The sequence below is a fragment of the Lontra canadensis genome, unplaced genomic scaffold (assembly GCF_010015895.1).
Source record: "Lontra canadensis isolate GAN:19392208 unplaced genomic scaffold, GSC_riverotter_1.0 scaffold145, whole genome shotgun sequence".
Taxonomy (NCBI): Eukaryota; Metazoa; Chordata; class Mammalia; order Carnivora; family Mustelidae; genus Lontra; species Lontra canadensis.
In genome coordinates, this window is record NW_022631139.1 from 1725370 (window position 1) to 1797458 (window position 72089).

Sequence of the window (72089 nt, forward strand, 5' to 3'; positions counted from 1 at the left end):
TAACCCTTTCCCATTTGTCCTTCTGAGTGCCTCCTCTTGTCCAACCTAAATGCCCTCCATTCCATGTAAAAATATTTTGTTCATTCCATATCCTCCATCAGGAAATATCTTCATTACCATTGTTCTAGATGACCTTCATGTAATGCCTCCCTGATGCCTCCCTGATGCTCCTGCACCACCCGATTCAGTTAGATCCAACCTAAATTACTCACATAGCATCCAGCTGTTACTCTTTTCATAGCATTTTCCATATTGTCCTTTTAGTGTAAGTGACTTTCAGGTTTTAAACTGTGAGATAATGAAGGGCAATGACCATGAGTCTGCTTTTATATTTTTGGTTCAAAAATACCTCACATGCGTTTCAACTTCTGGTGCTGGATTGAATGGGCCTTTGAAACAACTAGCAAACCTGGAAAAGCAAACCATGAATTCAATTTAATCCCTCAATAAAAATAATGTGCCTTTCCTTCTGGAAGTGCTTATCCCCCAAAAGACAACTCCCCTGCCTGCCCCAAGTACTAAATAACTTTTTTTTTTTTTTTTTTTTTTTTTTTAAAGTTCTCTTACCCCCTCCAAATTATGAGCGCCCCTACTGGGCAACGTTGGAATTAAGCGCTAAAGACCATCACCAAATTATCATAGCAGCTTCATTTCTAAGTCTGCCACTCAAGAACAAGATAAATATCTCTGACCCTTTTGGATTCCGTTGCCCACACCACTCTGATGAAACTATCTGGATGACTTTTCAACATTTCACTTCCTTCAGCTCACATAACATAAACTAATAACCAAAGTGAAAGTGGATTTATTTGGTCTATCATTTCTGTTCTGATGTGTATTTCTCAGCTTCGGTATTCCTAGTGACATAATTCCAAGAAAATATTGAAAGTTGCTCTTGAGGTGAAAGTAGTTCTGAAACAAGCTTAGGAAAAAGAAATCTAATTTTTAGAACTCAAAAGAAATATGAATGATGCCAGGTATAGATGATGGCTTACCTTCAAGGCTTAAACCAGTAAGTATTCATATTCTAAGATTCTTCAGAAACTTAGTATTCTCCTTTTCACAGAGATCCTCATTTAAGAATATGCCATAGGAAAGACCAGTGTGAGGTCTCAGCATGCCAGGGGGAAAATGTTTCTAGTTATGGGGGCTTTTTAATCAGTGCTTGTAATTTATCAATATAGCCTAACCAAATGCTTTATTAATTCAGAAGGTGTCATGATTTTAATTTATTTTATATCTTTTATTGCTCAAGCCAAATACTTTACTAATCATCACATGTGTTTCAACGATAGAAGCATACATTAAAATACTTGACAGGCTGCCCATTAATCTACACATTGTGGCCCACTGTGCACTTTGCTGATGGAATTTCACATTTTATAGACCCTTCTTTGAATTTTGATGATTTGGTTCAATATTGTTAGCAGAGAACTTGCCTTCTTGGGAATGTATTGCCCATTAAAAGCGACATGCTAGGGTGATTGGGATGTGTTTTGATTTAACAATTGAGTTTATAATTGCATACACTTCAGTAACCACGGAGCTTCCTCTGTTGAAAGGGACTTTGTCTCCTGTGTATTTATGTTGTAAAAGAGCTTTCTTTCTTCTATTTTTAGACCCCAAACTGATGCAAAATCTTCTTCAAGACCAAATGAATAATATTTATAGATATTTTAGAACACATCTTTTTTTTTTTTTTCCTTTTTAAGAACATAATATCTCAAATTTTAGGGCGCCTGGGCAGGTCAGTTTGATTAAGTGTCCGACTCTTGACTTTGGCTCAGGTCATGATCTAGGGATAGTGAGATGGAGCACTGCATTGGGATCCATGCTCAGCATGGAGTTGGCTTGGGATTCTCTCTCTCCTTCTGCCCCTCCTCACCACTCACACACTCTCTCTAAAATAAATAAATAAATCTTAAAGAAAAAAAGGAATATAATATCTCAAATTCTACCATGATATGTTAAATAAAGCAATCTTCAGAAAGTAGAAGTCAAAAAAAAAAAAGAAAGAAAGAAAGAAAGGAAAGCTTAGGATAAAATCCTGAAAACGGGCTCTAAAAGATTCTAGGTGTTAGATTCACACCATCATTGACATTATTAGCTATCTTCGCTGGGTAATTTGCTGGGTAAATTCAGGAACTACACAACAACCAAACCAAACCATACTAAAACAAAACAAAACAAAATAAAGGACAACAAACAGCTTTATTTGACTTTTTTTTTCATTTCCAATTGTGATGCTTTTAAATTTTGCATTTTCCTTAGTCACTTTAGTCTAGAATCAATACAGCCTTAATCTTGTATATCAGCCAACATGGAATGACCCCCATAGTGTGCATAAATATTTATTCAACAGCTATTTCTTGAGCTCCCTACTATGTATTTATCATTTAGTAGGATACACTGTCCTCAAGGCAGTGGTTGGAAGACACACATGAGAAGTTGAGAAACATAAACAATTTATCAGAAGTCAGAGTATGATTTTTTCAGCAAATTTAATGTAGTGGAAAAGGCAACACAGACAGAGCTTGAGGGAAATTAGTATCAGCAAAGGATTATTAAATGTATCTATCGTGCATTTTGAGTTCAGGCAAAGCTGCATACAACTCACAGCCCTAGAATCACTGAATTATGGGGCCCAGAAAAGGCTTTAAAATTCTTTCATTGCCTCAGTTCCCTATATGTTGAATTTATGCAACAGATCACTAATCTGACTTCATGGATTGTTGGCAGGTGTAAAGGATAAGAGAGACACTGTGAATATAGTGTATATTAAATATCAGATACCCAAATGTAACTTTGGTGATAAATATGTGACTTCATTAACACGAATACTAAAAAAGAAATGTAGTAAAAAAGAAAGTTAATAGTGTATTTGTACAGTCAAATGATCTCCCATGGAATAGATGGACCTCACTTAGGTCTTGAAAGGACAGACTGGTTAATGAAATAAAGGTGAGTATGCCCAAGGGAGAAGAAAAATCATAAGTGAAGGGTGGGAAGTAAGACAGAGCATAGGGTATGGGGGAATCAAGAGTGTATGAGTTCATTCGAGATATCTGGTTATATGATAGAGTGGATTTATTCTAATAATGTCAGCTATCCCAAAATGGGGGGGGTGTTACTCAATTTTGCAGGTTGCCATTTTTTAAATTTGGACTCAGAACATGCTGGTGTATTAGCAAGTTTCATATGAATTACAAACCACTATTTGCTAACAGTTAATATGATGACATTTTTGATAATCCAGTTAAAAATGAGAGAATTAGGATCAAGATATAGGATTTTGTCATATAATCCTACTAAATTACTATTGGAATTATAGCAGAGGTGGTAAAAAGGAATAAACCAGTAACAGGTATCTGAATGAAGTTGAATTTAGACACAGAGGTTGGGAACATGGAGGTCTGGGAATAGGACAGCTATCTTTCATTGTTAAATATTATGTTTCATTTGAATACCAGATGAATATACCATTTTTATAAAAAATTAACTAACAAAATAAGTTTTCTTCATAATAATATTAAATAGGCTTTTCTTGAGGAAAAGTTATAGCCAGTTATGAAATGTAATGAGTAAGCCTGAATATGTTCATAGAAGAGGGTCTCATGATTGCCTATCATTCCTTACATGTCATCAAAAAAAAAGTTAATTAAGACTCTGGTTTATAGAAACATCCCATACAGTCAGCATATATGCTGAAAGCATGAAAAATGCTTTTTCTTCAAAATACAAAGATATTTCCACTATAGTCATGAAGAGCATTATGTAATGATATTTTGCTAGGGAAATTTCTAGACTTCATGGTTTCATCTTGCTTCTTAAGAACAGAATCCTAAAAAAAAAAAAAAACCAGAATCCTTTACATGCCACTATTCTTAGGTTCTTACAGGGTATTTTCCCTTCATATTCTTCTATATCCACAGCATGATATTAGGGAATATTCACACACACACCCACATGCACATCATACACCCACACATACACACATACAGCTCTATTTTAAAAGGAAAGCTAAACCTAAGCCCCTAAAATTATAGAGATGTCCTTACTATTTTACCATACATTTTAGGCTATGGCTTCACAAACCATATAGCAATAATATGTGGGTTCTTTATGAAGCTAGTGAACCAATAAGCATGCAAAAATTTTTAAGGAAGTGCCTAAATGTGCAACAATTTTACCATGTCTCTCACCTCGTTCTGAACAGATATGGTTGATAACTGACCATTAAGAACATTTCATAGTTCAAAATCCAACCAAGTTTATTTAGGGAACCATCAGTATATTAACACACAAAAATTTATCTTTCCCTCCTTCCTAAATACCACTAACTATATGCTGATGTCCTAAACCTGACTCAGTCTCAGTCTATTCAAATTCATCCCTAAGCACAAAGCTTCTTACATGAAAATTTGGTCAGTTCCCTGCTCAAACCCATTTAATTGCTCAGAGTTATTAGTTGCATGAATCTGTCTTGCTTAACCAACAAATAATTGAGTATAAGTATTAGATAAATAACAGAATAAGGCAAGAAGACTGAAAAAAAGTTGGATAGGATAATAGGTGTGAGCCAAAGTAATTCTGTTCTTGCAGACAGTGTTATATATACTTTTTTTAAAGGTATGGAAATGGATATTCATGACATTGGCACATATATTCCCCTGTCCCCTGCTACAAATGGAGAAGTGGTGAAAGTGCCACTTAGACCCCAGGCCTTCTGAGCTACAGCCCAGTTCTAGAGGGCACAGCCTTCCTGCCTGGTCTATTGGTGGCAAAGTAACTCACCTATTCAACCTTTTCCCACCTATGGCTAAGAAGAGACATCCATCCTTCCAGAGTGATTTGGGATACATGAGACAGACATGGTCATAGTAGATCCCTCAACAGAGATACTGGTATCTAAGAATTCCAGGATGATATTCCAAAAGCAGTAAATCAAATGCCTGTTGATGAGGGGTTACAGTAGAGATTCCAGAACGATTCCAGCTCAGCCAACGTTTGTCAACTCCAGGAATTTCTACTATAAAATCTGGTAGGACTTCCATCAGGCTCTGCAAAGACTATTTCTCAGCAGCCACATTCTGTTCTTTTAGCCCATAAACACTGTGGATGGATACTCAGGCAAAATTCAACCATACCAGACAGACTCCCGAAGAAGCCATAGGTACTGTACTCTAGACATGTTAGATCAGCTACTTGAACTTCTAGCCTCCTCTGAACTAGGGTACCAAAAATAAGATGAAAACTTTCTGCATATTTACCATACATAGTCATCTCCTCTGTCTATTAGCTTCAAAAGGAGCAGATCCCAGGTTATGTTAGCTAAATGTATCTCTGTGCCTGATCATCACTGCTGAGTCCTTGGGCTGATACAGCAACATCTGACAAGTGGCCATCCACACATCCTTTGGGAATTCATTCAGGATGTTTTTTGGTTTTTCTTCCTGGATGCATTTCTAGTAGCTAGTATGTTAGTATTCTAACCTGTATATATCATCACAGCTATTGTACTAACCAGCAGTCACCAACATTAGTAATACAGTGGCTGTGAATCCCAAACAACCCAAAATCTTTATGCTGTTATACTGACAATCAAAACCCCAGTTTGGTGGGTCCATTTGGTCAAGCCAAAAGGGATCTCTCTGCATGCATTGCTTCTATTGCATGACATGGGCAGTAGCTTCCTTCAATACTATGCATAATGGAAAAGAGGTCCCCCATGAGGAGGAGCAGCTAGATGATAGAAACCAGAATGAGTTAGTGAGTCAACGAATTTTTTGACTCCAATGTTTCACTGGTATTAAAAAAAAAAAAAAATGACTTCCTGACTCTCCAGTGCTTTCACAAAAAGGTGAAAACCCTTTGCCTAGACTTTCGGGCTCTTCCTACTATACTAGTTGCTTATCTCTCCAATCTGAAGGGAATTTGAACCACTAGACTCTTGGCATTTACCATTAAACTATAGAACTGCTTATATTTTAAAATAATGTATTTGGTGAAAATTATTGGTCAGTGATGTATTTTTCAGCTTCAAACAATGTCTTTAATATTTTCCTGATCATATCACTTAATTTCCCTTTGAAGAATATTAGTTAACTCTCCATATGTGAGAAATTGGTAAACAGTTTAATACACATAAAACCAGGAATAATGGAGATTTTTTCCAAAGTCATAAGATGACTGGTAACAGCAGACTGAGATTTCTTACCTGGCTAAAATTGAAGTGCAGTATGAGTGTGATAAGGTCAAAGTGAAAGTGAAGACCTCATTAGCCTGTAAAAAAAGGGAAGGACAAAATAGACATGTAGGAAAGCTTGAGGACTAACATTCAATTCTTAACTGACTCTCAGTAGATTAATTCAAAGAAGTTTTTAGTAGGTAGAATGAGCCTTGACTGCTCAGAGTGATATTTTTAGTTTCATGGAAACATTTCAAGTTTGGAGCTAAATGAACAAAGATATTTAGAATGGGAATCAATTTCCTAATCCTTATTACCATGACATATTCTTAGCTATTTCATTTCCAACCTCAAGTAAAGGGCTTTGAGAAGTTCTGGTGTTTGCAACCTCAACTTTCCAAGATTCACTAACGTTAAAAAAAAAAAAAAAAAAGTCTTCTGAGAAGGAGTTATCCATTCTTCTGTCATCTTAAAATTTCCTGTGTTCCTCTATTATCAAGCTATTTTATTCTGCTTTGTAGCATATTTGTTAAAATTCTGACCCAGACATATTTTCCAGCATTTTTTCCTCAATTAAAAGTAGATAGCAATCCTGATTTAATAGAGTTTTTGTGAGATCAATTTTGGTGATCTATGTAAAGTACCCAGCACACTGCCTTGCACAAAGTAGAGGCCAGTGATTTTATTTCCATCCTCTTGCTTCCTACTTTATTCTTTTTTACAGATATTTTCTTAATGGAAGATACAAAATCATATGTTATACTTTGTCCATTGTATGAGTTGAAATAGTGTTTTGCTGATTGGAGGAATTCTAACATGTATGAGTGTCAGAATTTTATAAACAAGGAATCTGAGGCCCAAAGTAATAAACAAGCTGGCCTAAAATGGTTTGACAAACCAATGACAGAACCAAATTCTGATTGTTTTTTTCTGGCATCCAAGTAATTGTTTTTGTTAATGAATTAATTTATTAAAAATATTAATAACTGCTATTACAGTATCTCTTTTATTATCTCAAAAACATCTTGTAGGCATAGGAGTATTCTAGTTCCTTATCAAGAATTATTAGTTACTTTAGTAATACTCATAGGTCCTAGCATGTGCTGGAGTTCTCTTCCTGATTTCCACTGGTTGACTAGTGTAATGGTTATTTCTATGATTCATAGCTAGTTAACCACAATAATATTCAAAGTAATGAGTAATTGTTGGTATTTAGTAGGAAAGGACAAAATTCCCTAGTTCTGACATTGTTGCACAATTAGATATCAATGTTTGTCTTGATACTTTCCAACTATACCAAAAGCCATATTAATATAATTATTTTTATCTGCCTTGGACAAGATTCATTTAAATATCTTGGTGTTTCAGTCTCTTCATCTGCACCTGAAAAACAGTCATGATTCCATCATATAGTTGAAAGAAAACTTGTTAAATCATGTGTTTTACAACCCTACTACTGGTTAGAGAGCACTGTACATGGTCAGTGATGGTCATGACCTTCTTCTTCCCAAATAAGTTTCATTAAGCTAGAGAGGTTTCCTGTCACTATAGAAATGTTGGAGGAGTTAAGAGGTGAGCTTCAAAGTAATTGCAACTTGAGGATCCATTGCCTAAATGTCACAAAATCAAAATAAGTACTTTTCTGCACTTGGTATTATCTGTGGCATATCTGAACACCTAATATAAACTAACTTCTCTAGGGCACATGTGTGCTTCTTTTGTTCTCTCCTCAATGGTGTCTACCACTGTTGTATAAAAATAGATAGGTACAATGAATCTTTCTGGATGTAATTTCATTTTGGATATTTTTCCTTGTCCATTATCAGAAAGATAAAAAAAACAAAGAATCACCATTAACTTTAGAATAATGTGTTAACTTTATAAAGCCAGGAAAAAAAGTTTATTTAAATGATAAATGAATGAAGGATATGTAGAGAAAATCATACCACTGAGATCAAAGGAGTAGAAAATCTCTTTATCTTAGGGTGGTCTTTCTCAATTCCACAGATAAGAAAGATGGACAGACAGATGGGGTGCCTGACTCAGTTGGTTAAGCATCTAACTTCAGCTCAAGTCATGACATCAGGGTCCTGGGATCTTGGGATCCAGCCCTACATCAGGCTCCATGCTCAACAGGGAGTCTGCTTTTCTCTCTCTCCCTCTGCCCCCACTCATGCTCTATCTCTCTCAAATAAATAAATAAAATCTTTTTTAAAATATCGATAGGCAGATGAGTGAATAAAGATGATTCATTCTATTATTCATATACTTGCACATATATGTGAATGTATATGAATAATATAATGAATATATATATATGAATAATGGAATATTACTCAGCCATAAAGAAGAATGAGATCTTGCCATTGGCAACAAATGGATGGAGCTAGAGGCTATAATGCAAAGTAAAATAAATCAGTCAATGACAAACATTGTATGATTTCACTCATATGTGGAATTTAAGGAATATAACAAAGAACAAAGAAAAAAGAGATAAACCAAAAAACAGACTTTTTACTACAGAGAACAACCTCTGATTGTTGTTAGAGTGGTGGTAGGTAATGAGATGGGTGAAATAGATTATGGGAATCAAGGAGTACACTTGTGATGAGCACTGGATAGAATTATTATGTCACCATATTATATGCCCATAACTAATATAGCACTCTATGTTAAATATATTGGAATAATAATAAAAAAATATGGATAGACAAATTATAGAGCCCTGACTGAAACCATGCTATAACCTAATACATCCATATTTATGTATGAAAGAATTCCATCTTCCAAAATAAAATGCCAAACATGCATCAATGTTTATTTCATGAATTAACATGGATTATCACTGAACTTGAATGGTAAATGTGTCACAGATCTGCTTTGGATATCACATGCCGAAGTGTAACTTGACATGGTCTGTCAAAGGTTTGGCCAGTAGAGAATGATGATGAAATGTCTATTATATATGACACCCTGTAAAGACTCTCTGGTTACTCCTGAGGGACTTGGAGGTAAACAGGCTCATCTTTTACAACTGAGAGTCAAAGCAGAGCTACCCAATTTCTGCAACTTATTTATGAACCTCATGGTTTACTTTTAAAGGTTGATCTTAATTTTTTTATCACTATAATTATTATTATTTTATTACTTTTTTTTTTTTTAAGAGAAAGAGAACATGATCAGGGAGGGGCAGAGGGAGAGCGTGAGGGAGAGAGAAGTTTAAACAGGCTCCATGCCCCAGCATGGAGCCCTATGTGGGGCTCAACCTCATGACCTTGGGATCATGACCTGAGCCAAAATCAAGAGTCAGAAGATAAACTGAGTGAGTCACCCAGGTGCCCCAAGACTGACCTTACTAATCTATGGGTTTATTTTCTCCACAAAGTCTTATTTTACCCTGCCAAATATTTAATAGACACATTTTTTAATAAGGTGTACACTGAAATATTGTGAAATAATTTAAATATCTTACAAAGATATGACAACTAACTAAAATGATGGCATGCCCACTTCAAGGTATATTATAAACCACTGGAAAAGAGTTACATAAAGATAACAGCATGCCATTAAAAAAAATTAAGTGAAAGAAAGAGGTACGCTAAGTGATTTTTTTGTATGCTAAGTGAATAAAGTTGTACATGAAAAAAACTTATAAATTCATAGTAGCAACAAAAAACTTTTTGAAATGTATTTTCTTTATTCAAATTCTTCTTAAATATATTTTACATATATGTGTGTATTTATTATATTAGAATTGAGAAATTATTGAGGTGCTTGGTTGGCTCAGTTGGTTAAACTTCTGACTCTTGGTTTCAGCTCAGGTCATGATCTCAGAGCCATGAGATGAGCCTCATGTTGGGGCTCTCTCTCTGCTCCTCCCCTACTCACCTGCTCTCTTTCTTTCTTTCTCTTTTTAAAATAAATAAATAAATAAAATATTTTAAAAATGTATAGAATTGAGAAATTTTTGACTTTTATCCAAAACATTGAAAGCATGGCTCTGAATTTTTAAAGAAAATCTACAATTAATTGTCCTTATAACTTACCCCACCTGATTCTTGAGTTCAAATTTCTTTATATTTTTGAAAATTATTTTTTATTTTTGTTTTTTTTTTTAGTTTGGTGTCCTTTTTATTTATTTTTTTTCTCTTTGGGTGTAATTTTTTTATTGTTTGAGGTCAGGAGATGTAATTCATAATCACTGACTTCCACAAGTCACCAAATAGTTTTTTTTTTTTTCTTAAGATTTTATTTATTTATTTGAGAGAGAGATAGAGCACAAGCAGGAAGAGTGGCAGGCAGAAGAAGTAGAAGCAGGCTCTCCATAGAGCAGAGAGCCCAATGTGGGGCTTGATCCTGGGGCTCGATCCCAGGACCCCAGGATTGTGACCTGAGCTGAATGTAAATGCTTAACTGACTGAATAACCCAGGCTTCCCCCAAATGTTTCTTATGAGAAAGAATTTTAAATTGCTTCTGGACATATTTAAATGTAAAATGAAGCTTTACCTATGATTGCCATACTGAAATTTCAATTTGAATAACACTGATCCTAATTACATTTCTTCTTAGGCAACATCTTTCTCTATGCAGCTCCCTAAACTTCCTTGCTTTTTTTTCTCCTTAGTATAAAGCCATAATAATCCTCTGACATTTTAAATATTTTATTTATTTTTTTCTTTTTTGCAACATAAATGACATAAGAGAAGCGTGTTTTTTCTTTTTCCTTTTTTCTTTAATTTTTTGTTTGTTGTACCTCCTGTTCCTCCCATATAATTTACATACAATAAATGATTGGATGGCTGAATGAAGAGGAATGCAAGGAGAACAAAACAGTTAATTAGGAACAAGAGAATGAGGCATTAATGTCTATCTTCACACCTTGAAATTTCCAGAAGTGAGGTCAGAGACACATAGTTGGAGTTGTCCCTCAAGGTTTCTATGTTGTTTACCAGGTTTGCTGCCTGGATAAAAGAGAAAATTACACTTTTCCTTCAAATTAGGTATGGTCATGGGGCTCCATGGCTCAGAAGAGATGCATGGAAGTGATATATATACCAGTATTAAAGTGACACTTTAATAATGCATACCTACCACATTCCCTTTCTCTTGTCTAAGGTGTTATGGAAACACAGAGATGGATAACCATCATCCAGGGCCCTGCATGAAGATAGCATAGAGCAGTGTTTACCCTGTTGACTTGAGATGGACATGTTACATGAATCTGACATAAAACTTCATGGCTTCATGCTCATTTGTTATAGAATCTGTACCTCAATCCAATCTTCACCATGGTCTGCATCTTCCATAACTAGAACCTATCATATAACAAACACACAATAAGCATTCTTTGAATGAGAAAGAAGGATAAAAGAACAGAAGGGAGGAAAAAAGAAGGAAGGGGGAAGGAAAGAAAGAAAGATAGAAGTTGGAGCCCAAGACAAGGATGAGTGAAATGTTTCCCACATCAAGTTAATCCCTTGAAATTTTCCAGAGCAAAAGAAGTCAGAGGCACAATGCTTAGTATCATATATGTGACTAAGAATAAAGGTTGAAATTAAATGATGTATGTTCAATGGTGGATCTTAACTATCTTAGTTAAGAATGAAATACTTGTTGGGGCACCTGGGTGGCTCAGTGGGTTAAAACCTCTGCCTTTGGCTCAGGTCATGGTCTCAGGGTCCTGGGATCCAGCCCCACATCGGGCTCTCTGTTCAGTAGGGAGCCTGCTTCCCCCTCTCTTTGTCTGCTTCTCTGCCTACTTGTGATCTCTCTCTCTGTCAAATAAATAAATAAAATCTTAAAAAAAAAGAATGAAATACTTGTTAATTAACATAACTGTATACTACTATGCGCTGGAACTATTATTCTGGGTTCTCTAAACAAATACATGTTATGTAATTTATTAATTTTTCTATGTAACTTTTTATATTTAATTACTAAAACAGTACTTATTAATATTTTATTAACTTATTTAAATAATTGAAATATTATTTTATTTAAATTTATTTTATTTAGATTCTCTGTCATGGATGAAATAGACTGCAGAGGGGTAATGGCAGAATCTGAAACACCAGTGGCAACTGCTTGAGGTAAATATGAATAAATGTGCTTCCTAAGAGAAGAAAACATAATAAATAAAATCTTAAAAAAAAAGGGGGGTGCGCCTGGGTGGCTCAGTGGGTTGAAGCCTCTGCCTTCGGCTCAGGTCATAATCCCAGGGTCTGGGATCGAGCCCCACATTGGGCTCTCTGCTCAGCAGGGATCCTGCTTCCCCTTCTCTCTCTGCTTGCCTCTCTGCCTACTACTCTGCCTCTGTGATCTCTGTCAAATAAATAAATAAAATCTCTAAGAGAAGAAAACATGGACTCCAGTCTAAGCTCTATTACTTATAAATTCTATAATTTAGGGGACATTGTTTGATTTAGCTGAGCCTTATCAATACAATTAGAATAAAAATGATTCTTATCTTATAGTTTTAATGATCCAAATCAATATGTCTATAAGGACCTTAGCCAAATGTTTAGCAATTTTCATAGATGTTCTCTCCTTTGTTTTTGCTTTGTTTTATTTTTGTTTATTTTTACTTCTGGAGCCATCAAATTAAAACTATAAAGTGGGCATTATTATGTGTCACTTATGTAAGGGAATAACTGAAGCTTTGATAAATTATGTAACTTGATCAAGGGGAAAAGAAAAGAGATGAAGCTGTGATAGATACTGGAAGCCCAAGCTTCGCTCACTGTAATAGGCACTTCTGGGTGCTCTCACATAAATCAACGAAGCAATAAATATTGGGAATGCATGCTTTCTGACATCACGATGTTAGAGATTCTATGACATGGTCCATGCAGGAGAGTACCCATCACATCATCTAGATACATGTGGAAGCACAGACAATGAGAACTAAGCCATGCAACTAGCACACAATTAATAAGCACAGAGATGGACAAGTCACCTCAGAGACAAAATATTCCCTGGGTGCACAGTTGGGTGAGCAGGATCATAGTCGTCCTAGGAAAGGCTGTACCAGTCATAAAGACTGTTCAGCAATAGAGTTTTCTGAAAGAAGCAGAGAGACAAGTATCAATACTTCCTATCCAGAAGTTTCCAGGAATCTTGGTCTTTGGACTAAAGCTCCATTCCTTCCAAGCCTTACAGCAACACATCAAGAGATAGAAATGGCAGGCTGACAGGTGTGCCAGGGGCCTTCAGGGAGAAAAGGCTCTAGATCCTGCCCCAAGCTTTCTAGTTCACAGAACCTGACAGTTTTCATTACAACTTACAATTCATTTTACATTTAGATTTATATCCTATGTGCTTTTCGCATGAGACAGCCTTCAAATCCCCTCCATTTTAAGACACTTATGAATCAAGTTTCTACACCTACAAGACAAAGGGCCAGACAGCTTCTCTGATACATAGTGGTGCTTGACCAACCAGCATTTTCCTAGTGACACTCTTCATTTGTTGAGAGTTTCCTGCAAACTTTTTGAACTAGTAGCTAGACCTATTATCTGATGCTGTTCCTATCATTGCAGTTAAAAAGTAATGCAGTTAAGGAAGAGTACATTTATATAAGCACAATTTTATATTATATATTGCATAAATAGATACATCTATAATTATGGTGGTGTGTCATTCACACATACATGTATGCACATCTATATGAAGATGTGTATATGCACATTTATGTATATGTATATGTGCATATATGCATATACATATGTGTATATGTATTTAGTTTTTATTTTTATTAATTACCTATTACTGCTTAACATATCAAAAACTTAATGGCTTAAAACAACACACACTCATCTTCTCACAGTTGTTTTCAGGTTCACTTTTCTGGTCTTAACTGGGTCCTCTACTTCAGGGTTACACAGTCAAGGTATCAGGGCTATGGTCTCAACTGGCAAAGGATCTAAGTACATTCATAGAGTCCTTGGCAAAACTCAATTTCTTGCAAGATGTTGGACTGTGGACCTCAGTTGCCTGCTGGCTATTGGCTGAAAGCCACACTTCCTGCTTTCCCTACATGGGACTCTCCAACAGGACAGTCTACTTTTTCAAAGCTAACAAGAGAAAGAAAGTTAGCTGGTGGGTAGATACAGTCTTGTTTAACCTAATCACAAATAATCATTCTATTACTCTTTTTCATATTCTTTTAGCTGGACACAAGTTATTCAACACAAGGGGATTTTATATGTCTGTGAATACCATGACACTGGGAATATTAGTGGGGGTGAGTATTTAGAAGTCTTCTTACTACAGGATATTCTTTCCATATCCATTATTTTATTATTTATATGTTTCTCATAATAACCCTCTGAATCAACTATCATTACCCCTGTTTGCGAGATGGAGAAGGATAAGGTCTTTAGACTTAAGTGATTTATCCAGAGTCAGGTCACCAAATCAAACAAACAAACAAGCCAACAAAAAACAGAATTGGGCTTAGACTTAAAAGCCTAGTTCAATTTCCTCTGCAAATATGCCTCATTTTCTGAGGTGGGTTGGGTGACTCTCTAAGAAACACTATCTGATTAAGGGCCTTAAAGAATTCAGACAAGTTTTATTAATCTAAAGCTTGATCTGTGATATCCTTGGGTTTTTATTCTTTTGATCTTTAAATGCCTTCAACTTTTATTATTGGGGAATTAAGAATGGAAGAAGGAGCCCTGGATAATTGAAAATGGTTCACTTCCACAGACATTATGGGTTACCAGAGAATAGATACTAAGAACACTTGGCAATGGTTACTTCAGCATGTTTGACTGAAGGGTTATAAGCCAAAAAGAACTTATCATCTGGTCAGTGGAAATAAATTGTGAGGCATTCATAGATCCTCCTTGGACCTAATTAAAGAAGTCAATTCCATTAAGTTGAATCACAATTCACTCAGATCCACTTTTTGCCAGGCACTATGGTGGGCACTAATAACATAAAATGAGTGAGAAACAACAAATCTTATCCTTGAGATCAACATTATAGAAAAGAGCATAAGGAAATTGGCTTGATCTTTCCTGCAGCAGTTCTCTGTGAATATCTGACTTTTCCCTAGGCAAACACTTGCTCCTGGAAGCAGAAGTCTAGGAAAAAAAAATCTTTTCTGTATATTTGTGGCCCTTCTGAACAGATTTCAGAAGATTCTGCTTAGGTCCTTCCAATCTACCTTCTTCCTCCCATTTCATCTTAGGGAGCAATTTATATTCTACCCTTTCTTTGCACCCAAGTTCATCATGAGTATAGTGAAGAAATTTTAGCACTTTCTTTGCCAAAGGCTTCTCAAAGGAGATAATAATAATAATAAAAAAGTCCAATAAAACTTCTACAGAAACCCCAATGTTACATCCAAGGTTTCATGTACTGGGCATTATTGCACCTCTTCTAACATGATTGTGGTGTTATTGAATTGGACATGTTTGATGAAGGCCATTTTTAATTGCAACTATCCATTTTAAGGAAAAAAAAAGTAAAAGATCATTCATGTTGTTTCTGTATGTTCTTATATAAATTATATTTTACTATATGTCAAATATATACAATGTTTATCATCTGAATTATAAAATATAAATATAAAGAAAAGACAGATAAATATAATAAAATAAATAATTTAAAATATCCACTGATTCAAAGACTTTTGAAGGTGAGTTGTGTCTTTTGATCTAAAAAAAAAAAAAAACTTCCACAAATGACATATTTTTTTTATAAAGGCACCCCTAATAGGGCATAAAATGTTAATTTAATAATATTCAATGTCATTATACTGAGATGTCAAGATTAATTAGAAAAGGTGTTTGATCACAAAAATACTATGAACTTTCTCCCCCTTTTCCATGATGAATTTAAATATGCACTTGATAAAGGACAGCAAAGAGGGAGAAGAAAATTATGCATGCCACTTTTTGAGAGTGTTATAATAACAAGCATAATTAACTGCATATTTATTAAGGAATCCTTTATATTTTCTTATTTTTTCTTATGATCAATATGACTTTGTGTTTGTAAAACAAAGCCATTGTTAAATTTACATAATTGAGCAAGAGCATGTAATTCTATTTATTAAATCTAACAAGAAAGTTCATTCACCTTTTGATAGTTGCCTGTATCTAAATTCCACAACGTATAACCGAAAGTATATTAGTTTGGTCTGGGGAGAGATAGAGGTTTATGGGAAAAGTGTATGAATATTGATATACACTACAAAGTCATCCATGCAGCCATCATCCGTTGCAGAATTTTCAGTAGTCACCTCATCTGCTCTGATAGCTCCCAAGCACAGAACAAAATCCAAATAGTTCAACAGGGGCGCCTGGGTGGCTCAGTGGGTTAAAGCCTCTGCCTTCGGCTCAGTTCATGATCCCAGAGTCCTGGGATCAAGCACCCGCATTGGGCTCTCTGCTCTGTAGGGAGCCTGCTTCCTCCCCTCTCTCTCTCTGCCTGCCTCTCTGCCTACTTGTGATCTCTCTCTCTCTGTCAAATAAATAAAATCTTAAAAAAAACAACAACAAATAGTTCAACAATACATACCTTTGATGGAGATGATCTTGGTGCAGTGCCTGCTACTATGTATTATGTGTTATCTGTCTATGGTGAGGTCATTCGTTGCTTACCATTGCCAAGTTTCTGCCTTTGTCTCAAACAACTCAGACTGGCTTTGCCTAAGGCAGTGGCAAGTTCTATCTTAGGGAAGGCAGGTACTTATCTTAAACCCAGAAACATTACAGAGCTATTGCCACCATGAAAATTCCATTGCATTTTGATACCAATTGATTTAGGAAACTGCATGTATGTCCTTCTGGGCAATAAATGTAAGGTAAAATCTTTGGATTGGGGGGTGTGGTGGGAAAAGTTCTGGGAAATATTTCCCTCTCAGGGAAAAACAAAACAAAACAAAACAAACAAACAAAACCCTGAAGTTTTATAAAGAGAAAATCTAATGCTATCATTCTTTTTGCCTCAAATTGGTATTGGTGTGGGAAGATGTTGCCTGGAGCATAGCAGGCGTATTATGACTAAGAGGTGACAAGTTAAAAGATTGAGGATGGGAGGATAATAAAATAGAGACAATTGCCACACCAAACCTGGATCCTACATTCATACTTTTATTTAAGATCTTCTCATTTTAAATCTACTATAAAATTTGTTGTAGGAGCCTACATCCCTCTACACAATCAGAGAACAGAGAACGGAGATAATCACATTCGAAGCCTCCACAGCTCGTCGGACATGATCTAGTCTCAGCCACCAACCAGATGCAGCCACCTGGATCTTGAACCTGGAGGTAGTGGCCCAAAAAAGCAGGGAGGGGAAATGTGTGGGTCTTTGGTGCTGGCAGCAGTTGTGTGTCCCTGTTTGGGAGCCCAGCCACCCAGGCCAGGAGCCAGCTGGATTCCCTGCTGCTGCCCTGGTTACCTTTCTGCTTTGCGTCATTGCATGCTCCCCAGATTGGGTTGTTCAGCAATCTAAGAGCTTCCTTGTATGTTTTCAATCCTTTTCTTTTGCTAAAGTCAGCCCACGTCAGTTTGGGATGTCAGTGACTTGTAATGAAGAACCATTGTTGATTCACAAATATTCTTATGTTCAGCTCAAGAAGGTTTAGGGTAGAATTTAGGAACTTGTACTCTGAAAAGTCTCCCCTGGTGGTTGAGATTATTAGCTAAATTTGAATCTTACTGGACAGATGAGATTTCATTTATTTTTTTCCCATTATTTTTCAGCATTGGAATTGTTTCAATGTCTGTTTCCTGTTTCTTAGATGCACTTTTTAAGCTCCTTATAAGTAGAATTACCCTTTGGTGAAACTTTCCAGTTAGCTAAATTTCCTTTAAGAATCCCTTTATTCCACCTGCCTCTCATCCCATCCTCAGCTCCAGCTCACCTGCATCCTGCTTTCTCCCAGTACACAGAGACACCCACTCTCCCTCTCTTACTAGAAACTTTCCTTAGGACAGACAGATCTGATAGCATTCATTCCTTCTTTAGTGTGAATGCAAACCATTTTTTTTTCTCTCAAAATTATTTACATTTTTCCTTCTGTCTCAATGTGGAAAAATATTTTGTCTCTAGAATCTGAACATCATAAACATAATATCAGTGCCTTTTACTTATTAATATAAAGTCTCATGCAGGAATCCAGAAAGATAGGAAGACGTTTACTTACCCTACACACACACACACACACACACACACACACACACACATATATATATATGTGTGTATATATGTATATATATATATATATATATTTATTCAAACAAAAAATGGTAAAAACAGCTTTTGCTGAACGTTTCTACATGTGACACCAATAAATGTAAATCTTCAGAGAAACCCGTGTTTCCCTTAGCCACAAGATCTCATACTTGGAACTGGGCTGATATGTTCCACAGATTACCCTCTCACTTACTTAGAAGATTTCCTTTTGTTTGTTTGTTTGTTTTTGATGTGAAGAAGCTGTCAACTAATGAATCTGGATTCTGCATATACAGTGCACACTTTATTATTTTACGCTGCCAAAATAATCTTGCGAAGTAAGTGGTAGCTATACATTACTCAAAGGAGGACCTCATGGTTCAGAGAGTTTAGTTTATGATTATACAACTTGTAGGTATCAGAGCTGGAATTCAAACCCATGTCCTGGAACCAAGTACTTCCTACTACCCATTGCAGTCACATTTTAAAAGCAGAATGTCCAGAAGGCACCCATGGGAATGAGTTTCACAGAATAATAGACCGCATGTAGAGGCCCCTGTTTTGTTTTGTTTTTTTCCCTTTATATTTAATGATCTATTTTCCTGCTGAGAAATTAAATATGTTCCTTGAAGACCAGGGCTATGACTGCACTTTGTGAAGACACCCTGGTACTTAAGGCAGAGCCTTGGGAGATCCCCAGGTGCAAATAATATGTCCCTCGCTTCTTGCCTGGGATGAGCATGTAGAGGAATTTAGGATAAGACTGTGCATTAACATTCATTTGTCTCCCAACATAGAGTAGAGTGTCTGATCAGAGAGACACTGCTCAGTAAATATTTGTGGAGACTCTCATAGCCAAAGGCAGAGTTCCAAATAAGTAAAAAATATATATATGGTGATATCTTCCTTTTCTGTGCTTTTCCAGATCTGAAAGAATTTACGTTAGCATGGATCTTTCATTTGCAGAATTTCCACCATGATATATTTTCTAGTTCAACCTTCAGAGATCAGTGGGATTTTGCAGAATGAGCACTACTTAAATACAGTTGGAAATTAGGAGGAAATCATCTCATTCCCTTTACCCAGAACAGTAAGCTGACAATCCTTGAAGAGTTGAGATAGGCTTGAAACTCAATATACTGAAGTGAGATGTTAGGAAATTATTCTACCTGGACTCCTTCTTAACTTAATGAACAATTAAATTTCATTCTTACTTTGAAATTGCAGAGGTAAGTGAGCCCAATTGCTTTGAGCTTCCTTCTATAGAATATTTTCTAAAGGCAATAATTTAGTAGAAAAGTAATTGCACCTTATTGTTGGAGAAATTCAGCCATTGTGGGTTATCAGTATGTTTAGTGGAACACTAACCATTGAAAACAATAAAGGACATTTTGTGAAGACAACAAAGATCATTTATAAAATTATTTCCCTCAAGAAATTAACAGAGTGAATTCAGGCTTTGCAGAGAAGTAAGCTTTGGTTCAAATCGTGTTTTGACACTTACAGGTGGGATGGTCTTTTGGGGCAGTTTCATCTTTCTGCTTTTTATTTTCTGTTTCCACAAAGCTACAAGGTTGACACTCATATCACCAGTAGGCTACAAAGATTAAATGAGATTATGCACATATGTAGCTGCTAGCATAATTTGTAAGACATATGCAATGTTTGGCCAATGTTGCTTCTTCACATTGCTAAGTAAAATAATATCAGTTTGTTGATGCTACTTTTTGGTTAGATAGAGTAAGATGACTTGAAAGAAAGGGTGCAGACGGTACTGTGTGACCTTGGGAAGTTCATTCAGTCTCTTAGAAACTCAGTTTCTCATATGTTAATGACCAGAATAGCTACAAATTTTAATGGTTATCAGTAAAATAAAGTCAGTATGTATCACTAATACAGAATATCATACAACAGTAGGCATGTAAGGCAGACCTGCTCTTAGCTAAGTGTTTTTGTCAATGATATCACTGGTGACATTGAGAAGCTCACTTTGATATGAACCACATTTTTCTGAGAAACCAGACTTGGTCTAACAGAAAGTTTCCTGGTCAGGATGCCATGTTTTTTCCTAGTCATTTTGACACTGTTTCTTACTGGAGTTTTTGTGATCTGCCTGCATAGTCATTTTAGTCAGTATGGTAATTTCATTACTCATAGGTTTATGTGGCATGGCTTACTAAAAATTTTAAAAGTGGGCATTTGTCCCCCTTGGAAACATAAAAATCTGAGTTTGTTTCACTGGTTATCTCATGTCACATCCTGCCATCTATGAAGATAATGAATTAAGGAACTCTTCTTATTGCATAAATAAATACCCATTTTAATATTTACTGCAAAGGCAAATAGTATAGAAGGTGTGCTGAGTGGTGGCTGAGCTATAATTCTCTATCCTAAGAATGGGGAGTTGGGTTAAATGTCCTTCTTAAGTTAATGTCTGCATGAACTTCTACCCTCTTTCTTTCAAGCTAGATAGAGTTTGCTTTTAAGCATCTTGACCATAATTAATAGTCCCAAAGGCTTATCATAAAACAAATATCTAATTTAAAAGTGTTGGGAGTTTATAAAAACAGCCACATAGAGCCTTGGTATTTTAAAAATATAAAAATAAACACATCATAATTTCTGTTTTTAAGACTTGAGAAACTTTTTCAAAAGGCAATATGGTACCCCAAGCAAGCATTTTATCTATCTAAACTCCCCAATCCAGCATAGGTAGACAGTGTGTTTTTTGTTGTTGTTGTTGTTTATTTGTTTGTTTGTTTTTGTCTGTAAGGCTTCATCATGCTCTGATCTAACCATATCCTTAGCTCTGGAAAAGAAGCAGGAAGCATGGCAGTTGCAAGCATAGGTTTTAGAGTCAAACAGATATACTCTGAAATCTTGATCTACCACCTGGAAATTAGGTAACCTTGAGCAAATTACTTACCCTTTGGGGCTTCAGTTTCTTTCTTCATAAAATCATAACAACAGTGTTTATTGAAAAAGACTTCTGTGTGGATCAAATGAAATAATATTTCTAGGTCAGTGTGAGAATGTAATAACTGCCAAACAATTGTATGAAAAGTGTTATTGTTGTTGTTGTTATTATTATTATTATTATTATTATGAAGTTTATCATTATGAAGAAGGAATTGATAGGGAAGAAAAAGAAAAAGGAAGATAAGTATATAGATAATCTACCAAATCTATAGGTCGTTCAATCTCCCAAAACAAATGTTAGTACCAGTAAAATATATTAGGACAAGGCCTCCTAAGGCTTTATGTGAATGAGACCCTACTGACACTGTAACAGACAAACACAAATGAACCAATTCCACTTAATCTGTGAAATGTAACCTGTGATAAGCACTTGGGAGGAAGCTATGGTTTACATTTCTACTGTGCAGCTATATTTCAGAACTGGTCATTCTGGTACTGATCTACTATATGCCCTAAAAGGAATCAGGGCTTTGGAGTCAAAACATTTCTTTGTAATCCAATTTTTTCTTCATGTTAAAGATGTTCTCATTTTCTTCTCAAGTATTTGATTCTTGTTGGTATTACCAACATCAGGAAACAATTGACAAGTGTACCTAAATGAACTTTGTAGAATAACTTCTCCTTCAATGCTCCACTGTCATGCTCAAGAAAGGGCTCTCTTCTCACAATGTGGACTGCTTCACCAATCACAGGTGGGGATGCCTTAGGACACTATGTCCCACCTGCCTTGCTAAAATCAATAAACTCTTGAGCAAACTTTAAGGGGATGGATATATCCTCAACTTAAAAACAAAACAAAGCAAAACAAACCAAAAGAAAGAAAAATGCTTGAAGAGCTTGGGCTTAGCAAAATATAATTACTCAAGTTGGAAAAAGGGCCAAAATGTCAAGTTTAATAATCATGACTGAAAAAGCTATAAATGTCTTGGGACATTTTTAATGATCACTTTTTTTGCAGCATATTAACATCCACTTCCAATTCCCAAGCCCCCAAGGTGGGAAGCACTACATAGAAAGGGTCCTTCCAACATCTTTTGGTGGGATCTGTAGCAAAACTTGCAGGTGGTTGAAATATTTCAAGGACAGAGATGCTATGTGTCCAAGGACCATGTCTGTAAGAAAGTGAAATCTCTAATCTCAGAGATGAGATAGGTTTCCTTCTGGAAACTTATTCTCAAGTGTCCAAAAATGTTATTGGCTATTTTCATCACCACAAATGTGTCCAGGCAAGATGATGTCTGATGTCTCCTTTATGCCTCACCTGGGCTGGACTGAGTAGGGGAGGATGTTGAGGAAGAGTCAGTCTGTCAAGCTCTGCTGTGCATTCATGAAGATCCAGAGTGACCTCCCTTCTGCACCCTGTCACCTTGTCATGGAGGTCATATAATGAGACTTTAAAAGGTCACCTTGAAGAAGAATAAGGGATATTCATTGTAAGCCATATGAGGAGAGTTCCATAGGACAGAATCAAAATTCCTTAAGGATATCAGAAGCTGAACTGAAAGTTATAATTTATCAGGAAGGAGATTAGTAGATGCACTTCATCTGGCAAATTGTGTGTCTTGGGAGGATTACACTTGGGAAGTCATGACAGGATCTGTGCAAGGCAAAGAGTTGCTGCTGTGTGATTTCAGGGGACTTTTTATGTGTAAGTGCCAAAGGAAAATAATGAACCTCACCAACTGCTAGCCAAAATGAAAAGAAAAAAGAAAATGAGAAAGAAAGAAAATAAAAAAGAAAAGAAAAGAGAAATATTTGCATTTACTATATATATAATATATTATATAATTATAATATATATTATTGCATTATAAATATAATCATTATAAATGCAATCAATAAATATTGATCTACATGGAGGATTCATAATATTTACCCCAAATCTTTCATGAATGGTATATGGTAGCTGGTGCAAAGATGAGATCCAAAAAACTGAATATTCTGTGAAGCCTCCATTGAGACAAGGAAAGACATGATACTTGGGGAATATAAAACTCCCAAATACACAGATCTCTAAGGAGGGTAAAGATGAAAACAAATCCAAAGTAGGCAAAGCAGAAGTCACAGCCTAGAATGGAGAACCAAGAATCTGTACTTTGGAGACATGACAGTGGACAAATTGGGACCAAGTAAGAATAATACAGACTGGTCATGAGGGACTTACCTCTGACAACCACAAGGTTGCTGAGGACTTATTTTTAGGAATGGCAGGAGTGCAAACTGTGGACACTTCAATTTGACTTAATGCTAGGGAGCAATGATAAAATAAGGTAACCACCTCCTTGGCTCAGTAGGAAAGTAGATAGGAATTATTTGGTAAGTATTTGCTAACATTTATTTTATTGCATTTTTTTTTAATTTTCCAATTTTTTTTTAACTTTCCAATTCTAGAAGGAATGAAAACTCTAGGGAGTATCAAAGAATATGAGCACCCTATTAGAAGCAAGTTTGAAAATGTGTTAAAAAGCATTTTTCAGATAATTGTGCAGAAAGGAGATTAATTTAATTCCCCAACTCCCAAATTATTTCAAAACTTTCATGTTTTCATTTTCCTATAATAAATGTGTATCATTACATGTTTTAAAAATCATCATAATCATGATCATCTAAAATAAAATCTCAAAAAAATAAATAAAATAAAATCTCAGATGTCGATGAACTTTAGATATCCAATGTTTAGATTCAGCATTTTTAAAAATTACCAATATTCATATATTTTGTTAGAAGAAAATTGGGATCTTCCACTTATCCATTTTTATTACCATCCATCTTTTTTTCTAGTTTCTAAATATGGTTTCATACAAAGATTTGTACTCTCTGTGTACCCCATTCAAGAGGAGAGATTCATTTGACAATAGATCCATATATATTAATTAGAATTAACTTGAAGAGAAATATTTTGGATCTTTCTTCTCAGCTCCATGTTCTGAAGATAAAGGACAAGTTGTATTTTAAGTTTCAACTGGATACCAGTTCTTGACCAACAGTTAGGACAGACATATAGATTGATGTCATACATAATAATATCATTCTGCATAAAATAATACTGGTGACATAATGTTAATTATAATTAGGATAGAAAATCATACATATAGCATTATGTTAATTATGTAAGTATTTTATGCATTGAATATATATACCAAAATATTTAAAAAGTTGTCTAAGGTCATTATCTAGGCTAATGGTTGATGGAGTTTTCTTTCATTATTAATTTCTACATCAGCTTCTTTTTTATTATTATAGTAGACAAATCATAAAAAAAATATAATTTACAAAAAATAACAACTTATTTAAAGACTGGTTTGGGCCATAAAGAATAAGACTTTGGATAAGATGTATGTAAAGATATTAGATCTCAGATTTCTTAAATGGAATAATTTATGATAAGGGCTTGACACATGATATGTAAACACACACTCTCTCATTTTATAGATGCATACTAAAAAAATAGTAAAACATTTCAAAATACCAAAGTGATCATTAGATTCTCAGAATTCTAATGAGATAAATCCAATCAAGAAGTGGGCATAGGAAGACATGAACAGACATTTCTGCGAAGAAGATATCCAAATGGCCAACAGACCCATTAAAAAGTGTTCACCATCGCTTGGCATCAGGAAAATACAAATCAAAACTGCAATGAAATATCACTTCACACTTGTCAGAATGGCTAAGGTTAACAACACAGGAAGCAATAGGTGTTGGTGAGAATGTAGAGAAAGAAGAACCCTCTTACATTGTTGATGAGAATGTAAAGTTTTTCAGAAAGTCTGGAAAACTTTTTCAGAATGCTAAAAATAGAACTACTGTACAATCCAGCAATTGTGCTACTAGGGTATTTACTCAAAAGATATAAAAATACAGACTTGAAGGGATACATGAACCTTGAAGTGTACAGCATCATTATCAACAATAGCTAAATTAAGGAAAGAGCCCAACTGTCTATCGATTGATGAATGGATAAAGAAGATGTGATATATACAATGGAATATTACTCAAGCATCTAAAAGAATTAAATCTTCCATTAGCAGCAACATGGATGGAGCTAGACAGTATTGTGCTAAGTAATGTCAGTCAAAGAAAGACAAATACCATATGATTTCAATCATATGTGGAATTTAAGAAACAATAACTGAACACTGCAGGGGGGAAGAAAAGAGGCAAACCAAGAAACATACTCTTAACTATAGAGGACAACCTGATGGTTATCAACGAAGAGATGGGCGGAGGGATGGGTTAAATATGTGATGGGAATGTGCACTTGTGATGAGCATTGGGTATTTTATGTAAGTGATGAATCACTAAATTCTACACCTCAAACTAAATTGCACTGTATGTTAACCAGCTGGAATTTAAGTTAAAACTTGGGGAAAAAATAGATGGAGCTTTCTAAAAAAAAAATGGATGTTTCTATGTATTTAATATGTTTTGAACTCTGCTGTCCTATATGGACAAAAATCAAAAGGTGAACAGAAACTGAACCATAATAGAAAAGGGCATTACATTCTGTACAATCTAATGGGAGTTGGCCCTGACAGGCAAGTGAGGCAGCACCAATGGAAAAGTGGGATACCTACGGAGGGGGAAGATATTGAGGGGTTTAAAAACTGAAGAGATCAACATGAGAGTGTGAAGGAACCCAGCAGACTGCAAAGATACAGATGATGTCTCTCAAGGACAGGGTTAAACAAACTCATAAGAAAAATAAGCAATGAAACCAGGTCTGTGATTTCTTAGAATTTAGGATTTGTGATTAAATTCTTGTTCATAAAAGTTACTTTACTTCTGTGTCTTTTAAAATCAGGAACTCCATCAAGGCAGCAGATGCTCTCTTCTAAAAATATTCTATAAGAGGCTAAAGCTGCCTCAATTAACTATCAATCTAGTTTAGCTAGGATGTTAAAAAAATAAATAAGTCACAACCTGAATCTTTAACTTTAATCTGCCTGTTAAAGACATCTGGGTGGTGGGAGGGGTGCCTGCATGGTTCAGTCAGTTAAGTGTCCTATTCTTAGTTTCAGTCAGTTAAGTGTCCTACTCTTGGTTTTAGCTCAGGGCTTGATCTCAGAATGCTCAGGATTCTGAGATCAAACCCCACATCAGGTTCTGCACCCAGCATGAAGTCTACTGGAGATTCTCTCTCCCTCTACTTCTATCCCTCCTGCTTTTGTTTTCTCCATCTCTCTCTTTAAAAACAAAACAAAACAAAAACCTAAATCTTAAAACAAAAGGCATTTGGATATTCTAAGACCTCCTTCTGAACACTGTCATTAATTAAATAAATTAGACTATAATGAACAAGGAGCTACACATAAGTGTGATTGGAATTGCCTGACTCACAGAACATCAACTGCAATATAGAAACAAATCAGGCAAATATATATGTTCTAATCTATTTATTGCAATGAACCAGGCTTCCCATCACCCACTCCTCTAGGAAAATATATTGAAGTTTTAGGAAGAGAATAATATGGAGCAGGTGACGGACAGGTTAAATAAAGTAAGAGATGTGGTTAGAATCTTGTCCATGAAAGTGAAAAGAGTTTAAGGAGGAAAAGCAGAGAGTGAGGAGGTAAATAAAACAGGCTAGGAAATTGCCCTGAATACTGTTAATACCAAAAAGATTTGATGAAATACAACAAAGCCATTTGTGATAATTCACAGTGTGATTTTGTGAATTACTTAAAAAACACTGTCATAAAAATGACTTATAGGAATGAGAACATACCAAGAAAAACAATAGAAATTGTGAGTTTTTGTTGTTTTGTTATTAAATCACAACTGTGGTATAAAAGTAGCTGCAGAATATAGCCTGTTTCTTTCTTTCCTTGGGAAACATTTTTTTTTAAATGATAGATAGATGGATAGATAGATGAGAGAGAATTAAAAATAACACCCATCCTATTTTTACTGGCAAGTTGCAAAGTTAAAAAGCCCTGTAAAAGCCAGAAGGGAAGAAGGATAGGAAAAGCTTAAGAACTTGCCACTAAAATCCTAAAGTTAAGGTTCAAACTGAAATACAACAAAATGCCTTAAATATCTGAAACCAAAGCAGGGATTAGCCAGTTAGAAATGCACCAAAAGCCACAAGGGGCAAGTTTAGGGAAGGAGGCTAAAAGGGCCCTGCTGAAAGTGTCTAAAGGATCTATCATTTATCAGAAGGTTTCAGGGGAAGTACATTCTGAGGGTGGGAAATTTCCCTGAAGCGTATTGGTTGTGTCTTCTATTTGTGGTGGGCAGTGGCTGCACTGGAGAAGACACTGCTGTGGCAGAAATTCTTGTGGACACAGCATGAGGCCACAGATTACTGAGGCAATCTCGCTGAGGTGCTGTTTAGGGCTGTGAAACCCATGGGGTTGCCCAGACCCCTCTAAAACCCTGAAATGGGCTCCAGAGAGTTGATGGTGCAAATTCTAAATGATTGAGAATACTCACTGGAAAACATTTTGAAAGTGTCACTACAAGGATAATATATTAAAACATGTAAAAATATAACAAAATTAACCAAAAGATGAACATTCGTGGGGAAAAATTTCTATAAACAAACACACTCTTTGAAACCATAATCTCACAAAAGGATCATAAAGCAATCTGAAGGAGAAAGTAGGGGTAATGGGGTCAGAGGTGGAATTGGACTTGAGGAAAATAATATAGGGGGGTAGCGGAAGGAAAAACAGTCACAGGAAATAAGACACAATGAAGATACATACAGAGACATACACTTGAAAACACAGCAAGGCATTTAAAGAATAGAGAAAAAGAATATTAACAAAATAATTAAATAAAAATGCAGTGACCCTTGAACAACATGGGGGTTAGTGATAAAGACTTTAATGGAGCCCAAAATCCAGTTTTTGACTCCCCAAAAACTTAACTACTAACAGCCTATTGTTGACTGAAACACTTACTGATAATAGGAGAAGTTGATTAACAAATATCTTGTATGGCCTATGTGTTATATATTATATTCTTATAATTAAGCTAGAGAAAAGAAAACGTTATTAAGAAAATCATAAGGAGAAGAAAATACATTTACAGTATTATACTAGATATACAAATTAAAATTTGTATAGTAGACTCATGTAGTTCAAATCTATGTTGCTCAAGAGTCTACAGTAACCAGAGAATATATGATCTCTCTTTTTCTCTTTTTTTATGGTGTGTGTGTGTGTATACATATATATATATAATCAAGCAATGAAATATTGATGCAGTTGGAATGTCCAAAGAATAGGTATATTTCAAATAAAATGGATAGATGATATATGATAGGTAGATAGATAGATAGATGATAGATAATAGATGATAGATAAAACAAAGAGAAAATGTTAGCAAGGAAGACTGTTCTTATTTGCAGATAAAGTAATTTGCAGAATGTAGTAAGTCCAAAGGAATAATGGTTAATTCTTAAAATTAATCAGATTTAGCAGTTTTAATAAAAATCAAAAGGCAAAACTTAATTTTATACATTAGCCTTTACAAATTAGTTAATAAAGTTTTAGATATGTGTGTACATGTGCATGCATCACCTGTAATGGCTTAGAAATGTCAAGTACTCAGTAATGTTTCATTAAATATAGCAATACTACTAGAGAAACATGAGTGAGAGTATCAAATATTAAATATAATCTAAATAAGTGAGAGATATGTTGTTGGTAGATTGCATAAATCATTATTGAATAGGAGACAATTATCCTCTCATGATTTATTGACTCAACGAAGTTCAAATAAAAAGCAATCGGAATTTATTATTTATATGGTTGTGCAGGTCTGCACAGTAGATCCTACAATTTACATGGAAAGGCAAGGAACCAAAATAAACATAACATTCTTGAAAAATAATAAAATGGAAGAATTACTCTACCAAATAATAACACCCCTAGCAAATCAATATTCTTTTAAATAAAATAATATTGGCACAGGAATAAATAAATCAGTCAATAGAACAGAATGAAGAGTCCTGAATAGAGGGATGCACATAAACACTGGATATATGCAGTGGTAGTGTACAATAGAAGGGAAAAGATTGATAAATTATGGATTCCATTAAAAGTAAAAAATTTAACTTACATAAAACAAAAATGATTGTGAATATAATTATGAAAGAAAAAATACAGGGATTTATTTGGACAAAAGACTTTAAATGGCATCAATAAACAGTCATTTGCTAAAGGGAGAATTCCTGTGAACTCCTGTAATGTAGACAATAATCACATGAAAAAGTGTTCAGCCAAATTTATAAAGAGAAATAATAATTAAAATTATAAGTAAATAACACCACAAACAGATTGGCAACAATATTTTTAAATAATAAAAATAAATTCTGATAATGCCAATTATTGAGGAATTCATATGGCAACAGAAATTGCCAACACTTCTGGAGAGAGTTTAAATTGATTCAACCATTGTGGATTATAGTTTAGCATTATATGACTGAATATACATAAGCTTTATCACCTAATAACTCAATTATTGGGTAATGTCCTAATGAAACTCATGACCTTGAGCACCAAGACATATACACAAAATCATCCCTAAGGGATAGGGCCTAGATCCTGAGACTCCTCATCTACATGTCCTTTAAGAACAAAAAGGATAACATATGGTAATCACACACAAAGAAAATGATGAAAAAATAAAAGGAACCCAAGCTACTTGCAAAAACATGGATGGATCTTACCAATAAAATAAAAAAAGCAAAAGTTGAAAAATCACATATAATATTTACATAAAGTTACAGAACCTGTAAAACTAAATTACATTGTTTAGGGGTGGATGAGTATATAAACAAGTGTAAAAACTATAAGGAAAAGTAGGAAAAAAATCAAGTAAATAATATAAAATAATCCCTTTAGCATGGCTATGTGGTCATGTCCTGGAATAAAAGATTTATCTGTTAAAGATATATTTTTTGTTTGTTTGTTTGGGGAATTTCTTAATTCTCTGTGAATTTCCCAGCCTACTCTGATGTTTTATAAGAAATATCTTCAGCCTTTTTCCAAGTTAATGATAAGTTATCATATTTTTAATTGATAAGGGCATAAATAAACCAACTAAAATAATAGTTCTGGGATGAGTACATTATATCATAATATAAAACACTGTTCTATAATAATCTTCTAACATAATAATTTTATTTTAATTCCCAGAGTCAACAGTTATTTTCCAATGTTAAAAAGAGAGACATAAGCTTATTAGAGCTACAGTGATTGCCACCAGAATTAAACACACACATGCACATACATATTTACACAGACATATATATTAACATATACTCACACAAAAACAATCAAAATAATTTTCCTCTGTGGGCTGAATAAGAATCTATTGTTTTTGTCAAAGGTTGTTTTGATTATGTGACTTGATAATTTATTTGTAGGACAAAATTGGATGATTTTTTTTTTATTGACAAGCTTCAAAAAAGATAATTAATTTCTGGAGATCCATGTACACTTTAGTGACTAGAACAATACTACTGTGTACTTAAAGTTTGCTAAGAGAGTAGATTTTATGTTAAATGTTTTTCCTACACACACTCAAAATAATGATTAAGGGAGGAAATGTTCGGAAGTCATGGATATTTATGACTTTGATTGTGGTGATGGTTTCATGGATGTATACTTATTCCCAAACTCATTGATCTGTGCACGTTAAACATACGCAGACTTTTACAGGTCAGTCATTTTCAATAAAGGAATTTTAAAAGGAAACAAAGCAGAAAAAAACAAATAACAAAATCAAAATAATTTGAAGCATTTCAGACAAATATATATATATGTATATATATATGTGTGTGAATATATATATACACATATACACACACACACACATATATATATATATATATATATATATATATATATATATATAAGAAGGACATAAAATCAGTTGCCATACCTCAGATAACAAGCTTACTGTTTCAGTCTGATATCATTATAACCAGCCTTACTTCTACTAGGAGTACAAATGCTCCATCAGTTTCATATCCTCGTATTTTTAGTATTCTGAAGATAAAGAACATATATACCCAGAAATGTGGTCTAGCAACATTTTAGGGTCATGATAGCACTTCAAATACATGTGTAGGTTGCTATCTTCGATTTCCCTTACATCTTCATGATATCAAGAAGAGTTGAATTAACTCTCAATTATTGTGTAACAAGGTATCTCAAAATGTCATGGCTTAAAATAATATGCATAAATTATCTCATAGATTCTATAGGTCAGGAGTTGGGGCACAGCTTAGCTGAATGGATCTGGCTCAGGGTCTCTCACAAACCTGCAATCAGTGTGTTGGCTGGAGCTGAGGTTATCTCAAAACTAGATTCCAAGAAGCATCCTCTCTTCCCTGCTTACCTGGTCCTTGGAAGGATTCAATTCCTCAAAGATTATTGGGTGAGACCATCAGTTCATCATTGGCTGTTGACCAGAGGCCTCCCCACTGGGCAGCTCAAAACATGGCATCTGGCTTCCCTTGCAACAAACTTGTTAGAGAGTGAGAGAGGATAAGCAACAGAAGTCACAGTTTTTTATCAACTAAAACTGAAAGTACATCCCGTCATTGTTGCTGTTCATTAGATGATGGTCACTAGGTATAGCCCATATTTCCTAGGAAGGGATTGAGCAAGGTCATGAAAACTAGCAATTGGGAATAAATGAAGGCAATCTTTGGGGCTATCTGCACATTTCAGAATATATATTAATCACTCAATGAAGATAGTACTTTGAAAATATGTGTTATTCATCATTAATGCCATACAGTTTTGCTTTGAAAACATTTTTCCCAGTATTGAGAAGAAAAAACCCTGGCAAAGAGAGCACCATTCTCTATGATAGGTGGTTCCCCCAAGTGTTACCTCATTGAATCCTTCACAGCCATCTTGAAAGTACTGCTTTTTTTTCTCTATTACAGATAAGAAGAATACTGAGGTTGTAAGAAGTGCAATAATAAGCCCAGAAAATAAGAACTGATAAAGCATGGGCAATTTTTTTTTTTTAACTTTAATACTTTTGCATTGAACACAATTCTTTTCCCTTCTAATCACAGACATGATCCTAAGATTAGAAAAGCCTAGCAGTTCTATTTCTCTCTTCTGTTCCTCACTGTTACATTTCCAGATGTTTTCCCATGGAAAGTCAAAAATCTGCTGATGGACAGGAAGATGTCAGCACATTGCTGTAATATACAATTCTCAGATAAAAATATTAACACTTTTCTCTCTCTACTTATTTCTATACAAAATTTATTCTGTTTCTGGCCACATTTATGCAATCTGAATGAAGCCTTTCATGGAAGACAACTTTTATTGCTGTTTATGTCTTCCTCCTGCCTGCTGTTATTCCCCCTCTAGAAATAAATATTTTACTCACTTGGCCAACTGAACAAATATTTTATGTCTGACACAATATTTATACACATATTTTTTCAAAAAACATCAGAAATGTGAATTTCATGTACAGTAATATATGTGAGGTGCATTATGTCACTCCTTGAGGTGAACCAGATTTATACTGACAAATGAAGGAAAGGACAATTTCAAGAAAACTACTCAAAACTTAGAGGTGAAAGCTGTCTTGAAAGCAAATACCTGAGTTAGTAAATGAAGCACATTCCTTGATAAATATTGCTTATTTAAAAAGTCTGTGCACTTAAACTTATGAGTTAATGAGGGGCTTAAGGATGGGTGTATAGTTAATAATCACATCCTGGTGAATAATATTTTAGCATCTGAGAGCGTATCTTTGGTGGAAATATAGTTTGATCTTTGGAGGTCTATAAAACCTAAGAAGGAGTCCTGGCACTGAAAGTTACAACTAATGAGCCCCTGAGAAGTTTGCTTAATATTTTCAAAACTTACATTCCTCAGTTATATATATATTTTTATATTTTGTAATGACCCAATGCATGTGTGCCACTTATTATATTGGGTAGCATGTAGTAAATGTTTTATTTTAAAACATTATTAATGTTACTAATGTTGATTCTTGTCTCATCTTTATATTTTTGTTACTTTCCTCACACTATTCTCCAGGATTTGTTCTTTATATACTCACTTCTCATTCAGGAAATATTTATTAAAGACTTGCTAACTGACAGGCACTCAGCTAGCCATCACTGATGTTGAATAATGTAGGCACCATACCATCTGAAGCTCCCAGACAAATATGACAGAACCTTACTTAGAAAAAAATGGCTGTGCCCCATCCTCATCAACAGAAATTGACCTATTGAATTTTAACCCTTGAACATAATTATGAATAATTCAGAAGGAGCAAATGTAACAAATTGAAAACAGTCTTAAAGACAGTAGATATTATCTAACTACATAAGTAATCACAATAATTGTAAAAATCACAAATATAAATTGTCTAAACATATCAATTAAAAACTAAATTGTCACAGTGGTTTAAAAAGTGAGATCAACTACATGTTGTATATAATAAGTCCACCATTTTAAATATAAAGAATCAGATAAGTTAAAAATGAAGGAAAAAGCAAAATATACCATGGTAAAACCAATCAAAAGAAAGCTTAAGTAGTTATATTAATTTGATATGAAGCATACTTCAGCACAAGGAAGATTGTAAGAGATACAGAGAGTGATTATATAATGACAAATAAATTAGGTCTCCAGGAACACATAAAAATTCTAACCATGTTCATACTCCACAATAGAATCTCAAAAAACACATGGCAAAAACAGAACTAAAAGGAGAAACAAATTCATAATCTCTGTCAGTAATTGACAGATCAAGCAGAAAATCAATGAAAAGGAAATAGATGATTCAAACAACACTATCAGTCAACTGCATTAAATTGACATCTATGGAATTGACCATCCAAAAAAAGCATAAACCACATTCTTCTCAAGTTCACATGGAATATCCATCAAGATAGACCATATTATGGGACACAAAACACATTTTAACAAGTGCAAAGAGTAGAAATGATGCCAAGTATGTTCTCAGACTACAGTGGAATTAAACTAGAAATCATAACAGAAAGATAGCTAGAAAATACCCAACAATTTGAGAGTTAGACACACCTCCATAAAAACCATTTGTAAAGAAAGAATTTTAGGACAGGTTTAAACAATATTTTTAATTAGATTAAAATAAAATATAATTTATTAATATTTGTGATATACATTTAAAGCAGTGCTTAAAGGGAGATTTATAGCATTAAGTATACATAACAGAAATAAGGAAGATTAAAATTAAAATCCTGAGTTTTCACCTTAGAATACTAAAAATAGAGAGCAAATAAAATATATAGCAAGCAGACAAGGGGAATAAAAAAGATCAGAAATCATTAGAAATAAAAACAAGAAAACAATAGAGAAAATTAATGAAATGATATTTGGTTCTTTTAAAAGATCAGAAAGTTGATAAATGTCTAATAAGTGTATCCAAGAAAAAATGAGAAAAGATAAAAGGACTTGGGCAGTTGACCTTACCAGAGTTTTTTCAAGAAGAGTAATCACTATCATGACAAGGTAATTGCCCCTGATAACCTGGAATGAGGTAGGACTGGTAATACAGAATGACTACAGAAAGGAGTATGTGTGGAAGTCAGGTTATCAATTTGAGTGACCCTTGCACTTCTGTTTCTGAAATGTGAAATAAACTAGTGTTGCAACCATGGCCTGAGAAGAAAATGGTTACAAGATTCACACTGTCCCAAAATGAGGGTATCGCTCACACCACTAGGCAAACATCCAATACCAACAGAGACAATATATGAGGGCAAGGGGAATTTAGAATGTAGTGCAGGTAGAGGAATGAGTGTTCAGGCCATGTGACCAAGTGCAGTATTGGAAAGGTTATTCATCCCACCAAACTTTTTTTTCAATATCATCATCAGAAAAGAAGACTTGCTGATATGCTGGGGAATCTTGTTCCCCAAATGTGTTTGGAGATGTGGAATCACATAAATAGGGTAAATAACAGAAATCAAAAATCTCCCCAGCATTAACACTCAAGCAAAACTCTCCTTGGGCAGCCCTTGAGTGAGGAGTATGGAGATAGTAGTGTCTGGCCAGTTCTGTCCTAAGTAGAACTCTTTTCCTGCACATTGGAGTTCCCACCACCCTGATGTCTTCTTTTCCTATCTTTCTTTTCTTTTACAGATATTAGATCTGCATAACATTTTGGACACTTTACATACCAAATTATGCTTCATCTCGCTTTATTTTGTATCAGTAAGCCTCTTGCAATCTTAACTCTGTCATAGCATCTGCTTCCCAGGGAATTATGAACTAACACAACCTTTAAATAAGTACCAATAATGAAACTTATACTGAAGGTATTAATAATGAGCAAGGATACTCTCTATCCTTATGAATGACTTTCTTTTTTTTTTTTTTCAGGACTTTCTTTAAAAAAAATCTTTTTTAAAAAAAGGAGAAAGGAGAAATATTTTAATAACAAAGACAAAACTCCAAAGCTTCTGAAACTATGACTACCTTATATTATCAAAGAATGGTAAAACTTTATGCTTATGCCTCAGTGCTTAAAACTGACAACAATGGCAGCTTCTAAGGTGGCAGAGGAGTAGCAGACTGAAATGACATCAGGACCCAGAAGTTCAGCTTGATAGTTATCAAACCATTATCAAACCAAACTCAATAGGAGATAGAAGAGAAGAAGAGCAGCAATTCTAGGAACAGAAAATCAACCACTTTCTGAAAGGTAAGACATGTGGAGAAGTGAATCCAAAACAATAGTAAGATAGACCACGGGTGGAGGGGTCAGCTCTCACCTAGCAGTGGAGCAGTGGAACACAAAATCAGAACTTTCAGAAGCCTGTTCCTCTGAGGGACAGTCACTCCAGAAGCTAAGTGGGGGTGGAGCCCTCATGGGGACAGTATGGTCTGAGGTCCTGCAGGGTCACAGAAAGATTGGGGGAGTCTGAGTGTGGCAAAGCTCCCAGGTATCAGAGCAGGTAAGCCAACTACAGAGACAGAGCTGAGGAGTGAGCTGTCAGATCATGGTCACCTTAAACCGTGATCCAAGGCACAGTCGAGCCAGTGCTCTTCAAGCAGGGACTCCACAAGTGGCAGATCCAGAGAGACACCCTCCTTCCTCCTCCAGGGGTTGTGGCATAGGAACACACAGCAGGAATCTGCTAGGTTTGGAGACTCCAAACAGGGCTGTGTGCCAGAGATAGAAACACTCGATCACAAGCCAAGTGAGCACGGAGTGTGGCCAGAGACCAGGGAGATGGGAGGAATTGTTTGCTTTTCTCTGAGGGCACACTGAGGAGTGGGACCCTGAGCTTATGGCTCCTCTGGGCCAGAGACTGGGAGGCCACTATTTATATTCCATCCTCCAGAGCTCTATGGAAAGTGTTCAGGGAACAAAAGGTACCTAGAGAGAACTCAAGAAGATTACTTAGCCTGGCCACTGGCAAGGGCAGTGCAATTCTGTCTCAGGCAAAGACTTTTGGTACTGACTGCAACAGTGCCCTCCCTCAGAAGATCAGTAAGAACATCCAGCCAAGACCAAGCCCACCAATCAAGGAGAACAATGGAACTCCAGAGATAGGGGAAAGCAATGCATGGAATTCATGGCTTTCTCCCCATAATCCTTAGCCTTACAAAGTTAAATTGTTTTAATTTATTTTTTTCTTATTCTATTTTCTTAACTTTCCTCTTTTAACATTTTTAACTAGTTTATCTTAACAATACCTTTCTAAAAAAAATCTTTTTAAACCTTCATTGTTATAATCAGATTTTACTCCTTCATTGTATTTAACCTTATGTATAAAAACTTTATATATATATAAATATATATGTATTATTTATATATTATATAATTATATATTATAATATATATTATAAATTGCATATTGTATTATAATATATTATAAATTATTCTATATATATTTATGATATATAAATATATATATATTTATGTGTATATAAACTTATATATAAAACTTTATATATATATAAAGTTTTTCTTTATTTAAAAGTTTGAGAGGTAGTTTCTTCTAAGAGACCAGAATACACCCAAAATCAAGTGGGGGCCTCTGTTCTATTCACCAGTCAAATATATATATATGTGTGTGTGTGTGTATATATATATATATATATATATATATATAATTTTATTTTTTAATTTTTATTTTCACTTCTTTTTCCCCCTTTCTTCTCCCCCCCAGTTTTGGGTCTCTTATGATCTGGTTTGAGTAAATTTTTTGAGGGTCTTTGCCATCCTTTTACTATTTTATTCTCCCATTCATATATTCTTACCTGGATAAAATGACAAGGCAGAAAAACTCACCCCCCCAAAAAAAAATTGTAAAAGAGGCAGTACCAACACCTAGGAACCTCATCAATATGGTCATTTATAATGTCAAAACTAGAGTTCAGAATGACGATTCTCAAGGCACTGGTTGAGCTCGGAAAAGGCATGGAAGAGGTTAGAGAAACGATGTTGGGAGAAATAGAATTATTTTCTGGAGAAATCTAACCAAGTTGAAATTTAAAAAGCCGTTATTGAGGTGCAATAAAAAATGGAGGTTCTTAATGCTGGGATAAATGAGGCAGAAGAAAGAATTAGTGATATGGAAGACCAAATGCCAGAGAATAAAGAAGCTGAGCAAAAGAGAGACAAACAGCTACTGGACCACAAGGAGAGAATTCAAGAGATAAGTGATACCATAAGATGAAACAATATTAGAATAATTGGGATTCCAGAAGAAGAAGAAAGAGAGGAGCAGAAGGTATATTGGAGTAAATTATAGTAGAGAATTTCCCTAATATGGCAAGGGGAGCAAGTATCAAAATCCAGGAGGCACAGAGAATCACCCCCAAAATCAATAAAAATAGGTCCACACCCCATCATCCAATAGTAAAACTTACAAGTCTTAGTGACAAAGAGAAAATTCTGAAAGCAGCTCAGGATATGAATTCTGTTACATAAAATGGTAAAAACATTAGGATAGCAGCAGACTTACCCACAGAGACCTGGAAGGCCAGAAAGAACGGGCATGATATATTCAGAGCACTAAACCAGAAAAGTATGCAACCAAGAATACTATATCCAGCTAGGTTATCATTGAAAATAGGAGAGGTAAAAAGCTTCCAGGACAAACAAAAATTAAAAGAATTTGCAAACACCAAACAAGTCCTATAGGAAATATTGAAGTAAGCAAAGAGAGCCTAAAAGAGAGAGCCTAAAATTAGTATAACAGAAAGGAACAGAGATAATATGCAGTAACAGTCACCTGGCAGGCGATACAATGGCATTAAATTCACATCGTTCAATAGTTACCCTGAATGTAAATGGGCTAAATGTCCCAATCAAAAGACACAGGTATCAGAATGGAAAAACAAAAACAAAAGCAAAAACAAAAACCACTGATATGCTGTCTATAAGAAACTCACTTTAAAGATTTTTTTTTTTTTATTTGACAGATCACAAGTAGGCAGAGAGGCAGGCAGAGAGAGACAGGAGGAGGCAGGCTCCCTGCTGAGCAGAGAGCCTGATGCGGGACTCAATCCTAGGACCCTGAGATCATGACCTGAGCTGAAGGCAGAGGCTTTAACCACTGAGCCACACAGGTGCCCAAGAAACTCACTTTAGACACAAAGACACCTCCAGATTTAAAGTGCAGGGGTGGAAAACAATTTACCATGTCAATGGACATCAAGAGAAAGCAGGGGTAGGGATCTTTATACCAGATCAATTAGATTTTAAGCCAAAGACTATAATAAGAGATGAGAAAGAACACTATATCATACTTAAAGGGTCTTTCCAACAAGAAGATCTAATAATTTTAAATATCTATGACCCTAACGTGGTCAGCCAACTCTATAAACCAATTAATAACAAAATCAAAGAAACACATCAACAATAATACAACATAGTAGGGGACTTTAACGCGGCCCACACTGAAATGGACGGATCATCCAAGCAACAGATCAACAAGGAAATAAAGGTCTTAAATGACACACTGGACCAGTAGGACATCACAGATATATTCAGAACATTCCCAGAATATACATTCTTCTCTAGTGCACATGGACCATTCTCCAGGATAGATCACATCCTTGGTCACAAATCAGGTCTCATCTGGTACCAAAGACTGAGATCATTCCCTGTATATTTTCAGACCACAATGCCTTGAAGATAGAACTTAATCACAAGAGGAAAGTTGGAAAGAAACTAAATACATGGAGGATAAAGATCATCCTACTAAAGAATAAATGGGTCAACCAGGAAATTAATGAAGAATTTAAAAAATTCATAGAAACATATGAAAATGAAAACACAACTGTTCAAAATCTGGGGGACACTGCAAAGGCAGTCCTGAGAGGAAAGTATATAGCAATACAAACCTTTCTCAAGAAACAAGAAAGGTGTCAAATATATAACCTAACCCTACACCTAAAGGAGCTGAAGAAAGAACAACAAAGAAAGCCTAAACCCAGCAGGAGAAGGGAAGTAATAAAGATCAGAGCAGAAATCAATAACATAGAAACCAAAGAACAATAGAACAAATCAATGAAATTAGGAGCTGGTTCTTTGAAAGAATTAATAAGATTGATAAACCCCTGGCCAGACCTAGCAAAAAGAAAAGAAAAAGGACCCAAATAAATAAAATCATGAATGAAAGTGGAGAGATCACAACCAACAGTAACGAAATGCAAACACATTATAAGAACATATTATGAGCAACTATGTGCCAGCACATTTCACAATCTGGAAGAAATGGATGCATTCCTAGAAAGGTATGAACTACCAAAACTGAACCAGGAAGAAATAGAAAACCTGAATAGACCCATAACCAGTAAGGAGATTGAAGCAGTCATAAAAATCTCCCAACAAACAAGAGCCCAAGATCAGACGGCTTCCCAGGGGAATTCTACCAAACATTTAAAGAACAATTAATACCTATTCTCCTGAAACCGTTCCAAAAAACAGAAATGGAAGGAAAACTTTGAAACTCATTTTATGAGGCCAGCATTACCTTGATCCCAAAACCTGACAAAGACCCCGTCAAAAAAGAGAATTACAGACCAATACCCTTGATGAACACAGATGGGAAAATTCTCACCAAAATACTAGCCAATAGGATCCTACAGTATATTCAAAGGATTATTCACCACGACCAAGTGGGATTTATTCCTGGGCTCTAAGGTTGGTTCACAAATCAATCAAATCAATCAGTGTGATACATTATATTAATTAAAGAAAGAACAAGAATCATATGATACTCTCAATAGATGTTAAAAGAAAGTATTTGATGAAGTACAGCATCCTATCTTGATAAAAACTCTTCAAAGTGTAGCGAGGGTATATATATATATATATATATATAGAGAGAGAGAGAGAGAGAGAGGGAGAGAGAGAGAGAGAGAGAGAGAGTATATACCTCAATATCATCAAAGCCACCTATGAAAAACCCACAGTGAATATCATTTTCAATGGGGAAAAACTGAGAGCTTTTATCCTGAGGTCAGGAACACGGCAGGGATGTCCACTATCATCGCTGCTATTTAACATAGTACTAGAAGTCTTAGCCACAGTAATCAGACAACAAAAAGAAATGAAAGGCATGCAAATCAGCAAAGAAGATGTCAAACTCTCACTCTTTGCAGATGATATGATACTTTATGTGGAAACCCAAAAGACTGCATTCCAAAACTGCTAGAACTCATACAGGGATTCAGTAAAGTGTCAGGATATAAAATCAAAGCACAGAAATCAGTTGCATTTCTATACACCAACAACAAGACAGAAAAAAAGAGAAACTAAGGAGTCAATCCCATTTAAAATTACACCCAAAACCATAACATACCTAGGAATAAACCTAATCAAAGAGGCAAAGAATCTGTACTCAGAAAACTATAAAGTACTCTTGAAAGAAATTGAGGAAGACACAAAGAAATGGAAAAACGTTCCTTATTTATGGCTTGGAAGAACAAATATTGTGAAAATGTCTATGCTACCTAAAGCAATCTACACATTTAATGCAGTCCCTATCAAAATTCCGTTATTTTTTTTTTTTCAAAGAAATGGAACAAATAATCCTAAAATGTATATGGAACTAGAAAAGACCCCAAATAGCCAGAGGAATGTTGAAAAAGAAAGCTAAAGTTGGTGGCGTCATAATTCCAGACTTCAAGCTCTATCACAAAGCTTTAGTCTTCAAGACAGTTTGGTACTGGCACAAAAACAGACACATAGATCAATGGAACAGAATAGAGAGTGCAGAAATAGACCCTCAACTCTATGGTCAACTACTTCTTGACAAACCAGGAAGGAATGGCCAATGGGAAAAAAGACAGTCTGTTCAACGAATGGTGTTGGGAAAATTGGACAGCTACATGCAGAACAATGAAACTGGACCATTTTCTTATACCACACACAAAAATAGACTCAAATGGATGAAAGACCTCAGTATGAGAAAGGAATCCATCAAAATCCTTGAGATCAACACAGGCAGCAACCTCTTCGACCTCAGCCACAGCAACTTCTTCCTAGGAACATGGCCAAAGGCAAGGGAAGCAAGTGCAAAAATGAACTATTCAAACTTCATTAAGATCAAAAAGCTTTTGCACAGCAAAGGAAACAGTCAACAAAACCAAAAGACAACTGACAGAATGGGAGAAGATGGGGCGCCTGAGTCGCTCAGTGGGTTAAGCCTCTGCCTTTGGCTCAGGTAATGATCTCAGGGTCCTGGGTTCGAGCCCCACATCCAGTTCTCTGCTCGGCAGGGAGCCTGCTTCCCCTCTCTCTCTTTGCCTGCCTCTCTGCCTACCTGTGATCTCTGTCAAATAAATAAATAAAATCTTTAAGAAAAAAAAAAAAAAAGAATGGGAGAAGATATTTGCAAATGACATATCAGATAAAGGGCTAGTGTCCAAAATCTGTAAAGAACTTATTAAACTCAACATCCAAAGAACAAATAATCCAATCAAGAAATGGGCAGAAGATATGAACAGACATTTTTGCAAAGAAGACATCTAGAATGGCCAACAGACACATGAAAAAGTGCTCTGCATCACTGCATCAGGGAAATACAAATCAAAACCATAATAAGATACTACTTCATACTAGTCAGAATGGCTAAAATTAACAAGTCAGAAAATGACAGATGTTGATGAGGATGTGGAGAAAGGGGAACCCTACTATACTGTTGGTGGGAATGAAAGCTGGTGCAGCCATTCTGGGAAATAGCATAGAGGTTCTTCAAAAAGTTGAAAATAGAGCTACCCTATGACCCAGCAATTGCACTAATGGATATATAACCTAAAGATAAAAATGTAGTGATCTGAAGCAGCATGTGCACCAAAATGTTCATAGCAGCAATGTCCACAATAGCCAAACTATGGAAAGAATCTAGATGTCCATCAACAGATGAACGGATAAAGAAGATGTGATACACACACACACATACACACAAATAAACACACACACACACACACAATAGAATATTATGCAACCATCAAAATAAATGAAATCTTGCCATTTGCAATGATGTGGATGGATCTAGAGGGTATTATGCTGAGTGAAATAAGTCAATTAGAGAAAGACAATTATCATATGATGTCCCTGATATGAGGAAGTTGAGAGGCAGGATGGGGGGTTTGTGGAGTAGGGAAGGAAAAAATGAAACAAGATGAAATCAGGAGGGAGACAAATCATAAGAGACTCTTAATCTCACAAAATAAACTGAGGGTTACTGGGGGTTGTTGGGTTATGGACATTGAGGAGGGTATGTGATATTGTGAGTGCTGTGATATGTGTAAGCTTGACAATTCACAGACCTGTACTCCAGGGGCAAATAATACATTTTATATTAATAAAAATAATTAATAAAATAACTGATAACAACGCTCTTAGAATTTTTGTTCCACAAGTAAGTGAAACCTCATAATAGTTGACTTTTTCTACTTGACTTATTTCACTCAGCATAAACTTTTCCAGTCCCATCCATGTTGGTGGAAAAGTTGGGTATTCATCCTTTCTGATGGCTGAGTAATATTTCATTGTATATGTGGACCACATCTTCTTTATCCAGTCTTCTTTTGAAGGACGTTTTGGCTCTTTCCACATTTTGGTTATTGTGGTCATTGCTGCTATGAACATTGGGGTGCATATAGCCCTTCTTTTCACTACATCTGCATCTTCGGGGTCTAAGAAACATGCTGAGGGTTTTAGAGGGGAGGGAGTGTGGGGGATATACTGGATGGGAGATAGGTATTAAGAAGGGCACGTATTTCATGGAACACTGGGTGTTACATGTAAACAATGAATCATGGAACACTATATCAAAAACGAATGATATACTGTGTGGTGACTAACATAGCATCAATTAATAATAATAATAAAAATTGCATTTTTGTTTGAGGGACAATAACATAAAGCTTTAAATCAAAGAAGGCAGAAATAGAAATAGAGAAATAGATGCTAGAGACATGATAGATTATAGATAGATAGATATAGGAGAGGGGGAGAGAGTAGAGGGAAGCAAAGAAAAGTACAGAGATGTATGAAGAGAGAGAGCTTAAAGTCATAGATATACACACATATATGGATTTTTTTGGCTACAGAGGATTAGAGAAACAGAGCACCTTTAGAATCATGCTCTATAGGTAGAATTTATATTTTAAAGCAAGGAAGTAATGTTATTATTCCACTAAATTACTGTCATGTGAAATCATCAAGTTGGGTAGGCCATAAACTTTTACCTTCCCACAACAATAAAGGCATCTTATCAATTTATTGTCAAAATATTTATTGGACCTGCTCTTCCTCTCAATTGCTTCTACATCTGTCTTAACCAGGTCTTCATTACCTCTCACTGGGATCTCTAAAATAGCCTTCTATCTACTGTCCTCTCTCAAATACTATTCCTTTCAAAGCAAATTTCATATAGGGGCACCTGGGTGGCTCAGTGGGTTAAAGCCTCTGCCTTCGGCTCAGGTCATGATCTCAGGGTCGTGGGATCGAGCCCCACATCGGGCTCTCTGCTCAGCAGGGAGCCTGCTTCCTCCTCTCTCTCTCTGCCTGCTGCTCTGCCTACTTGTGATCTCTTGTCTGTCAAATAAATAAAATCTTAAAAAAAATTTCATATAACAAGTGTATTTTTTTTTTTTTTGGAAACACTAAGGTGATTGTGTCCTTCAACAGCCAATAACCTATCAATCCTTCATTCCTCCAGCCCTGTGTATACCATAGAGCATCTTTTTTCTTCATATCCCCTGCAAGATTATGTTTCTCCTATCTGGAATGTTTTCTTTACAACCACCATACCCTCCCATCTTTTTTCCCTTCCAAACAAACACCCCCATTTGTTTTCCCCAGGCTAAATCCTATTACATAATTAGTACCCAGCTCAACTATGATACTCTCAGAAGCTCCTCTGACCCCTTCTGTATGATCTCTCAGGTCAAGGAGTTTAAGGACTAAAGTTAAGGAGTCCCTGAGCACACTATGCTATTCATTGTCAGAACATTGCCACATTGTGTTGAAACCTTCCTCCTATGTGTTTATATCCCCTTCCATTCTATAACTTTCAGGGGGTCTTGCACTGTGCTTTCATTCATAATTCTTGGTGTAACGTCGGGGGGGGGGGCTTTAGTACATGTTTATTGAGTTGAGTTGTAACTTTCATTAAACTTCAATGAGTTATCAAACAGAAAAGTTATCAATATCCATTGATTATAAAGATTCCAAAACATTAAATGTCATTTTGAAGTAATGTTATCCCCAGAAAATGTTGTTCCTCACTCTGACAGAGTGACTGTCACTTCCTACTACATTACCTCTATAACTTATACCTCAGCCATCAGAAACATTAATATTCCATTTTAATCTATATGTTTGCATTTCTAGCTCCCTATTGGATATAATGAAATGAACTATTTCTTGTGCTTTTTTTTTCCCTTGAGATGAACCGTTTCTTCCTCATTTCTACATATTCATGATTTTAGCACAGTGTCTTACATATACTAGACTCTTAATAAATGTTTATTTAAATTGACAAATATCAGTCATTTTAGCTGTGTTAATAGGAAACATTTTGAGAAGATATAAGCAGTAGCATAATCCACTGGATGCTTCGCTACTGTCGGATTCCAGGGACTTCATTTCTTATCTTCATAAGTTGATTTTTTTTTTTTGAATAATTTGTTTGGAGATTTCCTCCAAATAGAGTTGTTATAAAATGAAATAAAATATTAATTTAAAATCTGTCTTGCATGCCAAAAGTTCTGTTAAAATGCAAAATTTTGAGTGGTACCATACTAATTTTTATCCTCATAATGGTCTCCATGGTTAGTATCACATTTGTTTTAAATATCTATGCTGAGCTGTATTCCTAGTGCTTCTGTGAAAAGCCTTTGAAAATGTGAGTAGAGTATTGTATAGCAGCACAAGCAGAAACTGATTGGAATTCAATCATTTGGAAGGATATCTGTTATTTTCCTCCGTTGTTTTGCTTTATCCTCTGAGTGCTTGCCCAATTTCCTCTTCAGTCCAGGAGCATAACTTTTGTGACCTCAAAGATTCCTCTGAATGGGAAATTTGTCTAGGGAGAACCTACACCTGCACCTACCCTGCAGGGTGGGAGCAGACCAGAAACTAATTGCACTCCAGTCAGTGCCGTGAATCTGGAGAGTCAATTTCCCAGCCATCTGAATTACGGATTAGGCACTAGGATGGCTGGGACTTTGTATCTAGTCTGTTATGGTGTTTCTCTTTCCTTCCATACCATCAATTTGAAGCCAATCAAACCTTGAGATTAAATTTATCATTTTTCATCTCAGAATGCACACTTCTTGAATTTTTATTGTGAAGTTTATATGCCTTTATACAGTTCACAGGTCTGTGACTGTAGGTTTTCCTTGCCTCTGTGATTCACCCCATTACTGTTAATATTTCTATCCTCAAACAAAAATATAGAAGTGCCCAAAAAACCCTTTCTTGGTATTTATAGCCTTCAAATAAACAAATCTATTAAGACTCTCATCATGTTTTTATTTTTTAATTTATAAACATAACTTGTTCTATTCTGGATTTTCTCTTGGCAGCTGCTATATCTTTACTGTTTTCCTGGGTGGGGGCTGATTATATATATATATATATATATATATATATATATATATATATATATTCGTATTTCTTACCACTTTAAGTTCCTCCCACTTTAGAAATAAATTTTTTTCATTGGAATGCCCATCAGATAAAATATTTCCTACCAGACATATATTTACTCAAGTTACATTAGAAAAGTAGATTTATGTCATATTGCAGACCGTAAGAGATGCCAGCTGCAGTAAATCCCTGTCAAGAATCTTGCAGCTTTTGTGTTAAATGGTAAAATATATGATACAGTATGTTCTTCTTACTAGTTAGTGGATGGCCCTTTGAAATAATCCAGAATTATTTTCTTAAGGGAAGATGTCATACATAAAAGCAATGTAGCCTTTGATTGGCACCTCCTTCCCTGGCCCTTTTAAATAAAGATGCCTATGGGGAACACACAAAAGTCAGTCATGGCTAGGTGGTTTTCATTCACCCTGACATTTCCTCCTAGCCCCTTTGTTCTTATGCTTCCTCTGACACTGTTTAAGTATGAACTATCAAACAATTTTTAGTATATGTGACTTTATAGTTCTGTATGAAAATAGATAATAATTGTTTCCATTACATTCTTATGTAACAATATAACTCAACTGACTACGGTCTGCTTAGAGTCATATGATGTTTAATAATGAATTATGACAGTGCACTATTGATTGTTTGGAAATTGCTGTCTGAAATTAATGTAATTTTCCTTGAGATCTCTAAACATTGATTTTCTTTTTTCTTTAAGTGCTGTAATCCTCTGATGTGAGTCATTCTTATAATGGTTTTATGTATAAAATCAAAGGTCTCTGAACTTTCTGGTTGCCAGGATAGATCCTGGGGCATTCTATTCCTTTTCTTGATCACTGTTTTTGAATTTTTTGCAGTTTCTGTGCACTCTACTTTTAGATTTCCAGATCTATAAGGAGAGTTGTAAAGCACTGGATTCCCTGAAGATAAGATTAAACTGGGAATCCTTTAACATTTATTGGAATGCAATGCAAATAATAACATCCCAAATAATTTACAAAATTTAAAAATCAGAGAAGTCTACTTATTATGTGATGTAATCAAATTATTGGTCAGCTCAATTAATTCAGATTTTTAAAATTTATTTTATTATTTTTCAGATTTATTTGTTTATTTTTAGAAAGAAAGCAAGAGCAGTGGGAGGGGCAGAAGGAGAGAGAGAATTTCAAGCAGATTCCTTGCTGAGCACAGAGTGCCAGGACGCTGGACTCATGAATTGAGCTGAAATAATAAGTCAGTCATATAACCGACTGAGCCATCCAGGAGTTCTGATTCAGGCTTTTTGTTTTAGATTCAATATTTATAGATTATGTTTATAAAGGGAAACATATGATAAAAGTATGGTATCTCATTTTCTAATGGTTTAGCAAAATGTTGATAAAGACATTATTTCCCTAGACAAATGTTTCTTCTGTCTTTCAGAAATAAATTCTCTGTATTTGAAGACAAATCTCAAACCAATGGGCCATGGCAGAGATCTGTACCACACAGTCAACATTACCTTAGGTCAGGCATTGATTATGTTATTGTCTCCATCAGCTGTGTGACTGGACAAAATGCAAATCATACAAACACAATTTTTGAAACTGTAATGAATATATTGTAGGTACTACAGCTTCAGTTTGTGGCCATTCTCTTGCCTCCATGGTAGCCATTAGGTTTGTCCATCTAGGAATGTCCTATAAAATAGTAGCATTTCCTGTAAATAAATATGCAATAGACAATAATAGAATTTCATCCTCATAAGTTTTGCTTCTGAAACACATTAATCCCCAAACCACTCATCTCTCAATCTTTTCTCTGTGATTAGACATGGAATGCTATCTGGAACGAGGACCCTAATTGTTAATAACAGTTACTCCTGAATGGTGGAACTTAGATTCGCATTTTTTCCATGCTCTTATTCGAAGTTTCTTGTTTTAATTTACTTTATCTAAAATAAATACATTTCCTCTTTGCATGGCCAAAAGAAGGGAGGAAGGTCCTTCAGGCCCAAAAGGATTATGTTCTTTTTATTTATTGTTTTTAGAAAGATGTATTCTGTCTCCTGCTTTCAGATCTGAATTCTGTCTCACACACTTATCTCACTGATGCAACAGTTAACCAAATTCTGTGCATGTGTTAATTGTGTGTGTTTGGATATTGTTGATTTTTTTTTTCCATGAGACAAAGAAATAGAAAACCTGGGTATTTGTGGATGGTCTTCAGTAACCGAATTACTTCTATGTGAACCTTATAGATGCTAATTCATTGCAAAGATTCAATCATGTATCTACCTCTCTACTCTCCCACGGTGGACTTTATAAATTAAGAATAAACACAGTCTGAATCCATTTTAGCACAGAGTTTCAGGGATATGCTGCAATCTGTTATAGATAAAAGACAAGGTAAAACCTGTGTGCCAACTTGGATCTACCGATCCAAAACCCAATTCCATGGAATGACACATAATCCCTCTATGATCTGGCCCTTACCTCTTGTTCTGACTTCATCGTTAATGATTGTCCTTAATTTACCATGCCAGAAAAATTTTGCTAATATATGCTGTGTTTTTACACTGTGCCACTTCACATGCTATTTTCTTTCCATGGTTTGTCCTCAGCCAACTTTTGCTCAACAGGAGAGTTCAGGTTCATCCTTTTTTTTCAGCTCAAATGTCAACTCTTATAAAGCTACATTGACATTCCATGCTGTGTTAAATCTCTTCTTGGTTCATCCAAGGTGCCAAGTACATGCCTTATTTTTAGCATCTATCTCTCTGTTATACTTTTGTTTGTTTTCTGGACCAAACTGTGAAGTACTGCAGGTCAAAGTTGGGTTCTGTTCATTTCAAGATTCCTAGTACTTAGCAAACTTCTTGGAATCAAATAGATATCATATTAGAGTGTGACTAAATAAATGAATCATCAAATTTCATTCTTCTTAATGTAAATATTAAAAGCATCTTAGGAGAAGTTTAAATATTCTGACTCATGCCAATTAGTCAGGATAAGCTAAATAATGCTGTAGAAACAAAGAACCTCCTATCTCAAAGCTTTACTTCCTACCCATGCAAAATCTGCCATAGATAGTAACCGCTCTCTAGACCATCTATCTTCTCAGGGATCCAGGAAGATAGTAGCTCCATTATACCATGGCTTCACCATCTGGAACCTGTGTGGTCTCCTGGTTGACATGACAAGGGAAAATAGTGTAGAAGGGTAACATATAATCCTTGAAAAGTTTGAATCCAGAAATGATATAGTACATGCATGCTCAACCTCCTAAACTGGAATAAGTCACATGGCTGCACCAAACCAAAAGTGGGAGGGGAAGTGTAATATTCCTTCTGCCCAGAACAAGAGGTTAATCACCTGTGGGTGACTACTGTTAGTCCTTATCTTTACTATGAATGCAAAAAGGGTGTGACTTTCTTAATTTGAAAGATGAAATACAAATGGATTATGAGTATAAACAAAAAATATACTACTATTAATCCATTGTTATAAATAGAATCTGCCCTGTGGAATACCAACTGCATTGAACAAAGGGAGAGACTGTTTTAGGATCTTGTAAAATAATAGGACACCCAGGTGTGCATGGGATTAAAAAAAAAAAAAAGAAAGAAATACAGCTACTACCTATGGCAATGATTTATTGGGGTGACTTAGCTCTGAGAAGAGGTGAGTGAGTAAGGAACTGTAACAATCTTCAAATTACTAATGCTGTTTCAGATGAGTGGGCTTGTTGCCTCAGAAAGGACTAAGCATAGGCGATGTGAAAAAGTTCATCATTTCTGCAGGTGTTGTAGAATATCCTAACAAGGGAGAAATAAAATCTATTTAGTGGTTCATCAATTTTCTGATTCAGATGTAGTATAGTATTGTGGAAAGCATGCTTATTAAGTCCTCAAGGTTCTAGACGTGGTTCTGTCAGAAAATGCCTGAATAACCTTTTATAAGTTATCCCAAGCACTCTGTGCCTTGATTTATTAACCTATAAAATACAGGAAAATCAAAGACACGAGTTCTCAGATCTCTTCCAGTTCCAAAAGCTTTTAAGTCCTATAAGTCATGCATTCATTCATATAGCCTTCCATAAAGATCAGGCGCAATAATTTAGTTCCAAATACTTAACAAAATGATCCTGGTGTCACCCCAACATCACCTTTCACTTCCTCTCTGTTTTCACACTGCCTTTTTCTTGGTGTACCTTCTTCCTTTGAAAGGTTACCAGGTGTTGAACACTCTTGTTAAAATTGTTAGTGCCCAATTGAAACATTTTCCTTGATGCGATCAGAAAAAATGAAAGGACATTTAAATAGGGAGAAATTGAAAGTGTGCAGCTGTCCAGATAATGTATTGTTGGCATGAAATATGAACTTATTCGTGGGATTCTCCAGAGCTACAGCCAATGAATGAAAAAGGTCTCCCTTAGTCATGTCTTGGTAATAAAACTCAAAATAATTCAAGATAGAAATTATTTAGCTCTGATTCTATCTGTCTTCAAAATACCAAATTGATTTATTTCACATGAGACCATCTGAAAAAGCAGTGATATTAACACAACTTTTTCATATATTCCAATAATCTATGTAATTTAATTTATGAAGACAAGATTTGATATCTTTATGTTGCTATAGAACATTGTAGAGGTTTTTCTACTTTCTTCTTCCAAACTATAGGTTTTTCTTTACCATATATATTGGTCCCTGGAAAGAAGACAAAAATCCAAAATACAAGAAAACCGTGTAAATTTTGTTGTCACCTAAGGTCTAGAATTTGTTTCCATGGCCTTATCTCATGCAAGCTTAACTGATGAAACTGGAACTTGTGGTTTTTGAAGGCTAAACAGGAAACAATGGACAGCCTGATACAATTATCAGAGATACAGTGGGACCTTTAACAGTTGATTACTATGAACTAAAAGGCAAGTTTGGGGTACAAGGGGAAGTGACATATGTGCTTCTGAAGACATGGAGCTACTATCTAACCTTTCTTCTGACTGTTCTGCTCATGTATCTTAGTTTGAGCTATTACAGTAAAAAATCATAGACTTGGTGGCTTAAACAGCAATCATTATTTTGCACAGTTCATAAGTCCAAGATTAAGATGCCAGTCAATTTTGTTTCTGTTAAGAACCAGCATCATGTCTAGCAGATGGTCACTTTTACACCGGGTACTTAGATGGCCTTTTTTTATAACTATATGAATCCTTATCAGGAGGTCTTCCCCTCATAACCTAATCACCTCCCCAAGCCCCACCTTCTAATATCATCAAATTGGGCTCAGATTTCAATGTGTGAATCTGGGAGCCAAACAGTCTGTATCATTATGTCTATCAACAACAACAAAAAAACTCTGTTCTCTCTCAAACAGTCCAGAAAACCAAGGTATCAAACCAAAGGATTCTCTTGGAGGCTTGACTTTTCATGCCCTATGCATCAAAAACCATGCTCATCTGTTTTTGGGTTTTGTAGTCCTGGGGCTCAGAGGTGACTGCAGAGATACATTTCATGACTCAGAGGAGGCAACCAAGTTTTTAGCTCTGTAATTATGTAGAAGACAGTGTCATGTAGCATAAAGAGAAAGAACTTTGTAAAAAGAAATACAAGTTTTCAAAATGTGTATTTCCATATAGGAGTTGTATAAACTTACATGGTAACGTTTCTGAGCCCCCTTTGCTTATTTTGTAAGGTTATTGCAAAGATGTGTTGTTTTCATCTTTAGTGTGACTGAGTCCAGCCCACACAAAGCTATTAGAAAACTCCTGAGGCAGATATTGTCAGCAAACCACCTTGAGGACACAAGGCAGACAGTAAAGAAACAAAGAGTAGGCATTCTCTGAAGGCTCAGCTAAAATAAGGTTTCCTACTGACAGTTGCTGAGCTGTTCTGGAGATAGCCAACTTTGGAAGTTGTATTAAGTACACAGGACTTTAAGGGATAGCTATTTTGCTGCTTCTTTTTCCAAGGTGTACCTATATTAATGCATCTACTCATTCCAGTTTTTACGTCATTCCCTCATTTCATCATTTTAACCTAGATAGTTATGCACAGATCTGGAGCCAATGCCTCTTAAGATTGAAGAGACAACTCAGTCTTCTTCCAATAGGTTTGGTTTTGGAGGGTGGGGAGGAAGGGGAGGGGAACTCTGTGGCCAGGATAGCCTGCTGAGTTTCCTTCCTCATTTCTAGGAGACACAAGACCATTTCTCTCTTTCTTCTCTGATAAATAATTACTCAAATTCAATTGAGAGTCTGCACTCTATTTAATTAACTCACAAATCAAAACTGATCCCAAACAAAGCCATCATATTCACAAGGTGATTTTTCAAAACCTCTTATATATCTTCATCTAATTATTAATCTGAGTAATATCAGTCAATTTCTAACACAGATGGTAGTATAAGAACAACATATTCCATCTGGACCAACCAGATGGGCAAATGGGATTAAAGTTATGCAGATAGAAATTATGAGCTTTAAGAAAAAAATTCCTGACTCTTTTTTTTTTAAATGACAGCATAGTTCCCATCAATGATAATATCTGTCTTCAGATATTATCTGAAAGAACACTACAATAGAGAAACCTAGTTCCTATTACTGAATTTGTTCCCAAATTTAAAGTTGTAAAAATTAATGTTCTATTAGAAAAAAATGTTAATATAAGTTTAGCGACATGGCTATCTACATAAATGAGATATATATAGACATTTATTTAAGTTTAGGGGTATAAATATCTATGTAATTTGAAAGGTGTAGTTAAATTAAATTAGACATATTGATGTTTATATGTTTAAGAGCATTGATATTTATTTAAATTAGGAGCATAGCTATCTATGTGAATTTAGAGGTGTAGCTACCTATATACGCTTAGGACTGTGGATGGTTATGTAGGGCTGGAGACATAGAAGCTATTTAAGTTAAGAGTACAAATATCTATTTAAGTTACAGGTACAAATTCTGTATAAGTTTAGGAAATAGATAATGATGTAAGTTAGAAACATAGAGATTTATGTAAATGTTGGAATGCAGGTGTCTTTATAAGTTTAGAGATGTAGGTATCTATGCAAGTGTATGGGTACAGATGTCTAAATTAGCTGTGTATAAATCTATTTAAACTAGAGTGTAGATGTCTATATAATTTCCATTCTATCTCTATAACTCATGAATGACATCTTTGACCACTGACTAAAAAGGTATAAGTTATTTTTATGTTTATTATCTAATCATATTAGGATCTCTGATTAGGTATAAGTTATTTTTATGTTTATTATCTAATCATATTAGGATCTTTTATGGGCTATGAACTGATTATCATTTCTCAAAAATTAATAGTTGGTCTTTCCAGCACAGACTTAATATAGTGACAGTTATGGTCTATTATTATGGACTTTATAATCAGACAGATCTAAGGTCAAGATTTTTTTCTGCATCACAGTAGGTATGTAATTTGCTTAACTAATCAATCAATGAAAAATAGTTGGTTGAGGGGCGCTTGGGTGGCTCATTTTGTTGAGGATCTGACTCATTGATTTTGGCTCAGGTCATGGGATCAAGCCCTATGATAGACTCCATACTCAGTGGGGAGTCTGCTTCAGATTCTTTTTCTCTCCCTCTTCCTTTGCCCCTCCCCCACCCCTGCACTCCCACTTTCTCTCTCTCCAAAATAAATAAATAAATCTTTTTTAAAAAGAAAGGAAAAAATGATTGATTTTAAAGATGAAATGGCATAATGTGAGAATTTCTAGTGGATTTTACGAGAATTATCTCACAGACTCTTAAATTGGTTTGGGATAAACATACCCCTGGTAGAACCTATGATGCTCTGAGTTTCTCTTATGAAATTCACATATACATTTTGAAGATGGAGAGACATCCAGGTACACCAGAGACAGAACATAAATAATTATTAATAAGGAAGAACTAATAGAAGTTCCTTCAGTTCTTAGTAGGCAGGAGGTTAAGATGGCAAAAAGAGTGGGTCAAAAAGATAAGAAGTAGAAGTCATTCTTCTAATGAAATCAAACTCTTTTATCTCAAGTAGTGTCCCTGAGTTTTTACATCATCTACAAGGTGATAGTAAAGATTATAGTAACTTACTGAGTTAAAACTTTAGTAGACTTCTACAAAAAAACAAAACAACAACAAAGAAACTTTAAAAAGCCAATATCACAATGGAGTGGGGGGACAGACTTTAGCCAGATATTTGGTGGTCTTGAGGTGGGCATAGGGGGAGAGGGCACAGATACCAATGCATTCATTGTGTCACCCTTGTAAAAGCGAATCTCCACATACAGTATCTTCTTTCATCTTCTTTCATCTGCTCTGATGAAACAGAGCACATATTAATTTACCCATTTTGTGAATGAGAAATTAAGAATCACAGGAATTAAGTAACCAACCCCAGATTACACACCTAGTAAGTAGGAAAAGCAGAGAGGTAAAGCCAGCCAGTATGCCTCCAACTCCCAAGTTGTATATATAATATTTCAAAATCTGCTGAGCAATGTTTGTCTCCATGAAAAACTGTTGAAAATATTTTCTTGACTATGTTGATTATTTTTTCTTCTCTGGATTCTTCTACTTGAAGCCGAGTTCCTGCAGATGCCCTAACAGATAGGCTAGGGTACATTTTCATAGGCCTGTTTTTTCCTATGGCATCTTTCTGTTTCTTAGATATATACAGTTCTATAGTCTGCTGGAATAGATGCAGTAGACTTCTAATTCTCAGACTCATAATCCCAAACAGGACTTTGTGGCCAAGAAAGCATGCTCTCACTTTCCTCTTGTTCTGTCCATGTACCCATGTTATGATTTTCTATAGTATTCTATCTTGTCAAGGCTCAATAAACATTCCTCATAAAACAATTCTTAAATCCATTCTATTGGTTTGGGAACATTATTAAATCCATCAGGAATGTATGTGAATATAAGAATCATATAGGGATAAGTAATGTATTTTGTTTCATCAATGAAGGATCATGTAAGTTTTTGACCAACATAACTGATTTACATAAGTCATCCTTTATCATTGCTTAAATATTAAATTCTATTCTCTCTTTTTCATTTCCAATCTTGATTTTGGCTCTCAAGCTTTCTTTCATTTATTAATGAAACATTCCCTTATTTTATTAAATAAATTTGACATGTGACATTGTGTAAGTTTAAGGCATACAGTATGTTACTTTTATTCATTGTTTTATTACAATATAACAAGTTTCACTCACATTTTTATAATGAATCTCTTGTTTTCAGTTCTACCCCTTCTAAACTATATTCTAAATGGCTTTAATGGTGAGATTTTTGAAAGGCAAATGTTATATATCAGTTTCTCAGGCAATTCTTGAACATGTTTTGATTCCCTATAAGGTAAAATTGATATTATGTGCATGACATTTATGCAGCATCCCTGATTGGCTTCTTCCCACTGTCCCCAAACATATTGTACTGAGGCGAGCTGTAGTTAATCACTACTCGCTTTCTCAAGTTTCCTTTCATTTGGACACTAACACTAATGAATTTGGACACTCTTACCTTCTTTTTTTAATGTGAATAATTCTAACCCATGCCTTACCCCAGCTGTAATATTAATGGTAAAACCTGTTGACCCATAAACTTTGGGTTCATTAGTTCTATATTGACTTAGTTCTATATCCTAGGGGATATTTGCTCAGTTTTTCTTAGACCTGATGGGTGGACTCTGGGAGAAGCACACACATTGACTGAAAATTATTGAGAGAATACCATACCACTTGGTACATAGCTATTTCCCCAAGCCCTACAAGTGACTCACCATGACAACCTAGGCCTACACAGCCAAGTGAGAGAGAATATCATCTACTGTCCCAGGATATGTCACATTGCCTTCAAATCCAACTAAATGAAGCTTCCGTGCCCTTCTTTTATGATACAACTTGTAGGCATTCTGTATGGTCCATACCTGTGCCATACCATTATTATCAACCCTGTCTCTACCATAGCACTCAAGATACTTTAAGAAACAAAATGGGCTTATTTGTTAATCTTCTCAAAGTAGCTTTAAGTACTCTGAAGAAAGTATCTTTATCATATTCATTTTATCACCAGCATCTAGAGACATGTATAGCAAAATTTGGTAATTAATGAATATTTTATTAGTGATTAAATGAATGAAAGAAAGAATGAATAAAATTTATATGCAGTATAACTATCAAAGTACTGGCTCCACTGAAAAGCCCTTTGCCAAATGCAATCATACAAAGCTGCACAGAGCAAAATTGATGCCTATCCTAAAGCAGACATCTCGTCATTTTTTTATTGTTGGGGGAAAAAAAATATATATGTATATATTAGACAAATAAAATCTGAATTCCTAATTAGTTAAAATGGAAAAAAGAGTGCCTCGTATCAGTCCTTCAAGTAGCCCCAGATAGGTTGGAACAAACATGGAAATAATTTCCAAGTGAGGTCTTCTCTGCTTTGTCTGCAACCAGAGAAGAGGGTCGTGCACTGGGAGTACAGGCTGCCATTGATTTAAGGAAGACTATGTAAACTGGAGTGAGGCAAGGAAGTAAAATGTCACCAGACTTTCCATGCATTTTCAAGTTGTCGTTTTCTTGATGCAGCATTCACATGGATGCTCTAAAGCTTCATTTATTTTATAATGCTCTGACAGAATTGATTCAGTTTCTGCTGCTTTTTAGTGTTTCTGCAGGAGATGAGAGCTCGGAGCTGCCTGTTCTGCCATTTTGCTGACATCACTCCAGACACCATTGTTACTATTTATGAAGTATACAACCACTGCTTTACACATCAGGGCTCCTTCATTATTATCATTATTATGGTTTGACAGTTGTATCATACTTTGTATTTACTAAGAAAATCAAAATCACTGGGAGACATTATTTCATATTATACACTGGTATCTATATACAATCTATTAAGATAATGTTTCAGAGAATTTGTGAAGAAATCTGCTGATAAGGAGAGATGACAGTATGAAACATGGCCCGTCATCTCAATTACCATAAGCCATTGATTATAAGTGAGTGACCATGTATGGTGCACACTAAGAAATACCTCCATGGAATTAAATCCTGCCAATTTTCAAAAGCAAAGCACAAAAATATTATAATACCATGAAACAATACACAAATCCTTGAGAATAAGTAAATATAAGCAAAAGTATTTACCCACACACAAAAATATGATATTTAAATTATCCAAAGTATGACTACATAGTCAAAATGATCTATGAATATTTATTTGTTGCCCATTTTTGGAAACAAGTTGTTGTAGACAGAACCATGCATAAGGAATTTCAGGATATTCATTTCTATCTTGTTTCACAATTCCTTAAAAGGTGTCATGAAGAAAGTGCTAAATTGGAAGCGTTATTCCCCAATTTTCTTTAAGCCTCAAGAGGCCAGGGTTATTTCTATCTTGCACATTGCTAAACCACCAGAGTCACGCTGAGGCAAATCAAAGACATTTAAGGAATTTTTGTTGCATGAATTGATGGATGAATGAATAAAATAAAGACACTAAAGAGCTAAATTTTTGTAAAATTTTAACAATCACCTGTCTGCTGGAGTGACAGATTAGGATCCAGAAGAGTCTCATCCTCAGAGCAAGGTTGCACGTGCCAGCCAATCTCAATGACTGCATTAACAGAAGGTAGTCATAGTGTGTGAGTTGCAAAGAAGAGTTCAGAGACATCTCCCCTGAAGAAGGTGCAACTTCACCCAAGTGTGAAGACCCACTTAAAAATGGAAGACATTAGGAGAACAGGAAGAAATCTAGAGGCACTGCCACTTATACCTTAAGAAAACTGAAGGCTGGACAGGAGAACTACAGGACCTCACCCACTCACCTGTCCTTACTGGCACTCTGGCATTTCAATAACTGAAAAATGAATATGGGGTAGAAAAGAAAATAAGAATCCCCAAGACCTTCAAGAAGCCTATTACATCTTCCACATGCATTTCAAAGTCTACAGAGGCAGGGAAAATAGTGGATGAGGCTGTACAACAAATATCTCCATGGTAGAAGAGCCTGGAAACCATATATAAATATATATGTGCTTGTACAATATAATTGAAACACAAGCTATATATATCAAGTTCTCTAAAATAATTATGAGAAAAATAATAAAATGTATAGTTAAAAATATGGGTAACATATTTGAAGAAATGGGACATTTCAGTGGAGACACAAAAATGAGAAGGGTCCAAATAGAAATTTTAAAAATGAAAATATAATATTATGAATAAATTATTTGTGCTTAATGGCAAACTGAAGACAGCAGAAGGAAGAAATAGTGACTATGAAGAGGGAAAAAATATATATATTACAATAATACCCAACTGAAACAAAAAAGTACACACTGTGGAGCAAAATGGAACAGAAAATCTGAGATTTATGGTTTAATAACAAATAATATAAATGTGTGAATAGTTGGAGTCTCCTCTCAAAAGAGAAGGGAAATAATGCACAGTAACAAAATTTGAAGAGCTGTACTTTCCAAGATTGATTAAAGGAAATTCACACACAGATTCAAGAAGTTCTATGAACCTGAAAAGAATAAATGCAATAGAAAACCACACATAACCACACCATTATAAAAATGTTGTAAAACAAAAACACATATTAAAAGCTTTTAGAGAAATAATACCAACTGCCTATAAGGAAACAATCACTTCTTATAAGAAACAAAGTTGGTTAGAAGGTAACCAAATAAAATACTGAAAGAATTTTATTTTCAAAACATTGAAAAAACTTTAAAACAGAATTTTGTATTTGCTTAAAATATTATTCAAAATTAAAGATAAAATCATTATCTTGTAGTTATAAAGTGGGAGAATAATTTTCAAGCTGACTTGTACAACACAAAATGTTAACAAAAAAATTTTATGCAAAAAAATGATACCACCAAAAATCCAGATATTCAGGAAGAAATAAGGAACAAGAGAAACAATGAGTATATTGATAAATATGAAATGTCCTTTAATAGTTGTGGCTCTATATTTGAAAAAGATTATTGAGTAAGTAAGGTAAAAATAAGGTAAAAATAATAAAAAATGTAGTAGATATGTTTATAGTATAGATTTAGAAATAATATTTAAGGCAGTGAAAGACCTTGGAGGAGGTTAACAAGGTTACATTCACATAAGCATTTACATTGTCCATAAGGTAGTATGTTATTTAAAATCAGACTTTTGGGATGCCTGGGTGGCTCAGTTGGTTAAGCGGCTGCCTTGGGCTCAGGTCATGATCCCAGCATCCTGGGATGGAGTCCCACATTGGGCTCCTTGCTCAACAGGGAGCCTGCTTCTCTCTCTGTCTCTGCCTGCCACTCTGTCTGCCTGTGCTTGCTCTCACGCTCTCTCTCTCTCTCTGACAAATAAATAAAATCTTAAAAAAAATAAAATCATACTTTCATAATTAGAAGGCAAGAATTATAATTTCTAGAGCAAAGCATAAAACACTAAGGCAAAAAGAGTAAAAAACTCAATTGAAAATATTAAAGTAGAATCATAAAATGCATCATTTACCCAAAACATGACAGGAAAAGAGGAGCAAAGAAACAGAAAACAAGATGCAAATATAAAATAAATGCAAATATGAGAAATGTAAAACAACTGCACCAATAATTGCATTAAGTGTGATTAGATCAAACACAAATTAAAAAGGCAGAGATTATCAACTGGATTAAAAATAATTAAAATAAAGAAGAAAATCAAAATTAAAAAACTAAAGACCAAACTATGAGCTCTTGACAAAAGCAAAGTTTAAAGACCTAGGTAGATGGAAATAAAAAAGATGATTAAAGTTCTATCATACACACACACGCACACACACATACACACAATAAATAACAAAGAAAGATTTCAAGAAAACATGAGTTAAAAATGATTTTGTATTCCCACCAACAGTGTAAGAGCACCAACAGTGTAAGAGCATCCCCCTTTCTCCACATCCTCTCCAACACTTGTTTCCTGTTCTGTTGATTTTGACCATTCTAACTGTTGTAAGGTGATATCTCAATGTGGTTTTGATTTGAATTTCCCTGATGGCTAGTGATGATGAACATTTTCTCATGTGTCTGTTAGCCATTTGTATGTCTTCTTTAGAGACATGTCTGTTCATGTCTTCTGTCCATTTTTTGACATGATTATCTGTCTTCTGTGTGTTGAGTTTGATGAGTTCTTTACAGATCTTGGATATCAGCCCTTTGTCTGTAGTGTCAATTGCAAATATCTTCTCCCATTCTGTGAATTGCCTCTCTGTTTTGTTGACTGTTTCCTTTGCTGTGCAGAAGCTTTTGGTCTTGATGAAGTCCTAACAGTTCATTTTGGCTTTTGTTTCCTTTGCCTTTGGACATGTCTTGAAAGAAGTTGCTGTGGCTGATGTTGAAGAGGTTACTGCCTATGTTCTCCTCTAGGATTTTGATAGATTCCTGCCTCACATTGAGGTCTTTCATCCATTTCCAGTTTATCATTGTGTCTGGTGTGGGAGAATGGTTGAATTTTATTCTTCTACACATAGCTGTCCAATTTTCCCAGAACCATTTATTGAAGAGACTTTTATCCACTATATTTTTTTTCCTTCTTTGTTGAAGATTATTTGTCCATAGTGTTGGGGGTCCATATCTGGACACTTTACTCTGTTCCATTGGTCTATGTGTCTGTTTTTGTGGGTATTAATGGGGTACATATTGCATGGGGCACTGAGTGTGGTGCATAAACTTGGACACTGCCATAACAACAACTATATATATAATATTATATATATATATAAAAATAACAAATTATATATAAAAATATATATGCAAAATAAATTACACAGACATATATTAATTTAACCTAAAACTAAAAATTGGAATTTATTTGAAATTATATATCGTTCTGATTATTTTTGTCATGCAAATGCTCTTATTAAAATAAAACAACTGCCACCTCAGTGGCTCAGTAAATTAAGCTGCAGCCTTCTGCTCAGGTCATGATCCCAGGGTCCTGGGATTGACCCCCTCATACAGCTTCTCTGCTCAGCAGGGAGTCTGCTTCTCCCTCTCCCTCTACCCCTCACCTCTGCTTGTGCACAAGCTCTCTCTCTCTCAAATAAATAAAACAAATCTTAAAAAAAATTAAATAAAACAACTTTCTCACTAGTTACCAGTAGCAACCAATAGTAATTAATAATAGAACTAATTAAACAAATAACACATGTTTAATATGAAAAACATAAAAATGTATATTTAATATGAAAACCAAAAAATTTCACATATTATTCTTTTTTCCTTCAACACTTAACACTTATTTCATTTATGTTATTAACCCTTCATCAAGTATTTACATTTTATGTGCTATATTATTATACATTCTTAGGCTACAAAAACATTTGAATTTTTTTTTTAAGATTTTTATTTATTTGACAGACAGATCACAAATAGGCAGAGAGGCAGGCAGAGAGAGAGAGGAGGAGGAGGAGGCAGGCTCCCTGCTGAGCAGAGAGCCCGATATGAGGCTCTATCCCAGGACCCTGGGATCATGACCTGAGCCGAAGACAGAGGCTTTAACCACTGAGCCACCCAGGTGCCCCAAACATTTGAATTTTTAAAGGAGAAATAATTATAATAGGACTAAGTAAACTGTTTAATAAAAAAAGAACTAAAAATTGAACTATTTTATGTATGTCTTATGATAAATATTATTTATTCTATTTTCCTTTCTTGTAATACTTTTTTGAATTGTCAGCAGAATTTAAGAAATTATTTTCTTACATGTGGTGGTAAAATTGAATATAGTTAAACATAAACTCTAACTTCCAGCCCTTGCCCTGTGAAGCCTACATTATGAGAATTCCTGCTCAGTATGTTCTTGATAAGTGTTTGGGCACAGACCACTTCAGAAATTAGTACCAACAGCAGAATTCAGGCTTATGGAATTTGTTCCCAGCTTTGCAAATGTGACCAATATACTCTATACCTATGGCCATGTTTTGGTATGTCAGCTGGTTATTATTCAAGTCCTTTGAACCTGTACATTCACCATATATTTTATCCACATCTAAGATATACATCATTTTTAACACACTGAAAAACATTACATGTATACGTTGAACTTTTCTTTTTCAGGTAAAGTCTTTTTAAAGAGAAGAGATTGTTTGAAATTCTGAAATTACATTCCCAAACTAGATAAGTTACAGTTTAATAAAGTAACTTAGACAGTCTTTTTTAACTTTGCTCTCCTTTTACTGAGAGATATTTTTAAGCTCAGAAACAATTTTGTTTCCATAAAATGAAGTTTTTTTTTTCTGTTTTTTTTTTTTTTTTTTTTTTTTTTTTTTTTTTTACAACCCACATGGAACACTGAACAGCTCAGGTGCAGTCAATTCATCCATTTTTAGAACCTTTATGGCTTCTTCAAAGATCATCACATAGTTTTGGAAAAAAGAGCATAGAAATTTCTGTTTTTACTCTAATCTTTTTTATCCATTCACATCCTCAATGTATTAGAGAAGGACATTCTTCTTGTTCCACATGTATAAAATATGGTTTTATGGCAAGCCAACATTTCAACCTCTTTTCTCTGATTAGCAGAAATTATACCTATCATATATGCTAAGAAAGTTATCTTCTTTTGTTATAAAGTCAAAAATCTCATTAAGTGCTTCTACTCATTTTGGAGCTATCAAAAAGTGACCAACATGATATTTCTATATAGATATTATGCTCTATTTTGGTAATTTGGTAATTCATCACATTAATCCACTTGATGTGTCCTTCTAACTGCCACTGACTAACACAGTTGTTTAGCTTTCTTTTATTGTAATATCTGAAGTACTGTTATAATTTCTCCCATTTTAATTATTTGAACTCATAGCAGATATGATCATAATACTTAAAATATTAAAAATTATACTATTTCAGTGCAAAGCACAATAGTTATACTGAAAAATTAAAGACAGACTATTCCTACCCACAAATACAATGCATTTAGTTGCACTCTTAAGTTGTCTCATTCAGTTTTTTGTCCATACTTGGAAAAAAGAAATAATTACAGGGACTACTAGGATATACCATATAATTTTGATATGAGAAACAGTATATCATTAGCCCTTACTTAAAAAAAAAAAAAAAGCTGGTGTGTTATGAACATCTGCACCCATCACAAACACCTTTTGACATCTCTGGGAGAGGTTTCCACTTAAAACTGAGAAAGTCTCAGACAAGCCATGATACTTGGTCAGCTAATAAGCCCAACAGGGCTACCAACAACTGAGAATACATTTGAAAAAAAGTACCACTGAGATTTATCTCCATAGAAACAAAAATTCTTAATTATATAATAATCATATCCAGTCATTTTAAATGTGACACTATACAACGACCCAGCAGGGTTCATTCCAGAGAGGTAATGTTTTCATATTCAAATATAAATCTATGTATTTCACCATATTAAAAAAATAACAAAACAAACAATTTCACCTTTGACATGCAAAGATTTTAGAAAGTATCACTGCAGTCCTTTCAACAAGAAAAAGTTGGAGAAGGTAAACATTAAGTAACTTGTAATGACCTCTCAGACATCTGATGTCACAGGGAAGATCACCATGCAGTAATTTGAATAGGCAAGTTCATCCAAAGAGATACACTATCTAGTACTTGCTTCCCAGAAGCAGAAGAAGCTGGAGGCAAAAACTGATGGGAACAATCAAAGGGTTTTACCATGACTGAAGGAAGTTGAAAGTGGACTAGTTTGAGAGTGTAAAATCCATGAGGGCCACAGTCTCAGAGTATTCTCATACTTATATGAGCTGTCTGTCCTGTTTCAGGAACTCTACCAGGTTCTTGTGACAAGAACATGGAAAAACGTGTCGTTATGGCCTCAGCAGGAAAAGGGAGGAGTTGCCACCTTAATATACACCAAGACATCTCTCTGAAGGACTGGGCACAAGGAGGAAAGAATTCACAAAACAAAAGATCTGAAAATCTATTCTAGCTGGGGGAAAGAAATGTAGTCTCAGCTTCTGCCTTCCTCTCCTGCTTCAGGAAAAAAATAAATAACTAAATATCAACAGAAACAGAACTTCAAGGAAAGAGATTTGGAATAGCTAGAACGCTGCATTCTGGGAAGAAAGTAAGGGACAGAGGAGAAAGGTATGGGCCTAGAAAGGAAAATATCTCTAAATCCATAGTCTCAGGCAGAGGCTCCTTACAAGACTGAAGTTGAAACAAAAGGTTATGGAACATTTCCGGTCCCCCATTCCCAGCAACCACAGAGACAAGCTTCTTATGCAGTAAGAGTAAATTAAATTTGGAAAGCTGTAGGTACCTAGGTGGCTCAGAATCTGTCTTTGGCTCAGGTATGATCCTGGGGTCTTTGGATTGAGCCCGATCTGGCTCCCTGCTCAGCGGGGAGTCTGCTTCTTCTCCCTTTACCCTTGTTGCTCATGCATGCACATGCTCTCTTTCTCTCTCTCCTTCTCTCAAAATAAATAAATAAAATCTTTAAGATAAATAAATAAATATGAAAATCTCCAAAACATGGACTATTTCTGAAGAGATACCCAATGCCAAACAAGGAAGTGCACAAAACAGAATAATTAAAAGCAGTGATAACTAGGGATAGAATAAGTTACCTACAAACCAATTTAATATACAGTTAGCAAAATTCCTCATGTTTAAGACCTCTTTAATTCAGTAACTGTTATTCAATGAAATATGTCTGGTCTTCAACAAAAAATAACAGAGCATACTAAAAGACAAGGAAAAAGCAGAGTTTAAAAAAACAAAGCAAAAATTATGAAAAGATTCAGATAAACACACATTTAGAATTATAAGACAAGGAATTTAAAATAATTATGATTAATACATTAGGGGCTCTAAAGGAAAAAAAAAAATAGAATGAAAAACCAGATGATTAATGTCATCAGAGAGAAAGAGAAAATTTAGAAAGCATCAAAAGGAAATGCTTCCACTACAATCAGAAACAAGGTAAGGATGTCACCTGTCATTATTCCCTTTCAACATGAAGAGGCAAGAAAGCCAGAACAGCAAACCAAATAATGAATCCAAGCAAATTGTGTCCTATATATTAAAAAAAATATTTACTTAAATAAGTAAATTTAAATAAATTAAAAAATAAGAAAAGAAGTGTTTTAAAGTTTTATTGGAAAAACAAAGGACATAGAAAATTCAACACAATTCTGAAAGAGAACACATTTAGGGAACACACTTTATTCAATTCATGAATTTCCATAAAGCTGCTGTATCAGTAAAATATAGTATTGGCCAAAGAAAGGACACATTGATTAATGAACACACTAGATAGTCCAGAACTAAACCCACACAAATGTAATCAACAATTTTTTGCAAAGATTCAAAGACAATTCAATGAAGAAACAATCACCATTTTTACAATGGTGCCAGAACAATTGTATGCCCATGTGTAGAAACAAAATAGTAACTTAGGCACAGATCTTTTATTGTAAACAAAGAGTAACTCAAAATTGATCATAGTTGCTAAAAACTTCTCATCAAAGAAAAAAAAAACTGTAGTTAGGTTAGGTGATGAATATTAATTAAACATGTGAAAATCATGCTGCTGTGTATACATATACCAAATCATTGTTTACACCTAAAACTAGTATGAGGTTATGTGTCAAATTTATATCAATAAAAAGTGGATACTAGATAAAATGTAAATGCTAAAACCAGAAACTTAACAGAGGCATAGTGAGATTCTTTTATAACATTGAATTAAATATAAATTTCTACCCCAAAGAACTAAAAATAAAGGGACAACTGAAACATGGGACATTAGAAATTAAGATTTCTACTTATCAAAGTCATCACACAAAAATTAAGAGACAGAGAGGGAGGAGTCAAGATGGCGGAGAAGTAGCAGCTGAGACTACTTCAGGTAGCGGGAGATCAGCTAGATAGCTTATCTAAAGATTGCAAACACCTACAAATCCAACGAGAGATCGAAGAGAAGAACAGCAATTCTAGAAACAGAAAATCAACCACTTTCTGAAAGGTAGGACTGGCGGAGAAGTGAATCCAAAGGGACGGGAAGATAGACCCCAGGGGGAGGGGCCGGCTCCCAGCAAGCGGCGGAGCAACGGAGCACAAAAGCAGAACTATTAAAAGTCTGTTCCGCTGAGGGACATCACTCCAGAGGCTTAACTGGGGTGAAGCCCATGCGGGGCCAGTGTGGCCTCAGGTCCCGCAGGGTCACAGAAGGATTGGGGTGTCTGAGTGTCGCAGAGCTCTCAGGTATTAGAACAGGGAAGCCGGCTACAGAGACGGAGCCGAGGAGTGAGCTCACAGCTCACTTTAACTAGTTTATCTAATATATATATATTTTTCTCTTTTTATATTTTTTTCATTATTGGTTTTCTTTTTTTATTTGTTTCTTTTTTCTTTTCTTTTTTTTTTTTTCTTTCTGAACCTCTTTTTATCCCCTCCCCCCCCCCTCACGATTTGGGATCTCTTCTGATTTGGCTAAAGCATATTTTCCTGGGGTTGTTGCCACCCTTTTAGTATTTTAATTACTCCTTCATATACTCTTATCTGGACAAAATGACAAGGCGGAAAAATTCACCACAAAAAAAAGAACAAGAGGCAGTACCAAAGGCTAAGGACCTAATCAATACAGACATTGGTAATATGTCAGATTTAGAGTTCAGAATGACTATTCTCAAGGTTCTAGCTGGGCTCGAAAAAGGCATGGAAGATATTAGAGAAACCCTCTTGGGAGATATAAAAGCCCTTTCTGGAGAAATAAAAGAACTAAAATCTAATCAAGTTGAAATAAAAAAAGCTATTAATGAGGTGCAATAAAAAATGGAGGCTCTCACTGCTAGGATAAATGAGGCAGAAGAAAGAATTAGCTATATAGAAGACCAAATGACAGAGAATAAGGAAGCTGAACAAAAGAGGGACAAACAACTACTGGACCACGAGGGCAGAATTCGAGAGATAAGTGACGCCATAAGACAAAACAACATTAGAATAATTGGGATTCCAGAAGAAGAAGAAAGAGAGAGCAGAGCAGAAGGTATATTGGAGAGAATTATTGGAGAGAATTTCCCCAATATGGCAAAGGGAACAAGTATCAAAATCCAAGAGGTTCAGAGAACCCCACTCAAAATCAATAAGAATAGGTCCACACCCCGTCACCTAATAGTAAAATTTACAAGTCTTAGTGACAAAGAGAAAATCCTGAGAGCAGCCCGGGAGAAGAAGTCTGTAACATACAGTGGTAAAAATATTAGATTGGCAGCAGACTTATCCACAGAGACCTGGCAGGCCAGAAAGAGCTGGCATGATATATTCAGAGTACTAAACGAGAAAAACATGCAGCCAAGAATACTATATCCAGCTAGGCTATCATTGAAAATAGAAGGAGAGATTAAAAGCTTCCAGGACAAACAAAAACTGAAAGAATTTGCAAACACCAAGCCAGCTCTACAGGAAATATTGAAAGGGGTCCTCTAAGCAAAGAGAAAACCTAAAAGTAGTAGATCAGAAAGGAACAGAAACAATATACAATAACAGTCACCTTACAGGCAATACAATGGCACTAAATTCATATCTCTCAATAGTTACCCTGAATGTTAATGGGCTAAATGCCCCAATCAAAAGACACAGGGTATCAGAATGGATAAAAAAACAAAACCCATCTATATGTTGCCTACAAGAAACTCATTTTAAACCCGAAGACACTTTCAGATTTAAAGTGAGGGGTTGGAAAATAATTTAAAATGCTAATGGACATCAGAAGAAATCAGGAGTGGCAATCCTTATATCAGATCACTTAGATTTTAAACCAAAGACTATAATAAGAAATGAAGATGGACACTATATCATACTCAAAGGATCTGTCCAACAAGAAGATCTAACAATTGTAAATATCTATGCCCCTAACGTGGGAGCAGCCAACTATATAAACCAATTAATAACAAAATCAAAGAAACACATCGACAATCATACAATACTAGTAGGGGACTTTAACACTCCCCTCACTGAAATGGACAGATCATCCAAGCAAAAGATCAACAAGGAAATAAAGGCCTTAAATGACACACTGGACCAGATGGATATCACAGATATATTCAGAACATTTCATCCCAAAGCAACAGAATACACATTCTTCTCTAGTGCACATGGAACATTCTCCAGAATAGATCACATCCTTGGTTCTAAATCAGGTCTCAACCAGTATCAAAAGATTGGGATCATTCCCTGCATATTTTCAGACCACAATGCTCTGAAGCTAGAACTCAATCGCAAGAGGAAATTTGGAAAGAACCCAAATACATGGCGACTAAACAGCATCCTTCTAAAGAATGAATGGGTCAACCAGGAAATTAAAGAAGAATTGAAAAAATTCATGGAAACAAATGATAATGAAAAGACAACATTCAAAATCTGTGGGACACAACAAAGGCAGTCCTGAGAGGAAAATATATAGCGGTACAAGCCTTTCTCAAGAAACAAGAAAGGTCTCAGGTACACAACCTAACCCTACACCTAAAGGAGCTGGAGAAAGAACAAGAAAGAAACCCTAAACCCAGCAGGAGAAGAGAAATCATAAAGATCAGAGCAGAAATCAATGAAATAGAAACCAAAAAAACAATAGAACAAATCAACGAAACTAGGAGCTGGTTCTTTGAAAGAATTAATAAGATTGATAAGCCCCTGGCCAGACTTATCAAAAAGAAAAGAGAAAGGACCCAAATAAATAAAATCATGAATGAAAGAGGAGAGATTGCAACTAACACCAAAGAAATACAGACAATCATAAGAACATATTATGAGCAACTCTATGCCAACAAATTTGACAATCTGGAAGAAATTGATGCATTCCTAGAGACATATAAACTACCACAACTGAACCAGGAAGAAATAGAAAGCCTGAACAGACCCATAACCAGTAAGGAGATTGAAACAGTCATCAAAAATCTCCAAACAAACAAAAGCCCAGGGCCAGATGGCTTCCCGGGGGAATTCTACCAAACATTTAAGGAAGAACTAATTCCTATTCTCCTGAAACTGTTCCAAAAAATAGAAATGGAAGGAAAACTTCCAAACTCATTTTATGAGGCCAGCATCACCTTGATCCCCAAACCAGACGAGGATCCCATCAAAAAACAGAACTACAGACCAATATCCTTGATGAACACAGATGCAAAAATTCTCACCAAAATACTAGCCAATAGGATTCAACAGTACATTAAAAGGATTATTCACCATGACCAAGTGGGATTTATTCCAGGGCTGCAAGGTTGGTTCAACATCCGCAAATCAATCAATGTGATACAACACATTAATAAAAGAAAAAACAGGAACCATATGATACTCTCCATAGATGCTGAAAAAGCATTTGACAAAGTACAGCATCCCTTCCCAATCAAAACTCTTCAAAGTGTAGGGATAGAGGGCACATACCTCAATATTATCAAAGCCATCTATGAAAAACCCATCGCAAATATCATTCTCAACGGAGAAAAACTGAAAGCTTTTCCGCTAAGGTCAGGAACATGGCAGGGATGTCCGTTATCACCACTGCTATTCAACATAGTACTAGAAGTCCTAGCCTCAGCAATCAGACAACAAAAAGAAATTAAAGGCATCCAAATTGGCAAAGAAGAAGTCAAACTATCACTCTTCTCAGATGATATGATACTATATGTGGAAAACCCAAAATACTCCACTCCAAAACTGCTAGAACTTGTACAGGAATTCAGTAATGTGTCAGGATATAAAATCAATGCACAGAAATCAGTCGCATTTCTCTACACCAACAAGACAGAAGAAAGAGAAATTAAGGAGTCCATCCCATTTACAATTGCACCCAAAACTATAAGATACCTAGGAATAAACCTAACCAAAGAGACTAAGAATCTATACACAGAAAACTATAAAGTACTCATGAAAGAAATTGAGGAAGACACAAAGAAATGGAAAAATGTTCCATGCTCCTGGATTGGAAGAATAAATATTGTGAAAATGTCTCTGCTACCTAAAGCAATCTACACATTTAATGCAATTCCTATCAAAGTACCATCCATTTTTTTCAAAGAAATGGAACAAATAATCCTAAAATTTATATGGAACCAGAAAAGACCGCGAATAGCCAAAGGAATATTGAAAAAGAAAGCCAGAGTTGGTGGCATCACAATTCCGGACTTCAAACTCTATTACAAAGCTGTCATCATCAAGACAGCATGGTACTGGCACAAAAACAGACACATAGATCAATGGAACAGAATAGAGAGCCCAGAAATAGACCCTCAACTCTATGGTCAACTAATCTTTTACAAAGCAGGAAAGAATGTCCAATGGAAAAAAGACAGCCTCTTCAATAAATGGTGTTGGGAAAATTGGACAGCCACATGCAGAAAAATGAAATTGGATCATTTCCTTACACCACACACGAAAATAGACTCAAAATGGATGAAGGACCTCAATGTGAGAAAGGAATCCATCAACATCCTTGAGGAGAACACAGGCAGCAACCTCTTTGACCTCAGCCGCAGCAACATCTTCCTAGGAACATCGCCAAAGGCAAGGGAAGCAAGGGCAAAAATGAACTATTGGGATTTTATCAAGATCAAAAGCTTTTGCACAGCAAAGGAAACAGTTCACAAAACCAAAAGACAACTGACAGAATGGGAGAAGATATTTGCCAACGACATATCAGATAAAGGGCTAGTGTCCAGAATCTATAAAGAACTTAGCAAACTCAACACCCAAAGAACAAATAATCCAATCAAGAAATGGGCAGAAGACATGAACAGACATTTCTGCAAAGAAGACATCCAGATGGCCAACAGACACATGAAAAAGTGCTCCATATCACTCGGCATCAGGGAAATACAAATCAAAACCACAATGAGATATCACCTCACACCAGTCAGAATGGCTAAAATTAACAAGTCAGGAAATGACAGATGCTGGCGAGGATGCGGAGAAAGGGGAACCCTCCTACACTGTTGGTGGGAATGCAAGCTGGTGCAACCACTCTGCAAAACAGCATGGAGGTTCCTCAAAATGTTGAAAATAGAACTACCGTATGACCCAGCAATTGCACTGCTGGGTATTTACCCTAAAGATACAAACGTAGTGATCCGAAGGGGCACGTGCACCCGAATGTTTATAGCAGCAATGTCTACAATAGCCAAACTATGGAAAGAACCTAGATGTCCATCAACAGACGAATGGATAACAAAGATTTGGTATATATATACAATGGAATACTATGCAGCCATCAAAAGAAATGAAATCTTGCCATTTGCGACAACGTGGATGGAACTAGAGGGTATCATGCTTAGCGAAATAAGTCAATCAGAGAAAGACAACTATCATATGATCTCCCTGATATGAGGGAGAGGAGATGCAACATGGGGGGTTAATGTGGTAGGAGAAGAGTAAATGAAACAAGTCGGGATTGGGAGGGAGACAAACCATAAGTGACTCTTAATCTCACAAAACAAACTGAGGGTTGCTGGGCAGAGGGGGGTTGGGAGAGGGGGTGTTATGGACATTGGGTAGGGTATGTGCTATGGTGAGTGCTGTGAAGTTTGTAAACGTGGAGATTCACAGACCTGTACCCCTGGGGGGAAAAATATATATATATATGT

General features: G+C 35.3%; 1 pseudogene; it reads right to left on the reverse strand.

Moving 5' to 3' along the window:
• Positions 1-4819: 4819 nt before the first annotated feature.
• On the reverse strand, positions 4820-48967 carry LOC116858980 (annotated as a pseudogene).
• Between the last annotated feature and the right edge of the window lie 23122 nt (positions 48968-72089).